Source organism: Haemorhous mexicanus, chromosome 6 (assembly GCF_027477595.1).
Source record: "Haemorhous mexicanus isolate bHaeMex1 chromosome 6, bHaeMex1.pri, whole genome shotgun sequence".
In the NCBI taxonomy this organism is placed as follows: domain Eukaryota; kingdom Metazoa; phylum Chordata; class Aves; order Passeriformes; family Fringillidae; genus Haemorhous; species Haemorhous mexicanus.
The window spans coordinates 57,340,025-57,411,312 of record NC_082346.1 but is presented as its reverse complement, the minus strand read 5'-3'; the positions used below and the strand labels follow the sequence as shown (position 1 = coordinate 57,411,312).

Genomic DNA, 71,288 nt, shown 5'->3' with positions numbered 1-71,288 from the left:
CTTCCAAGGTTCAAATCTGAGGTAGTTTCTGCTGCTGTGGGAGAAACAATAGCCTGTGCTGAGTGCCTGGTAAAGGTATTTATAGGTGTACATTTAGAGTCAAAGAAAGTGCTGCAGCATTATGTTTTCTAGACACAAAGAACAGCTCCATGTTTTCAGCTAAAATGTTTTATGTTTGAAATGAAGACAGCATCATAAAAAGTACAAAATCCAACTCACACTCACAGCTTGCAGAGCATTTTTTGAACACTGCTGCAGGAACAATGACAGCAAAATTGTTTCTTTGCCAGGAGTACAGGAAGACACTTTAGGAACTCAGTCCCCAGCTAGCAAAGGTAGTTACCTCATGGCTGCTTATTAGAGCAGGCTGGAAAAGCTACTTGCTGTCATCTGTGACATTTCTATTTTGAAAGGGTGGGTAACAAAATACTCTGAAGTTTTCACTGAAAATGGGGAAGGTGGGAGGGATTCTGGAAGTGCCATCCTCTTGTTCACATCTCTTCCCCTCCTCTGTCTCCCTGCTGCCACACTGCTGGGCTATCTGGGGTGGAAACAACCTTCCAGGCTGTCTTACTTTGCATGAAAGGTTTTATATTTGTGCCCTGCATCCTACAGAGTAAGGAAGGTTTGTACAAAGAAAAGGAGAGTAGAAAACCAACTAAATAGAATGGAACCTGCCTGGAGTGCCTTATGTAAAACAAACAAAAACCCCATTTGTGTCAGTTGGGAATATTCTAAATTGAATACATCCTTGTGGTTTGAGTAAAGTCAACACAAGCAGTTGACTGTTGAGATTAAAAAACTTATAAAACACAAACCTCAGCCAGCAGAAATCATCAGAAAATTATTTTAAATGTTTCATATGTTGGGCTGAAGTGCAGCCATGTACTATTATGGAGAAAATAAAACCACAGTGAGGCAGGATGCTGGGGGAAGTCCAGTGAGGTTTTACAGCTTCTCTCTATGGCCAATATGATTTTATGAGGCAAATTTTCTATTGCACATCTCAACAGGTTGCCCCTTAGCCACTGACAGTCCTTGTAGCTTATATATTTTTCTCTCCTTCCACTTTCTTCCCCTCTAAGGAAGAGAAAAAGTGACCTCTGCACAGTTTAGTTGAGAACACAACCTTTGGGATGCTGGGAGGAAGCTGGTGGTGGAGTTGTTTTGATGGCCAAGGAAATGCACTGGGAGAAGAGACCTGTGGCCCTTTCCAGTCCTGATGAATCTCTCCTGGAAGTGCTTGGAAGGGAAGAACAAACTGTGCCCTAAAGGAGCTGTATGGGACCAATCTGCCCAGTCTTCACTGGATACACTGGGGGAAAGTCAAAGTTTCTGAGCTCAGGCAAATGGCTTCTAGCCTATGATCATTGCCTGGAAATTAAAAGGTTACAAGACAAGCAGTGGCTTCTGGAAAGTAATGTCCTGTAAAATACTAAAAATTTGGGCTAATTAAGGCTACACCATCCTTTGGGAATGGGTCATTTGTGTGTTTGTTCCAAGACTAAATTTGGATTTTGGTGGATGTTTGCCAGCAGTGATGAGTGGGTTATATGTTTGTTGCAAAACATTTCCAGGATTTCAGCTTACAAATGGAAATGAGAAAAGAGGCAGACTTTACAGGAATAAATAAAACCCTGTGGTCTAATGTGTCATTTGAATAAATTACATTAATTACATAATATCTTGGATTTTTTTTTGTGCTGGGTTTTGACAGGGTTGGCCTCCAAATTATAAACTACACTGGAGAAGTTGTCACTAGATTGGAGACCCTGAGTCACATCAGCAAAGCAGCACTACCAGCATCACATTTCTGTTAATTTCTGGTGCAAAATCAAAAAAATAGTAAAAATGCAGCATGGCAGGGGAAAGAAAGGAATGGGAACAGCCTCTGCAGTACTCAAAAAATATCACTGGGGAGGTGAGAGGTGTTTGCCATGCCAGGTAATTCTTCCAGTGGTCAGGAATTGACACAAGAGCAATGAAGAGCAGGGTGTTTTCATTCAGTCAAACAGCTTCTCACTCAATGCTCTCAGCTTTCAGGCATCCCATCCCTCCCTCCTTAGAGGCAGCAGAGACCCTGCCATGGAGCAGGTAATGCCACTGCTGGCTGGGCATCCAACACCTCCCTCACAATGCCTGGATCACTGGAACATTGCTCCTTCAGGTCCTTCTCTTGATTTCTTTCTAAAGAAAGTGTCCACAACCTCAAGTCCTGAATCACTTTAGCAAGACAAGAAGGAAGGTGAGGCTGCCTTGGTTTGAAGCTGCTCTCCTGGTGCACTGTGGGGAGCAGATGGAAATTCATGCAGTGAGAGCATCCTCACCCACGGAGCTCTCAGAGAGCAGAGAGGCTGAATTAGAGAATCCTAATTGCAAAGTGACATCAACTACCCACTGAGCTGGGCCTGTTTTATGCTTGCCTCTCTTCAGACTTTCCTGCCTCCATCCTGGCAGCAGAGGGAAGATGGTGCTGAGAGCTGGCACGTGCTGGGACACTGACAGCCAGCTCTGGGAGGGGAGCTGGCAGCATCCTCCCTGCTCCAGGGTGACGAGACTGGCGGCCTTGTCATGGGATAAATAAAATATTCACGTGTTTGAGAGACATGTATTTCCCTCCCACTTGGGCACTGCAGGTCAGAGCTTGTTCTCAGCAGTGAGGCACAAATCCCAAATAGCTGCTTTGCCTGTGAATGCGTGTGTGAGATTCTTTTCCATCAGTGTGAGAGGTATCAGGGAATCTGATGCCTTCTACAAACTGTTGGGAGCTGTTGGTTCAGGAGGAGAACCATTGCCAGGCTTTAGGGATTGCTATTTATTCATGTATTTTAAACAGCAGTTGTTCTCGGAAAATCTGATTTAAAAATAGCATTATGCCTTTGTATTCCTCTTATTGCCAGATGAGATGCTCTGGGTTCCCAAGGATTTGTTTGGGTTTACTCTTCTCTAAGTGCCCACACTAGAAATTCAGTCTCAGTTCTGAGAGCAAACTACCTCCTTGTCTTCTCACATATCCTCACCAGTAATAAAAACCTAAAGATCAAAGTATGACCTTGGTGACACCTCTACAACCTCTTTATTTGCCAGTGATCAGCTCTCAGTTGGAATCCTGTCAGCACTTCTGTCCTGGGTGCCTGAGGAAGGGCAGGACCCAGATTGCTCCTTGTGTTTTGTCTTCCTCGACAGCAAAAGAAAACCAAGTGCAAGACAATCTCAAAAGGCCAGGGATGGGGATGTGATTGCACGTGCTATCACCTCACTGTTACTGGGTGTAATATTATGTCAGTGTTGCTCACCTGCTGAGAAAGTGCTGTTTTTTTCTTTAAGGAAAAGCTTTGCATTTCAGTGCACCTGGACTGACAAATGCCAAAGTTGCTGTTCCCAACAATTGTCTTTTAAGCCCAGGGAGCAGAGGAAACAAACTCTGAAGCCTCCAGTCCACAGCTTCAAACCTGAGGAATTCAAACTCCAGTGACACTCCCTCAGGTTGCAGCTCATTCTCTCCCCTCACACCACCTTCCTGGCCCCAAAAGGACACCCCTGATGCTGCTGAGTCAGGGCTGGGAACAAGACTCCAGTCCTCAGAAGGTGAACCAGAAGGCTTTAATGGAAAGTAGCACATCTTTTTATAATGCAACTGGCTAAGGTGAGACTTGATTGGTCTCAAAGTAAAAACCTCTCTCACTATTGGTGAACTGTGAATAGCACACTCTGGAGAATCATATCTATCAACAATGGTTACAGAAAGAGAGATAATAATTGTTTTAATTCTTTTCTCTAAGTTTCCCAGGCCCGGCCTGGGAGAAATGATCTCTATTCTTCCTTGGACTGAACTGAGAATATCCACACACCCCACAGGAAACAGGCTGAGACACCCCATTGCACAGACTGCTCAAGCAGCTCATGAGCATCTCAGACATGACATGCTCAAATTTAAAACCTTATTGAAACAGGTCCTGCGGGCATCCAGGCTGTGCTTTCTGCCCTGGAGGTGGCAGGGAGGGCTTGCAGTGCCCTGTGCCTCTGAGCCATGCCTGGAGAGCCTTGCAGCTCACAGGTCTGCCCACGCTGGGCTGGCTGCAGGTTCCAGCCCTCGTCTTGCTGGCACCAAAGCTGTGCCCAGCCTTGGATGTAAATTTAATCTTGTTGGGAGCTAATGGAGTGAGGAATTTGACACACCTTTTCCTTCTCTCTAGATGGGAGCCATATGGCTCCTGACTCTCACAGCGTTCCTCAGACTGAAGATGAATGAGCATTAGCATATGTTCCCTGGAGTAATTAAAAACGTGATCATAAACAGAGTCTGACTCACTGAAGGCAGAATGTTGTTAGCAGGGAAAAACTGAAGTCAGGGCAGTGCTTCAGAGGTGAGCACCTACCTGAGGTGCCAGGTGCAGGTAAGGGTGCAGGAGTTTGCAATCAGCAATGGTAGTGAGGGAAAAGGGAGGAGATGGGAAAAAGGAAGGAGATATGTTTGATGTAAAATCCATTGGCTTAAAGCACTCTCAAGGAAATTTGAATTAAAGCATTTCAAGGGTTTGGACAGATGTGGCTGCTGCAGCTTAGTTGGTGAGGCAACTCACTGAGCCAGGGGAATTTAGTTCTGTGCCCAAGTCCCAGGAAATTCCGGTTGCTGAAAAGGGCTACATTTGAGGGATGTTTGAGAATTTCCCTGGAATGCACCTGAGGACTGCACAGCTCTGGAGACAGAGAAGCAATCTCTAAGGCTGGGGGAAGAGGTTTTATGTGTCTCTGAAAAGAGCTGTATTCCACAGCCTGGCTCTACAAGCAATAGAAACATAGAAGCATTCCAGGGAAATTCGAGTAATCCATCATGGAAAGCTCTCTGAAAAAGGAAGAAGTTTCCTGTTTCCCATCTCTCATGAGAGAAAGAAGTGACTGGGTGTGAGTGAGAAACCAAAATGGGTAATGGCTTTGGAGGACTTCAGAGCAGAGGACAAATTTTAGGAAACTAGACTATGAAAGGCAAACCTGAACCCAAGGAGAGGTTTGGCAGTGCTGAGTTAATGGCTGGACTTCAGGAATTTAGAGATCTTTCCCAACCTGAACTGTTCTATGATTCTGTGAAGATGGTGGGAAAACTAATAATATAAAATGTAGGAGAATTTCACCTCAGGAAATACAATATTAACAAGGGTATAGGGTATTTTAAAGGTTTCAAAGTGAAAATTTTCAGTTGGTGCTCATGAATATTACAAAACAGGTGTTTTCAACTGATTCAAGGCTCTTCTTGCTTATGGCTGGAAATTATAGACAAGGTGTGTTGATTTCTCCAAATTAATGAGATATATTAACAGAAAAAAAAAAAAAAAAAAAAAGAAAGAAACAAGCTATTAAAACCAAGTTAACATCAATAACCCCCCATGATCAAACATTTCTCTTTGAATTCAATACTTGATCTGATGGCATCAGCTACTTTATTTCCTGTTTTACAGAGCAGACATTTTTATTTAAATTACTTTTGCAGAGAATTTCCAAATGTATCATAGGTCAAAAGACAAGCAGAATAAAAAGCAAATTTGATATAAATCATTTCTTGCAAATACTTTGCTTAGTGAATGATGAACCAGAATAACAGAATGGATTTTGATCTTGATCTGCCCCTCTAGGTCATGATTTATTAGTGCCTGCAGGTCTTTTCCCATTCTTCACCCACTCAAGTCTCCATAAAATGTCTTGAAAAAGAAAGTGAGTAATATCCCAAGTCCTGTTGTCCAGGGACTGTCAAATGGGTGGAGAAAAAAATGCATCAAATGTAAATGTAAACTCCACTCTGCAATGTAATGGTAGGGCATGATTTGCATAAATATTGTTTGCAAAGAGCAATTAGCACTTCATTTACATTCAGTGAAGTAGCAATTTGCACATTTTCAGGAAACAATTTCTTTACCCATATGTGCAAATTTTGTGCACTGCAATTGACACGCTAATAAAAAGATCTTAATAGACCAATTTTTTTTTATTTTACATCACAGTGTTCTGAAATATTGATTCACTCTCCTGAAATATTGATTCGGTGGGCTATTTGTAAAAACAGAAAAATGCAGATTTGAATTTTTAAAACTTGCTTTCTAGAAAAAAAATCAGAATTAATTTCAGATGTCTGCAATCTTCATGCTCTTTAAGTGGTATTTTAATGGGAATTTTTGTCAGAGAAATATAATAAGCATTATTAAAAAGCATTAGCAAATTCAGTTTAGTAATCTGCAATAACAATGAGTATATTTGCATATTGCAGTATGGAAATAATACAGTCCATTTCCTAGTGTCAATGTCACACTCAATTCTCCATTAAATGTTAATAAAAATATTTCACATTTATAGAGCATTTTCTCCAGAATGAAGAAACTTCCTAATTAAGAGACAAATTTCATGCTTACAGCAAATGCAGAGAATTTTTATAAACAACAAAAATTTACTTGGGAGTTAGACAGGAAAAGAGCAGCCCAGTGAGTTCAGCCAGCTGTTGTCAATGGACATTTCTGGCCTTTGCAGCAGGAGAAATTGATGTAAAGTGATTAATTTAGACCTCCTGCAGATGTGTCACTAACAGTTTCTCTTGTTGTTTAGTTTCCTTCACTATTTTATCACTTCTCCTATGAGATGCACATCTGGGGAGAGGTTGGGATTGGGGTTCCCACAGAAGTTGGGTTGTGCTGTGCTTGGTAGTTTTTGGAGGAGAGAAATCTTTTGGGCCAAGATTGCTGACATTTGGAACATTGCATTTTTCCCTTCTCAATCTGAGTTTCCCAGAAGGGGTTATTTTTGGAGGTTGTTCAGTTGCCCATTCTGGAAGGGTAAGCATGAGGACACAGCAGCAGAGGATGCAGATGTTCATGGATCTCCCTGCCAAGCAGGCTGGACACAGGCTGCCCTTGCTCTGCAAGCCTTGTACCAACATGTCCTGGATGGCAGGTCCTAGCAGGAGACCCTCAAATGGAAACATTTGCTAAATTGGCCCTAGTTATGAGTTCAGGCAGTCAAATGCTCAAAATTCTGCCTGTTACTCTTCAGAGGCAGTGCAAGTGAAACATCCAAACATCACAGGGCACCTTTGAAAACCTTCCTCACACTGTGCATTTTAATAAAAGGCATTATGTATCAATCTTTGAACAAGCACAAGGAAAATGAATAGCAAATATGACAACAAACAGCAAAGCCCCACTAAATCCCAGTTTTACGTGCTTATTAAAGTAATTGTTACAACAATGATCTTGTATTCTTTGCCTTTTCATCTCTGTCACAAGAGAAGGGATCATTATGGTTGCACCCAGGAGTGTGACATTCAGATCTATTTTGAGGTCTCATTATTGTTGGTGTTGTCTTTTTACTTCACAAATCACATATTTATATTTCATCTCCTCTGTCAGGTATTCAAAGCTCTGCTTTGATCAGTGTAAATTGCATGTGCCCTTCACAAAAGGTGGGACCTGTGCTTGAACCTACAGAGTAGTTAATTTTGAGATCTCATGTGAATCTCTGATGATGTTACTCATCATTGGTTTACTCTATTTTTATTTAACCTTTTTTTCCTTCTTTTTCTGTTTTTTTCCTATTTTTCTTCTTCCTCTTATTGTTCTTTGCCTTACTTTTATTTCTAGCATCCTACAGAGCCTCTGAGGCCTTTGGCAATATTAACCCCTAATACAGCTGTGTCCCAGCCCTGCAGTAACTTCTGGGGTGCTCAGGGTTTACCCCAGCAGAGGGTGTTTTCCTTCCTGTACAGACCTTTAAACTAAAAGTCCACCACATCATTTTATACATTGCAGACAAAGAACATCCTAATGAGAAGGGGAATAAATTCCTGAACCTTTAATGTTTCTATAGCCTCAGTGGGACCACATTTTGCAAATGTCTCATAACACTACAAGAGGCTAATAATAAGAAAGCAGTAATCACACAAGAAATTTAGGGGTCCTCTGACCTTCAGAAAGCCCATGGGTTTATTGTTTGCAAAACAAATAGATTTATCCAATTTTCTGTTGATTAACACTAACTAAATCCAGTGACAGCAAGGGATCCATGAGCAGGAACAGCTGTGGCCAGCCTGTGTAGGTAGCTGGCAGGTACTTGGGGCTTGGGCTGAAAGATGGAAAACTGATCTCTGCAAAACCCCCTGGATGAAGTGGTTTCATCTGCTGAGTTGCAAACTGCACCAAGCCAAGAATGTGATAATCTGAAGCTGTTTTTTAAAAAAAAATTCCCCTTCCTTCTCAGCAGCCTTGAGAGATGAAGTTCCAGGTCAGACTCCTGCTGGCTGTTTCTGGGGTGGTACCAGCACCTTCAGCTGAGCAGCTGAGCTGAGGAACATCTGCCTCTATCTCACATATGAGCAACCTGCCTAGTGGAGCCACAATACAAGACAGAGCTGTCTGAGAGCCACACCCATCTGATTTCCCACTAAATCTTTGTATCTGGTGTTTTACTGGGGCTGGCTCAGCTTTCACAGCTACCTGCCCACTGTGCATTTTGGTGGTGGGACTGAAGCTGAGAGTCTTTAGGATGCTGAGTGTGGGCTGTGACATGATTGTGTGATAAAGCCACAAGGCCCTTGTACTTTACCCTTTAGATATGGCTCCAGAATCAGTTTAAATCCACTTTTCCCCATTACAGCTGCACTGCCCCATCTACAACCAGCAGAAAAACCACATCTGAATGCTTTGGGTTTTTTCTTGCCACCTCATCAGAAGTAAACAGTCACCATGAAGTTCCTCCTGTCTCCACGAATTAAGGATGTGCTTCTGTCCTGATTTATTCACTTTTGAGACAGAGTTTAATTTTGCAAAACGTCTCTCTCCTCAGTCTTTGCATTTATTTTTGGCAGGAGCAGTTGCCTGCAGCATGAGCACTGAAGACAGGCTCAGTGCTAATAGTTGTCAGGGAAAATGAAGAGGCCATTTCTCACAGCAGACTTTCACCCTGCATGACAAATGCTAGAATGAGCAGATTAAAAATCAGTGCATGGTACAATGTGTCACACATAAAGCAGTTCCATGTTATTAATTGGCATGCTACCCATTAGCTGTATGTGCCTCTGTGAGGGGAGCAGGAGCTGGTGAAATCAGGTGGGTCAGAACCTCCTTTGGTATAAAGCTCTGCAGCAGGGATGGAACTAATTGAAGTTTTCTGATTCATACATAGCACCCAGTTGCTTGGAAAAGGGTTTGAGATGCTTCCCCCCCAAAATGTTATTCAAGGTGCATTTTATTATTTTAGAATGAACAGCAGAGATACTCTGTGATATGTGTTCCCCTGAAACTTAAACCCCTTTTAACCACAATGGGTCATTTAAAACCATGATGTCATTTAGAGAGGGTTTTTTTGCTTCTTTTCTGTTGTTTTTGTGACAGATCCTTAATTATTGACCTTGAAAATTTCCCAAGGAAGTTACTCAGTCTTAGGATACAAATTAGTTGCACACAAAAATGGGTTTACAAATCAAACCAAATCAGCAAAGGCTGAAGTTCATTTTCCAAGTCATATTCCCAAGGGCTGGGAATTGTTCCAGTAATCTTCAGCACAAAACCCGAAAACCTGAACATAATTTCCAACAGGTTCAGAGTAGGAGTAGCAGTGTGGCAAGTGCTGGGCACCCCCTACACCAAACTCTGGGGCCAGCCTCCCTTCTGCAAAGTTTTCATCACAAGTAAAGGCCTCAGGTTAAAAGAGCTTGGAGGTCTTCCCTACCACTGCTCCTAGACTTCTGCATGCTGGGAGAGTTTCCCTGGTTAAAGACACTTTTCTGTGAGGGCTGTGAGAGGGGGTCAGGACAGCCCAGGGGACTCTGTAGCCGTGTGGCTGGTGAGGCACAGCCTCGCCTGCTCATCCTGCTCAGTGCCTCTCAGAGCAGGCAGGACATTGGACAGAGGCACAGCACAGCCTGTTACCAGGGGAAGTATTGTCTTCAGTGATTGCACTGGAAAAGAAAAGAAAGGTGCCTTCCAGTGATTGCACTGGAAAGGAAAAGAGCAGTTCAGATAGAGCAGGATGCTGTGATAAACTTTGGTGCAGCACACAGGGGGCTTTTGGGTGTGAATGTCTGCAGGCACAGAAGGCACAAGCTCTGGAGAGTTTAAGCAGACACAGGGCTGCTCAGACACATGAGACCTCAGTGGCTGCTTGACTTGTGGTTATGGTGATATTGCAGTCCTTGGCAGTCACAGGTTAAGCTGCAGATGTAAGAAGTTGCTGTCATATGTAATGACCCCATTTAATCTGAAGTGGGGCAGAGCTGTATTTACCCTCAGGCTGGGTTTTATTGCTTGGACACTGTGGGTTCCTAATTTGCTGATCTCTCTTCTGTCACCTTTTTTTTTCCTCCCTTTCATTCCTTTTATTCTCTTAAGCAGTCTCCAACTCTCCCTTGCTTTTCTAACATCTCCTTGGTGCCAGAAGAAAATTCGCATTCCCTCCTGAAGCCTGTTTTTCTGATGCACTCTTCACCTGTGCAGAGCCTTACTAGAGTTTGTCCTACCCTTGTCATCACCTCTATCATCCTCAAGACAGGACAGCAGAGGCAGTTGACCAACTCTTGTGCCATTTTGGGGCCACATTCCTGTCACAGCTCTCACAGGAGTCTGTTATGCACAAGTCACCCAGAGATTGGCATTAATGATACTCTGAAAATCTCAAGAACCCTTTATTATTATTACTATTATTTTATTTAATTTTTAAAATTTATGTCTTGGCCACAGGTTGGCCTTGTTCAGTTCAGAATGTGAATATAGTTGGTTTTCCTTGGCTATCAAAATAGAGAGAAGTTATTCTATCTGGACACATTCATGATATTCAGTTGTTTCCTGATAACTGCTCCATTAACATCTGTCAGCATGGCACCCCCTCTGCTCATAACCTCCTCACAGACCAGACAGCTTTCCTAGCAGAAGGGACATACTTACAAGAAAATAAAAGGCAAAATGTCAGCATGTTCCCAAATGAGATGCCCTGGGAGATTCATGACACTGTGGTAGCTGTGAAGAAATGCAGATGTGACAGGTGGCTGACAGTTTGGTACTTTGTCTGTAATCCTTCTGAACTAGTGGCAGAGACTTAAATACAGTGATTACCATGAGAAACCTCTCCCTAAAAGTGTTTACATCAACAATCATAGGATGATAAGTGACAGGCCTGGGTCCTTTCCATTAGTTTCAGAGGACAAATACCATAGGTCAAGAGTTTGGAATAATAATAATAATAATAATAATAATAATAATAATAATAATAATAATAATAATAATAACAATAATAGCAGCAATTGATTAATATAATAATAAAACAGACCAGAGAGCCTGAATAAAATAGAACAGAGTCTGAATAAAACAGACTCCAAAGCCTGGGGCAAACTGCATTTGCTAAACCATTTGGTAACATGGGCTGAGGCAGATATTTGAGCTAAAGTAAATCAGGCAGAAGTTGCCTTTGTGTGATTGAAGAACTGGCTCAAAAGCAGCCATTTGGACTGCCCAGAATACAGATAGATTGCTCCCTGGATATCCTTCTGCAGAGACACTGCTGTGGCTCTGTGCTTCTCTCCAGAAATAAGCAGTGCATTACTGGTAGCAAGGTGGTAGCCACCTTCTAGACATGCTGCTGCTATTTTTGTTGGACCACAGAAATGATATATCCAAGGTAGAATAAATATAAAAAAAAAAAAAAAAACTGCTCTCAAAAATGTTTTTGTCTGAATAATTAATTCCTCAGCAAATTTTCTCATCATAAAACATGTCCTAATGAGCTACCAGGAGGAGAGGAAATTCATCACTTACCTCACAAATATCAACTTGAGAGCACTGCTCATGTCAGAAGGCATAATTAATGGTTTGAGAGGGAGCATGGAGCAGCACAGCCAAAAACACCATCCCCATCAGTCATTCCACATCAGCCCAACTCATCCATGTTACTTGATCTACAGAGGATTAGCCAGGCAGCTAGAAGGAGATATGGGGCTGAAGGGAATGCAAGCAAATGTGGTATATCCAATCTTGATTTATCCTGGTTGGTTTCCTGCTTATCACTGAGGTGCCATGGCACTTGGTCGTGCATCGTGTTTTATTTTTGTGGCTTTTCTTTTTTTTCCCAGAGAAATAAAATCTACAATCTTCACCCTCCCTGATGCTGAGGAAGCCATCCTCAGCCCCATGCCAGAACATGGTCCTCTTGGGGTTCAGTTCCTGTGCAGCAGGAGGGGGTGCACGGAGCAGGTGAGCCCTCTCTGAGCTGTGGTGACAGGGGATGCTGTGCTCAAGGGGATGCTCGTGGGGGCTGCAGCAGGAACACATCTGACCTGTTCTTCCTGTGGTGGCACCACCAGAGCTGGGGGAACGTGCAGCCTCCTCTCATCACATGTCCATCTCTTCTCTCAGTGCTCTGCAGCTGCAAGAACTGCCCCACTGCTTCCTGCACGTGTCTGCTCTGGGGGCAGGTCCCTCCTGAGGACATTCACAGGAGCCAAGGCACTGGGGATGCTTTGGAGGGACAGCTCTCCCCACTTGGATGGGAAAGCTGAGACACCAGGCTGGTGCTGCCAGTGTTGTAAGGAGAGCCTGAAATGGCCAAAGGGGGTCAGACCACAGGGTGATCTCCCCAGGGATCCCATCTCCAAGGCTGCCAGGAGCAGGTGCTTGCTTCAGGGAAGAATAGAGGATTCTGGAGATGTAGAGGGATCATTTTGTGACTCCACCTTCCCAGCAACCTGCTGTGAGGGAAGCTGAAGGTTACTTCCCTAGCTCTGCATTTCTCAGGTCCTTATTGAACCCCTTTTACCATTAATTTATCTAATATCTTTTGCCACCAGCATTTCTTTCTGCCCTCTGCATTGTCCTGTGATGTCTGCCACAGAACAATTATGTGAAGTGAGAAAAATGTGCATCTTTTCCTGTGTTTCAGAGTTTCTGCCTGGCCAGTATATCTCATGTTCTCCACTCCCTGTGATAAAAGAATGAATGAATCATCATTCACCTTGCCTTTCTCCCCCACTTTCACCACACTGAGAAAAGTAACCCTATCAAATTTACTCGACTGAAATAACTCCATGTTTCTGAAACCAATTCCAGCCTAGCAGGATTTTTTTTTAGGATTTACATGAGAGAAGAGTATGAGAAATCCAGGCAGCTCCAAAGAGACGGCTGACAGGTTTTATCTCCATCCCTTTGCTCACTCCAGTGTGTGCTCACTGCTTAAGACCAAGCTCCAGTAGCTGTCAGCCTGCTAAGTGCAGCTGTTTTACATGTCTGCTCACATTTATAAATGCCTGGCTGTGCTTTCTGAAACTCTCCAATAAATGCTCTCTTGAGTTCGTTCATCAGCACCGACAACTTTGTCTGCTCTAGGAGTGACCCCACGTTCCCCTGTGCAAACACCCTCGTGCAGCAGAGCCCTGTGGTTGCTGCTGGCAAGATCTGAGCACTGGGCTTGCCCCAGGCAAAGAGCCCTTGGCATCTGCTGGCCCCTTCTGTGGGCTCCAGTGTAAGCAAAACTGGGCTTTTATGTTGGTGTTGACCTCCCAAGTTAAGTTCAAAAAATATTATCTAGCAAATCTGATGTGCAACATTTCAAAGAAAAGAGTTTTCCACCTCAATCCAGGTCTGATTTCTTTACAGGTAAAGGATAAAACCCTTTGGGAGCCAAGAACTTCTTGGAAGCAAGGTTAAGAGCAATAAATTTTCCTCCTTCCCAATAGACTGAAATACCAGCAAAGTCTTTTCTGTTAGGAGCACACATCTATCCCCACAGGGTCAGGTCAGTGCTCTATAACTCATCTTACAAAACTGAAATACAATTTTTGATGATCAGGGCTGGGTAAGGATCAGAAAACTGGCCTGACACATTTCATTTGTACTGAAAAAAGTTTTCATTGAAGAGATGTGGCATTCACAAAGAAATCCTTCCCCTGCACAGATAGAGTGAGATTTCAAGATAATATGCATCACAAATGATTTGTAATGAAACTGTGAATTAATGTCTTCTCTGAGAATCCCCCCAGTGCCCTCCTCAGGACTGCATCTGTAACCTCTTACCAGCCCACAGAAATGATTGTTTGGTTGCCCAATGGAAACACCAGCCTGGATTCCCATGTGCACTATGTTTGGGGTCTCTGTCCCTCATCTGCTTCTCTAAACACTGCCTGGGAAGTGGCACAGTGATAAAATGAGTGTAAACAGCCCTGGGATTAAGAAGTGATTTGAGACTTGCAGCTGATCTCAGACTGGGTGTGGCTAGGAAATTAGATTAGGAAATTACTTTACCTGGAACTGGACATTAATTGTGGTGCCTTGTGCTGGAGAGAGGATTCATGCCGAGATGGAAAAATGAAATTGGCATTGTGGAGAAACTATAACTTGAGGCCAGTTTAATTTGGGTTTTTGTGCCAGAGTGATCTGAGCACAACTCACATTCTCCTTTTTGATGCCTTTTGCTTTCTGGCATCCTGGCCTTGCAGTTTTGGGCCCTACAGCAGAGGGGATGCTCTGGTGTCTTCCCAAGCATGGTGTGGGGCAGAGAGCTGCTCACCCCTGGGAATAAAATGCCATCTGTTCCTGCCATGTACGTCCCACTGCTGTGCTGCTCTGTTCTCAGCTTGATGTCCAGCAGGAACTTGCTTGAGGTTATTTTCTTACAGCCCTGCTCCACCTGCCAGCCAGGGGATGACAGAGCTGATCCCAAGCCCAGGCAGCCCCTAAATGACACCAAGGCTCAGGAAAAGTTATTCCAGTTCTGGTGAGCCTTTGCTCCCCTTGCAATAGCTTGGTAGGGGGGTGACCTCCTGGGCTAGGAACAAAGCCACTGGGTCTGTAGGGGCCGGGGTGGCTGTGCACTCTGTCTGTTATTGCCACCATCCGAGGCTGCTGCTAGATTTTAGAAACTTGGGTCAAAATTTCCTGGGATCCAGCAGCTCGTATGAGGCCAGTCAGTCGGTTTGGGGTATTTGTGTGTGTGTGTGATGGCAACACAACAGGGGTGACATCAGTGTTCTGTGTCGTTAGGGGGATCCCCCACCGGCTGGAGACGCACGGACTGATTTAACCCCCTGGGCGCCAGAGGGTAGTGGCAGCCAGATTTTCCCGAAGAGAAAACGCAACAGCTCTTCCTCTCTCCTCTCCCCTCTTCCTCTACAAGCCCTGAAACCACTCATAGGGGCAGCTCGGGCTGCGGGAGAGGGAGCAGCCGTGTCCGGAGGAGGCATCGGACCGCACTGCATTGTATGGCATTGCATTGCACTGCGCATCCTCCCTCCCTCCTTCCCTCCCCACCGCCTACTGCTGCAGCCTGCCTTCCTCCCTCCATCCCTTCATCCTCCCTGCGTCCCACCTCACATCCCTCCTCCTGCATCCCTCCTCCTGCATCCCTCTCTCCTACATCCCTCCTCCTGCATCTCTCTCTCCTACATCCCTCCTCCTGCATCCCTCCTCCTGCATCCCTCTCTCCTACATCCCTCCTCCTGCATCCCTCTCTCCTACATCCCTCCTCCTGCATCCCTCCTCCTGCATCCCTCCTCCTGCATCCCTCCTCCTGCATCCCTCTCTCCACCCCTCCCTCCGTCCCTCCCTCTGCCTGCGCAGAGCCGCGGACATGGCGCTCAGCAATTTCCTCTTCGCTCAGTGCATCTGCTATTTCCTGGCCTTTCTCTTCAGCTTCATCGTGGTGGTGCCACTCTCCGAGAATGGCAACGACTTCCACGGCCGGTGCCTGCTCTTCACCGAGGGCATGTGGCTCAACGCCAACCTGACGGTGGAGCGGCAGCGCTTCACGGTGCAGGAGTGGGGGCCCGAGGCCGCCTGCCGCTTTAGCATCTTCACCGGGCTCCTCTCCCTGCTGCTGGCCACAGTGCAGGCCTGGAGGACCCTCTTCTTCCTCTGCAAAGGGCACGAGGAGTAAGTATCCCTGGGGATAAGCCCGTCCCTCCCACAGGCTGGGGCAGTCTGGGGGTGAAGCCCTGGGCTTTGCGCCATCCAGGTCACCGGGCTCCCCAGAGGGGTTTGGGGAGAGGTGATCACCCGTGTCTGTCTGTCTGTCTGTCTGTCACACACCAGGCACTCTCCCAGCTGTGTCCAGGGCCCTCTCCAGAGGATGCTCCCGTGGGGTGGGGGTTCAGATCAGTGCTGTGCCCCCGCTGCCCTTTGGCAGTCCTGGTGCAGTGTGTGGGCACTCAGCTGCAGTGGGCATGGAAGGATTTGGGGGCCGTGGGGTGATGCTGGAGGCTGGGGCTCACAGGTGCCTCTTGACCATGGTCCCACTACACACCTGTGCCAAAGGAGGCCCTCCCAGGTGTGCACTGGGTGTGGGAAAAACCTTGAAACAACATGGTTGTGCGTGGGGGGCCGGAAGGGAGAAGTTGGTGCCTCCCCTCTCTTTTTGGTGCTGCTTTTGCTGTGTGCATGGCAGCTACTGCAGACAACATCTATTGCTTGGTTATGACATGAGAGCAACGCTGAGCGCTCCTGCAGCAGCTCAGGGTGGCACTGGCTGCTGGCTCCTGTGCTCACAAGCCAAGGGGCAATCCCACCCCAGCAGGGGTAGTCAGAGGCTTGGTGGGCCAGGCAGCAGCTCAGCAGCACTCTGATGTTCTGTGCTTGCCTCTCTGGTGGCCTGAGAGGGCAGAGACCCTGGTGCAGGTAACCCAGGTGCTCCAGGGCCGGGGCTGGACCATGCTCTGGTGCCTGTCTAAACTAGGAGAATATTCTTCCCATGGTTTAGGAACCATGCCAAGGGTAAATCACTCCTGTCCAGGTCTATTTGGACCAGAGGTTTCTTGAGTAGGGGGCTGTTACATCTGGGCTTGGTGATCCTGGAGACTGGGTAGCAGTGTTGTCTTTCTGGCTCTTTCCAACCACTCTCAACCTGTCTAATAAACAACCTGCAGTAAGTGAGGACCAGAAACTTCACATTCAAACATACCTTACACTAAATACAACCACATAGTTCTTTATATCTTTGAATTCAGTTTCCTCAGGTGATCCAATATCTGCAGAGGGTTAATTGAATCTCAATGCTTTGCAGTTCAGAGCTAGCTAATTTTTAGAAGAAACAAGCAGTAAAAACCCTGTAATGGTGACATTTGGATTAGATGTTTGGCCTGCTTCCAAAAGTGGCTGTTAACTTCAAAACTGTTGGGCAGGCCCCTGAAAAGTGTCCCTTTAGGAGCTCCTTCAGGCTCCTTTGGGAGTTGTATAACTCTGTTCCTAGCTGCTCCAGGCAAGTAAGGCAGAGGGCTGTGGGATGATGGGGTGCAAAGACAAAGCAAGTTGGGATGGTGAGATACCCACAGGAGACCACAGGAGGGTACAACATGGCAAGATGCTTGGGAGCAGCAGTTTCTTGGTAAGAAGGAAAGTCTGTCCTGTTCCACATCAGCCACCATATGAAAAGCAGGCAGGGCTCACTCTGTCCTGATTTTATGCAGCCGTTTGTTAACAATGCAAAACCATTTCTGTTTGGATAGAGAGATAAAGGTGAGCTCCTCAGCACACATGACAATTGTCTCTTCTGATTAGAGGTAGTTGAGGAAGAGCCAGAATGTCATAACTGATGATCCTATCGAGGAGGATCACTGCTACTGGGCCAGCTCCAGGGTGAGCCAGCCAAGGCAGTCAGGATTAGTTAGCACCCTTTGCATCTTTCATGTGCAATGGCTTTGAATGATTGCTGACAGATTATTTTCTAGCAGTTATGACTGCTTAAAAACCTTAAAAGTGTCTCAGCACTCTTTGCCTCAGCAGCCTGGGGCTCTTCAGCTCAGCTGAAGGGTAGAGGTGTAATTCAGATGCTTCATTGCTAGGATTGCAAAGCAACTTCACGTGTAAACATTCATTGTTAAAGGGCACTCACTCAATCTGCAATGCATAGCCTGGAGTTCTCATCTATGGAAAAAAAATCAGGTAATCTAGAGATCCAAATGAGCAGTTTTCTGTCAGGATGGCCTGGCAGTGGTGATGGTTTCTCTTGCCAGATGCAAATCAGGTGCAAGGCTGAGCCCTGCTTTGTCAGTGGAAAGTCAGACCCTGGGCCATGGAACCTCTCTTGCTGCAGGGTAGGAAATAGAGGGAGAAGTGCAGATCCTGGGCTGTGATGACCCACTGAATAGTCCTGGTGACTGCTCCTTTTCTAGAGCTGTTACTAATTCTGGTTCCAGGTCTGTTTTATTCTGTGAACAGCTCAAGTCTTTTCTACCTCTCAGGCCAGCATTCCATGCTAAGGAGCACACAGAGGATATGATCTAACTTCGGCAGCACTTGGGATGAAATCCAGGTTAGGTGTGAAGTCAGGGTAGAGAACATGCAGAAATCTGGGATCTCATAGCAGCTCTCACTGTATGGGTGACCCCAGCAGACAGCAGAGCTGAGCTGATCTACTTCACCAAGCCCAGCTAAGGCAGAGCAGGATTCAGCTTGTTGTTCATCCAGAAGTCAGGTGTCCTGGCATCCAGCACCCATTACAGTCTATAGGGGCACTTCTTGAAGGTGGTTTATTTCCCTTTTCTATCAGTCTTGGGGTGGGACAACTGTCATTTTGGAGAGAGCCTAGGCAGTCCCTCTAAGGCCTCATCAACCCAGGAGCAAACATCCTAACTCTGCTGATAATTGCTTCCTCACCTCATTTTAAAGACGTTCTCCTGAGGTCACAAATGTATCATGTATAACCTGTAGAAATTAGGATTGTCCAGCCTAGAACCTTCCAGGACTCAAACACTCATGTAAGAAGCCTATTGGCTTTTCAATCAATGAGCAACCCGGGAAAAGAAGTGACTAAGGGTTTTTTTCTTTTCTGAGGCAAGTAGATTAATTCTATCACCAGCACAATGAGTGGCACTGGTGAGAAATTTGTCATATTCATCTTTACCACACACTGAATAGGATGACCTGTCTCCTGGGGCTGCCAGTCTTCCTCCAGCCTGGAGCAAATGCCCAGTTTTTGCATGATGTGACATTCCAAGGTGTCTAATTCTAAACAGCCACTTAGAGAAGTTTCAAGTCGAGAAGGGCTTTGCCAGATGAATGGGATTAGAAACTTTTAAAAAGTTAAAAGTTCACAGCTAAAATTCAGGTGAGGAGTTAAAGAGTGAAAATGAGAGAGTGATTCCATGGCCTTATGGGAAATCTGTAAGCATCCCACCCATCCCACTCCAAACACTGCTGATGGCAGGCCCTGGTGGGGCAGATTTAAAGGGGATGAGATAAATTGATATTCAGCTGGCAGACGTAGCATACTGACACCAAAGCCAGAAAAATCCTGGGAGAATCTGGCCTGCTCTGCAAATTGCCCATAAAACTGAGATTTGTGTCCTGTGATGCCAGTACCTTGTGTTACATTGCTTAAAGTGATTATAGCTCTCAATTCTGTGTTTTTTATTTTTAGTTTCCCTCTTCTAAGCAATTTTTGTCCCAATTATCACTTAAGTCATGAAATTATTTTAGTTGCAGTTACTACATAATTTGAGCTAATGACATTTATTTTAACAATGGTGATTTTCATCATTACAGCTAATGAAAGCCACATTGTGTATGAACAATCACCACTTATTATATAAAGCCACATCTTCTTATGGTTAAAAAAGAAATCAAAATCAAAAGCAATTGCAAGCGAAGGTAGCGTGACTCAAAATCAAGTCCATAGTGTTTCAATGTATTAGGTGTTTTTAATTAAAGATGTGTTTTAAATGGAAACTGATATCTTTGTGCCCACTCTGTGCTGCTTACAGAGACTGCTGATGTTGTGTTTCAGCTGTTTATGAGTTACATTTTTCTTCCCTTTTATTACAGCTCTTTCTTTTACGCCTTCCTGAATCTGCTGATCAGCGCCTTTGTGGTGTTCATCACATTTATTGCCAGCACTATAGTGAGTGTAGGATTTAACATGTGGTGTGATGCAATTACTGAAAAAGGAAGCATGCCAAATAGGTTAGTATTGAAGAATACATTTTATTCCTTTTATTCTTTTCATATAGGCACAATTGAGCTGTGGTGTTACAAAATGTAGTTATTACACGCAAGGTGAGCAAGGGGGAGAAGGCATCTGTAATATGAACATCCAGAGTTTTTTCATGTGGAACAAAACAAAGCAAATCAAACTTCTTTTTGTTTGTTTATTTAGAAGCTCACAAAGAAAAGATGTGTTTCCATCACATTTTGTGGTCTCTGAGTTATGATCATATGAGAAACAAATCCGTTATGTTAAATTTTTTTTGTTTCCAAAGGAATGCTAGATTTAGAGTTTTTCTAAGAATGGGGGGAGTGTGGCCTTGTGAGCAGGGCAGGGGGCTGGGGGCCAGGGTTCCTGGCTTGCAGTCTTGGTTCTGCCCCCAACCCACTGTGTGACTCCAAGCAAGTCACTTATCCTGCCTGTGCCACAACTCATCATCAGACAAAACGTTTGGGGTAGAGTTCCTTGCCTTGTAGTGATGCTGTGGATGCCCTGAGAGCCACAGAAAGGAAAGCACTTTGTAAGTGCTAAGTACAGATGGCTGATGCTTTGTTACACTCACAAAATGTAAAGCTCCTAAAATGGTCCACTGTATCCCACGATGCTTATGCTCCTTATAGGAAACATGATAAGTCGAGGAACATTTGCTCCTGTCAAACAAATAATGATGAAGAGAGAGGAAAATGTGACATTTTATGTCATATGATATTGAATAAATGTACTACTTAAAACCTACATTTATGTTGCACGTTGTCATATGTTGTAAAATGCCATAGTGAATGTTCTGTTTAGGGCTGCAACGATTAATCGAATTACTCGAATATTCGGTTAAAAATTCAGTTACAAAAAGCATCTAATCGAATATTCGGGTAAGAACCCAAGATGACCGACAGCACTGAAAAGGAGAGAGAAGAGGCTGCAGAAATCAACCAAGAGGTAGAATGACAACCTCAAAATCCTGGGATTTTTTTTTCACATCAATAATGGTCCAAGTTATTTGTAAAATCTGTAGGCAGCCCCTATCTTACCATCAGAGTATCGTCTCCTTGCTGGAGCATCCGAAACAAAAACACAATTCCTTCTTCTGAGGCTTTTCCTGATGAAGTCAAAAGGTAACAGAGGATCATACACTTTGTTTCATTGAGGGGTGAAACAACCAACCTGGGGTGATGCCAGGGGCAAATCTGTGGGAGGTGAGGGGGCAGTGGGAAAGAGGGGATTGAGGATGCTCTTCATAATAACTATTACAATTCCACTTATGAAAGATCTGTGTTATCACTTACATAATTTTTTTTTTTGTAAAAGAAAGTAATTTTATCTTAGTTTTAGAGAAGATCAGCAAACAACCTGGTGATTGCAATATCTTAATTATGCTCTGATAGAATGTGCCATTGTGACTGTTCAAAGTACATTTAATATGTTATTTCATTTTTATATTTCGTTTACCTAGAATCTCTTCAAATTTTTTCTTTTGTTTTTCCCTTCCAAATGCCTTTCTGGGTAGCTGTGAAGAATTGCAGGATATAGATCTTGAGCTGAACTTGGAAAACTCTGCTTTCTATGACCAATTTGCTATTGCACAGGTAGGTCAGACTAAGTCATGGTTCTATTCCAGTTTATTTGCCATTTGCTTATTGACCTGGGATTACTGGAGCTGAATTACCATTCTCAGAAATCAATGGGAATGTTTCCACTGACTTCAGTAAGTGCTGAATCAGAATGATAGTGATGGGCACATTTGCCTTTTAAATTCAAAACAGACAGTTTTGAATACAGATATGTCAAAGCTTCACCCTAGCACTGATCTTGTTAATCATGACAGAAAATTCATTGTTCATCCAAAGGATCAGGTCTGCAAAAGTTGCAGCACTCTGGTGTCCTGGACCTTTTCATTACTGTTCAATATAATTTCTGACCTACACCATGTTGTGGGGTTCCTAGTTTTGCCTTCCTTGACTTTGACTGAGATCACCTAAGCTAGATAAATATCAGACCATTCATTCAGATAGGGCTGTTTTCTGATGAATCCATGAGAATTAGACCTCTAAGGCTGTCAGACCTTTCTATTGAATATTCTAGCTCTAAGTCAATGATCAGTCAGTGAACACTGGGACATGAGCACATGCTAATTTTGCTGGGATGACAGTCCCATCCCTGCAGGGCTGCACCCTTTCAAATGCTTATGTTGCCCCACTTGGAAAGAGGCATTAGCTTGCCTGGAACATTCCTTGAAGGGAACCCTGCCTCTTGGGCATCAGCCAGTTTTTTGTTTTTATTGCCAATATTGGCATCTAGATGCCCAGCTCAGGCATTTAGGAATGAAATATGCCATAAAAGTGACTCCTTTGTGTGAAGAACCCAGGACCTCCCTGGATTTAGCTTGGCACAACTCCATGGGTTTTGGTCCAGCTGAGGTTTGCATAATCACCCGGACAGCTGACTTGGTTTTCACAATACTGTACTGAGCACTTTATGATTTCTTTCCTTCTCCAGTTTGGTCTCTGGGCTGCCTGGCTGACTTGGCTGGCAATTACCATTCTGGCTTTCCTGAAGGTTTATCACAACTACAGACAGGAGGATCTGCTAGACAGCCTGATCCATGAGAAGGAGCTGCTGCTAGGAAGATCCCCTTCACGATCTTCTTTGCAAGATGACAAAAGTGGCATGATCTAAAGTGTAAGCAAATTTCCAGGGCAGGATCTAGATTTTATTATTCAGTAATGTGAGCTGAAGCTGAGTCGGGGTATTGAGTGTGTGAGATCTTTTCTTTTCCTGAAATGAAATGCAATTGTGAATTACTCATTTCCCCCATGAGAAATTGTTGGCAGAAATGCTGATATTAGGATAAAGAGAATGAACTGCCCTATGTGCCTGTGGCACAGCAAACTTTCTGTCCTGTGAAGGCAAAATTTGTAACCTGCCCTTGTCAGCAGAGCTCCCACGTGCCATCACTGGCTTTTGGGACAGGGGCCATTCTTGAGGACTGAGCTGGCAAGACCAGGCTACAGCATCCAGGCTATTCTTCAACAATAGAAGTAACTGGAGCTGCATTCAGTCCCTCCTGTCTCCCTCTCCTCCCTTTTGCCAGTGAAGCTGCCCCTCTTCTCTCTTTATCCTGGGAAGCTGCAGCTCTGGTTCGGGTGCAGGCTCTCGCTGTCTCTGCTTTCGCTGTGTATGGATGCAGTACTGACAAACATGTTGCTCCTGCTCTGATTTTATTTCAAACATAGAGACCTGTGTTCCAGACTTGATATTTAATATTGGAGAGTGTTAATGAATTCCATGAAACCTGTGTATTATTATAGCATCTGTCAAAAACTGTGAATAATATGGAAGGATGACAGAGAACATTTGTGGTTTTGTTTCTTCTTAGATTTTGGCATGAGCACCATTTATTATGACTCCTGAAGTGAAGTGTAGCTAGAAATTGCTGAAGCTTGCATACTAAGAAATTAAGCTGAATAGTATTAATGCTTGTGCATTTATAAATGTAACTTGGTCCCTAACATTGTATACTATTCTGTTTTGAATATTAGAATTTATTTGTGATATTTATTTCATATAGGATATGCAAAATTACAGTAAGCATTTGCATTGTAGGTTTCTATATATAAACATAGCAAGGAGTTCAAACAGCTGAGTTCTTTTATTGATAGTTCAGTGCTGAATGGGTCTATTCTCCCCACTCATGGGCAGGAGTTCCAGGACAGATGGATTTTGCTGTGAAAAGGAAGAAGAATTGCTATTTACACAAAGCTCACTGGTGACTGTGTTGTTGCTTTCAGTTTTGCTTGGCCAGTGCTTCAACAAATCAGGTGGATTGTTGAGATCAGAGGTAGCTCTGATAATTAAGAAGAGTCACTCAGAGGAGTGTGGGATTTGCATGGCAGAGAAGTAAACCTGTGCTAGGAGTAAGCATTTATCCCCAGGTGCACATTGCACAGAAGACCCCAAATCAGCAGAAAACTTAAGCAAAGAACTAAGTTTGGACTGAAGATTTTTTGGGAGTATGCTGACACTGCCGGTGGTACCTGTGTTTGAGTTGAGACTGAATTTATTGCAACAGAAGTGCAAACCACACATGATTATATGACCTGGTAAATCAGAATGAGGGGAGAGAGGACAGCAGGCTTCTACCACATCAGAGCTCAAGCCTGGGGTTAGCACAACCATGCAGATTTACTGTTGGCTTCTAGGGACTCTCTGATGCTTAGTTAAGTACCAGCTTAAGCATTTCATTGAAACAGAATTTGATGTCATGACAAATCCCTCAATTATTAAGCATTTTAGGGCATAAAATCTGACATTGTATTTAACTGCCAAAATGTTCTCATAGGCTTAGAGAAAAAGCCCTCCACGGGCCCTAAGCAGTAATCCAGCCCTGTGAACATTGCTTACAGCCCCAGCTGAGCACTGCTTATAGCCACAGCTCTCTGTAGAGAGGCCTTGTTCTTCAGCATGATTTCTGCCCACCAGAGAATGCAATTCCTTTGAAAGCTTTGCAGCAGTGGCCTTTTTTTTTTTGTAGTTGGGAGTTGACATCAGAGGAGAACTCCTGGAGAGGGAATCAGAGATCAAGTTAATTAATGCCAATTTAAAATTCAGGTATCAGGACTGTCAGAGTGCCTTTTTTAAAATTCATTTGGTCTAATAATTTGGTTATCAAGAAAAGTCTCTTCACTGAAAGGGTTGTCAAGCACTGGGACAGGCTGTCCAGGGAACCGGTGGAGTCACCATCCCTGGGTGTATTTAAAGGAAAGGTAGATGTGGCACTGAGGGACATGGTTTAGTGGTGGCCTTTGCAGTGCCAGGTTAATGGTTTGACTGGATGATCCTAGAGGTCTTTTTCAACCTAAATTACTCTGTCTCTAGTAGGAGATACACTCTTGCAAGTATCTGAGTCCCTTGCCAGGGAATGACCTTCTTCATACCTAGAAAAGCTTGAGTCTTGTAAGTTAGCCCGTTTCCCCAGTTTCCCCAGTTTCTCCAGCTGTAAAAGGCAGTCTCACCTTCACTCAGCAGTGATGTCTCTTCCCACAAATTACTTCAGTGCATGCCTTACTCCTTGTGTGGAACCATGATGCTGCTTTGTATAATATATTTTATGTATATGCCAAATTGGGCTTAGGCTGAAGTGAGGTGTGGGCTGGGGACCACTGTTCCTGGTGTTGCCTGAGGGTTTGAAGAACCACGAGGCAGAAGATAACAAGTGTCTTCTTGTGGTTCTTGCTCTGTGGTTCTTGAGGTAGCAGGGCCCAGGCCTTGTCTCTGCTTCTGAAAGAGAGGATGCTGCTTGTGGGTGAGGCTGTCTGGAGCTCATGCTCTCTTCTACCTCTCCTGTCTCAAGGTTTTTTTTCTCCTTTCCACTTCCATGAGAGGCAGCAAGCACTGGTCCTGGGTTTGGAGTTGCCATGCAAAATGAAAAGAGGCTGAGGCTCTTCTATGAGTCCCATGTGAATGGGGCTGTTTTTCACAGCTTTCCCATGTCAGTCTGCTTTTCACAGCTCCCCTGCCTTGACCAGGTGGGGTGAGGCTGGTACCCCCTTGCAAGCTTCAGTGATGGTTAAAAGCAAAGCTGTTTTTGATGGAAGCCCCTGTGTGAGTCAGAAGGCAGAGCATGTAGTGAGATGCTTTCTGGCTGACCCAAGGAGAGGAAGGGTATCCTGTCCAGTTTTTGGACACACTTGGTGTTTTTTATTTGCACTAAGTTTTCTGCAACCTCTTCTCCTAAAGCTTAGGCACTCAGGCCAAGCTGGTGGTGCCAAGCTGGAAATGTGTTAGAATTGTGGTATAATTTATGCACACATACATACCTACCTGTGCTCTCTCTCATGCACTTCTCCCTTTTGTACATTTCTGACGTCTGATTTTAGTCACCCGTTGCCAACCAGCACATTGTGGGGCTGAGTCAAATTTAGCATTTCTGTGACATTTCAATACCTTTAATTTGCCATGTCCAAGGGCAGGGAACACTCTAGAAAGAGTTGTATTCAAAGAACTAGAGCACTGTGTGGTATTTATACTTGTATTTATTTATTGTCATATGGTGCAAGGTGAAAAAGCTTTGTGGCCTTTCCAAGGCACTGGGCTGTTGCCACACTATTATTCTGTTGTACCAAATAAATTCTCTGACTACCACCTGTGGTTAAATTCCCCACCAATTCCCTGCCAGCAGTCCTCATTGGGCTAGAAGGATCTAAGCTAACAAGTGTCATCTGAGCTTTTATTACTATTTTTTATAATGGAGAAACAATTGGAGCCATCTTTTGGAACAGAACTTCCTCATGAGTGCATTCATGCTCAAAACATCTTATACCACTAACTCATGAGGCATCTTTCACCTGGGAAATTTCAGTGGGAATCACAAAAATAAGAACATGATGATTTACTGTAAAAACTGAAGGACACATTTGTACTGTAGCAGGGATTCTATGGTCCCTTAAAAAAGGAGGTGTCATAATAACCAGTGATGGGTGATTGAGTGTACAGACCTTGTCATGAAAGCATTCCCTGTGTATGTACAATGTACACAGATAAATGCCAGTTCCACTGCTCTTCTGTGATGTGGATGTAGGCTCTTCTCTAAACAAGCAGTTTTGGCTGGAATAGTTGTTAGAATGCCTTAAATTTCTACACTTCCTTTTACTCAGCACTGGGACTTGTGCAATGACAATGGTTATGATACCCAGAGGTGGAATTGATGTGGGCAGAGTAGGAAAGCACTGGCCAATGCATAACCTGCCAAAGGCTGAGATGAGTTTCTAATGCAGGTTTTCAGCTCTTTTAATTCCTCCCTTTTATCTGAGTAATATCCTGCTGCTAGCCTAAATTAGTCCAGTTAGGAACAGAGTCAAATTTCCCTTCAAGGCCTTCACTCCCCAGTGTGGAACACTGCTGATTTATCCTGTGTAGTGTTCAGGATGGAAGCAGAGTTGCAAGGAAGAGGAGCTCACACTTTACAGTCATGTTGCACACAAACCTGATATTGGATGCATGTGGGTTTTGTTATCTTCTTTTTTCAAAGCCTTCTCAAACATATTGCACCATTTACCATTTAAATTATAACTTTAGCAAAAATCCAGACAGTAATTTATACTGGAAAGACTGAGGGTACTTTGTGAAAAACCAATCTGGATTATGGCAAAACTTTTGGTTTATTTTCTGTATCAATGGCCCGAGTATCCTTGAGCAAATGAGCATCCTGGCTGTGTCCAGATCCTAAATCTGTGCCTCAGACCATTTCCTTTGCTGATGGAAAGAGCCCATATTTATCTCTTGGAATGTTTGCTTTGGAGACCACAATTATCCTTTCCTTCTGGTTAGGCAATCTGGGAAAAGAGGAAGGCTTTACCTGCAGTGACAAAATGCTAATGTAACTTCATAAGCACAGAAATTGTTTTCAAACTATTTCTGTTCATGGCACTAGTGCCTTGAAGTACATGCTTCTATTTTTGTCCTCCATAAGAAGGAGGAAAACTATCCTGAGTTGTATTTTAGTACTCACATATATGCACCTAAATGTTTTTTTTAATTGATTTTTTTTTTAAATGACAAAATTCAAGTTGGTGATCTATGAAGTTAACAACTGCATAGAAAACAGGACTTTGATGCTCTCCTGATGTTGAAGGGAACTGCAATCTCTCAGAAAAACTATCTTTGTTCCTGAACAAACAGAAGGTTAGTACAGAATTTACTTGAGATATAGCAAGTACTGCTTTATTTCAGTGCAGGCACTTTATGAATAATGTTTTTCCATCCTGTTGTATTAGTACAGCCATGCTTTCTCTTTAGTTTTTTTGTCCATGCCAAAGAGTGTAATTGAACTGCTATTGCAAACATAGATGAATGTGAATGTATTCACCCGAGTGCTTAGAGATCCCTACCCCTCACAGCTACCACAACTGCTTGAACTGTTATTGCACACAGTAGAGAAAAAACCCTGAATCCATGTGAGAGTCTAAATCCTATTTCCATAGACAGCTAAAGGATTTAGGATTTAATGCTTATTAGCTTGCTGTAAAATCCTCATTGCTAAAAAACAGGCATAAGTACCTGAGAAGTGCTGTGTGAATAGCACTTTGCAGTGGTCAAATAATGATATAATTTTGGTTTGGGATTTTTTAATTTATTTTTTTTCTCACCAAAATAAAAAGACAACAACAGCAATTTGTTAGACATGAAAGGTTATCCTTGATCCCCCTTGAATCCTCCTGCTGGAGCTCTTCTACTTGGCTTGAAATTCCTAAATAACAATTATTTAGCGTGCTGGCTCTGGTGTTTATCAAGGAGATAAACTACTTGGAAGCAAGAGCTGCTCACTGAAGTAGCTGCAATTTTTTGTATGTGGTGGAAACCCAGTGTGAGAAGGTTTTGTTCCCCCTTGCCACTTGACAGTGTTGTAAAGTGAGGGTTGAGCCAAGCTGCCAGGAGGTGAGAATGATGATTTGTGAGTACTGTTGGTATCTTGGATGATTTCTCACACAAGCGAGTAAACTGTCCTGAGACTAAACTACTCTTCATCTCCTCCTCATTTTCTCCTTGTTTCCCCCTAGATTTGGGCAAATTTGACTCCACTATGGATACAGACTCTGAAGTATATTTATAAATGTGAGAAAAAATGCAGTCTCTATGGAAAATTTTGTCAAAAAATTAAGAAAAGCAGTCAAGGGTTTTCCCTGTTCTCATTCAGCCTCTCTGGATTGTGCCACTGAACCCTTCCCTTTACATAAGCCAGGCCTGATTTGGGTGATGTGTTGCTCTGGGAGGTTTCCAAGGCTGGTGCCACCAGTCTCTCCAGGAACCTGGTGGAATTAAATGAGTGCTATGTTAAACCATAAAAAACTGTTTGAAAACTGTCATGATATCCCACATTACACAGTCCAGACCTCTTCACCCCATCTCTCCTGCAGCAGAGAGAATTATTTTTCCCAATCAACACTGCGAAGTCCAACAGTCTGTGTCTGAAACACAGCACATCTTCCTGGAACACACAGGATCTGGGTTGCATCAGTGAATCCATTCCATTTTCTAGGCTGCTGCAACACTTTTAGCCATGGTTGTTGAAACAGGGTCCAGCATTTGACTTCATAAGCTGCTGGCAGCCTCCTTGTTATACCACATTCTTTGAGAGCAGCAGGCAGCCCCTTTGCTCAGTGGTGCTGAGAAGCTCTGTACTGAACAGAATCCTTCTGGGGGGGACCACTCCACTGTGGTCCACAGCCAGTGCACACTGATGCTGTCAGAGCAATCTGGTCAAACACACTCTAATTAAAACAGCCCAAGCTACACAACTGGGGAATCAATGTATTGTGATCTGTAGTACACTCCAGAGAGGTTTTTGAATGTTTATAACCAAAACAAAAATAACAAAACACCCCGACAATTCCACTGAAGTTTTCTCCCTCTGCATCCTTTAATCTTCAAAAACATTCCTGCAAACTTCAGAAAGGATTTTTTTGCTATCAAGCTGATTGGGTCTTGTTTCTCACATCCCTTCCTAACAGAGACAAGGACAGCTGAAGTGTGCAGGGCAGTGGCATCAGTCTGAGCAGAAATAGTTCATGTGGAAGAATGCATTTCCTGTGAGGGATTTCAGCTTTTGGGCTGTGCCATGAGGGAGTGGTATTGACACTGATTTCAGCCTCTGCCTGGCCTGCTCAGCCCCTGCCTGCTCGTGTGGCCTCACAAATTGCAGAGCATCCTCTTGAAGCATGTGCTGACCTAAAGTCAGCTTCTGGAGAGAGCCACCTGTGCCAGCTGTGCAGGTATCTGCTGTAAAGGTGCTGACATTGCCACCAGGTCTGGAGGAAAGCAGATCAAGATACCCTACACTGGCCCTTGGTCCAGTGCAGCTCTTGACTTGCCTGGGGAAGCACTGACTGTTCCCAAATCTCTGTGGAGTTGGCATTTGTGAGGACAGCTCATTAGCAGCCATAGTTTTAAAAGGTTTAGTGGTTTTGTGTGGTACCACCTGCAAAGATCTGAAGCAGATCTTTCTTGCTTGTAAGTCAGTGCAGAGCCTGAAAGCATTTCAGCCTCTCTGAAATATGTGTCCTCTAATGTATGAATTCATGAGCTCCTGTCTCTTACAGCCACCTGGGAAAAGCTTTATAACAGTCTAGATTATCTAATTTATTTTTTTTTTTATGCTGCTTAAGAGGTTCCTACGGTGGGTATTTGGGGAGAAAACAGAACACTTTCATAATTTGTTTAACCACTGAAAGCAGTTGAGGAGCAGATCCCTCACCAGTGTACACAGAGTATCCTGTGAGCAGCCACACCAGTCCACACAAGCTGAGGGTAGAGCCTGGCCAGTTTTGAATATTATCTGTGTTTATTTGTATGGTCTTTTGCAGTGTAATGACTGCTTCAATTGCATGTGTTTGACAAAACCAGAAAGGGAGTGAGGTTTATTATTGTTTTGATACAGTCTCAAAAGGGAAGCTTTTTACTAGCATTTTAATACAGCCCTTTGTAAACATCCAGCAAAGAAAAATACTGAATCTAATCTTTCTGCTGGTGGAGTCACTGAGTTTTCTCTGGCTTTAGCAGGAGCTGGACTGGGTTCAGTGTATGTGGTACTCTCCAGCATTACTGATAATGAGTTCATGTGTTTTATATATTGATGCTTTTTGCTGAACCGTGCATCAGCTTTTTATGATTTGGTGAAATATAAAAATAAATTATTTGAAAATTCAATGTTTCTGTGCCTGTTCTTTGAAGGTGAGTTTAAATTGTTACAGTATAAGCTAAAAAAAAATGCTCTCAAAGTCGGTGTTAGAGTCTTTGTAGTCATTCCCCAGCCTCTCCATGCCACAACTTGTGCAGTTAAGGGTATGCCCAACCATCCTCAGCTGCCTGAGCCCTTTTGGCATCCTCTTCCAGCAGTTCACCCTAAGGCCATTGGAGACAAGGAGAAAATGGTCCTGTGTCAACATGCAGCTGGTTTGTTACCAAATGTAAGGGGAGACCACAGGCTGCATGGACAGGCCATTTTTCTAAATGCCAGCTGGTTAATTTCCTTCATGTAGCATCAGTGTTTCTCTTCAGAGGTGGGCATAAAGGTTCCCAACAGCTATCTTGGAGTGAGGAATTAATAAGAAAGAAGTCCACACTATTATCTTATAGGTTCCTGAGTTATTCCTTGGGGGCAGTTGGTAACATCATTTTTATAGTCACAAGCTGCCAGCTCTTCTGCTTGTTTCTAAGTGGCAAAAGGCAGAAATGACAATTACAATTGCTGCTATGGGCTCATTTCCAGACTATCAGGGTTGGAGAGATGAAGGGAAGGAAGGGGACTCGAGGCAGTCTTTGGGACTGCCTTTCACTGGTGCTAATGCTGAGTGCATCAAAAGGTTAATGCAAAACCATCCAGTGCCATCTCTCTATGTCTTTTTCTATCTCCTCTAATCCTGTGGGTATGGATACTCCTGCTGCTGCAATCAGGTGCTGTCGATGTGCCTGAAGAGGGTGTTGGCAGCTGCCCTCCATCCGTTCACACTGCAGGAATGTGCTGAACACTGTCAAAACAACACTTACCCTTCTGTTGTGGTCTGCTTGTTTCTGCTATGTGTTAGTTACATACTCCTGCATCAGGGAATTTAAGCAGCACTTCTACCCCTAGGGACTGCCATTAGTCCATTGTCATGCACAGACCTGCTGCTCTCCCCTGCCCCTTTGTCTCCTGCCACCCCAGACCCTGCTCCTGGGAATGCCTCCTACCCACTGTCTGCTTCAAAAACTGCACCACGGGCCCTGTCCTACATCACTCCCTCTTTCAGCTCTTTATATCTAAAACACAGCCATTTACAATTCATATATTTACAGTACAGTTACATTCATTATACAATTGCCCAGAGCTGGTTGGCTGCAGCACTTTTGAGTTCTGAAGCAATTCACAAGTCCAGTGTGAATTCAGGTGAGTATCTCCATGCAATAAATTATGCAGTCTCTCTCTTTTTTACCTCTATTGGGAAAATCTCAGGAGTTGTACGGAAGGCAAATATTGCCCAGCATGGCCAGCAAGGGGATTATTACCCAACACAGATAATTTTATTTAACTTTACAGATCCAAACTCATAAAGGTGTCACATGCAGAAAAAACACTATTGAACAAGAATAAGAAGTCACATCCAGCTCACAGTGGTGAGGATAAAGCTGTGATGGCTAAAGAATGAAGGGGCAGAGAGGGAAAAGGGGTTGTGCATGTTTAAGCAGTATTGATGAATGGAAAAAGAGCTTCACTGTGAGAAGGAAATAAAAGAGCGAAGTCCACAGTGAAGTTGTGCAGCAGTAAAGAAATGCAGGCCCAGGAATGGAATTTTTTCTCCTATTCCCAGTCATGTTATTGACCCACTTCATTCACTCCCACATGCAATGGCTTTCTTAGCTTCAGTTTTTTCACCTACAAGATGCCACTGCTCTGCCAGAAACAGGTTTTAGCCTTCATTTATTTCAAACCTTCTGGCTTCAAGGCAATTTTAGTTTGGCTTTCTGCTGCCTGCCAAGTATCTGGCTGACCACAGTGAACAATCCTGACCCAGGAGACCTTGTCAAGCCATGGTGAGACCTCAGCAGTGGTCTCAAGATAACTCGAGTGCTGCCTTTTCCCATGCCCAAAACAGTCCCAAACAGAGCCAACACAAAAGCCAAAAATAGCTGTTCCTCTGCTAAATATCCCTGACAGCCCAGATGTGGTAGCAGTTCTCACTCACACCAATAAATTGCGCCTCAACAAGAGGAACTTGGACATTTTCCTTTTGTAGCAGGCTCAGTGTAAAGGTGGTCCTCTGTCCATGCCCTGGGGAGCTGTCCAGGAAGGTGAGCACATGGATGGTCCTCACACCACCTCCACATTTTCCCTCACAGTCCTAAGAGGAGTCAGCCCAGAGACAAAAAACCACCACTGATTTGCCAGAGAGTTTCAACCTGGACATTATAAAGATCACAAGCATTCAAAAAATGCAGACAGAAGTCAAAATTACCCCCCTGCCCAAATGCAGGTACTAATGTAAACCTTTTCCCCAGAGATTCACCAGCACACAGGTTTAAAACCTTTCTTCTTTATTGCCTAAACAGCAGGGCTGAGGCAGGGTGGAAGGGAGGGAAGCAGTGATGGGAGTCACCCTTTGAGCTGGGGTACCTGAGTGATCTGACACAGCCCCCTGGGGCAAACCCTGCTCCTGCAGCACCCTCTGCTTCCCAGGCCAGAGCAACCCCTGCTTCCCAGGCCAGCTCGTGTCCAATGCCTGCCTGTGGCTTTGACAGCTTAGGAGAGGTAGGAGAGCACCCACTGAAGGCACTTCTTTATGTCTTGGGCTGCAATTTTTCTGACTTGTTCTCAATCAAGCTGCTGCCCCCTTTTCTCCCGAGAGAAGGTTGCAGGTTGTGTTCCTGTTTATCCTCTCCTGGTTAAAGTTCTTGGGCTGCTTGGGAGAAGGTTGCTGGGGCAGATGTATGGCCCTCTTTAAAAAAAAACAATTAGAAATGAAGCACCATTTTTTCTTTTTGATGGTTGCAATGGCAGGGGGAATATAAGCCAAGGTCTTGCAGACATCTCTTAATCTTCTCTGCAGTGTTACCCCCTTCCCTTTTTTTTCCCTTTTTCTTTTACTTACAGGTTCTGATGTCAATCTTACCATACAAAATAACCCCAAACACACATCAGGTGCTAGATGAGCAGAATCTAAGATCTAAAAAGCTGGTTGTGCTGGTTCTGTGAAGCTCATGAACTTGTAGTCATTTTTTCTCCTCTCAGATACCCAGAGCACCGTTTCACATGATCACCATTGAAAGGATTCCTTTTAGAGAAATGCATAGTGTGGTGGGACAATGATAAAGGAACTGTGCATCCAACAACTTCATAGGCAGTCCATATTATCATGATATAAGGCCTGGGATACTCAGGCATGACCTCTGTCTGAATACAAGCACTATCATAAATCCTGCACGTCAGCCTGTGGGGTTTATGGGCTGAATCAAACCCAGAGGATTAAACTACTGTTTTGATGATTAACCTGGGTTTCAATGCTGCTATTTATTTTGTTAGGCAAATAAACTATTTTCTGTTAAATGAGTTTCCATGTTCTTTTCTACACCTGGGAGTCAAGTGAAGCATTAAGAACCAGCTTTTGCTCATGAATGAAAAAAACACGTGAAAAGAAACAGGAAAACCATTGCTGGGATTTTACTAAGAATCATTTCAGGTGTATAAATATAGCAGCTTTCCAAGCCTTTGGCCACCAGAGCAGTGTCTGTGCAATAGCTCAGCTTTATTTTAACCTTTGCAGAATAATTCTTGGGAGACTTGAGGAGAAAGATGGTTTGGTATCTAAAGTCTCGACCCGAGACTCACAAGACTTTTCTTCTGAGTTTGCTGCTGCCTGCATGGATCGATGTATTTCTCTCTCTGCTTTTGCTCCTCATATCAGCAGCTTATAAACTCTATGTAACCAAATCCAGATACTTGTTTGCTGTTCAGGGTGATGGAGCATAAGTTTGGTGGGACCTCAAGGCATTAGTATGAATGTTCATTGATGTGAAACAAAGGAAAACAACCAAGAAGGAAATAGGAGAACAAGTGTTTGCTGGATGGTGCACAGCAGGGGTGATTTCCTTGCTCTTTGAGGTGGATGCTCATGTATTTTTGCATGTGGCTGCAGTATTGCTGGGAGCTTTGCACTGAAGTTTCTTAGCAGTGTCAGGCTGGAGGACACTGCTACTGCCTCAGAAACCAAGTCCAGCACCTCTGAGCAACGTGTCTTATATGAAGAAAGAAGATGACAAGTCGGGATTGAAATTCCTCCAGGACTGTGACATCTTGCTTCATGCTGGTGTAGTAGAGACTCACAGCAAGGATCAGCACTGCACAAAACAAGAGCCACAGGAGCATAGGCAATCCAGATGATGTCCTGTCATCTGCTGAACGGTGATGAGAAGAAAAGAAGGAAGCAGCATTATTTTAGTGCCATCTTAAATGCTTCCCAAATTTGATCCCCTGCTGATGCCTTTGTCCCAGTTTTGTGGCAGAAGCAGGGTACAGATGGCTGTGGTGGTGAGCACTTCTGTAGGCATCAGTTAAGTGATAGTGAGTCACACCTCCGGATGGAAGGTGGTGAGTATAAAAGATATCATCTAATGGAACATTTAAAGAGTTTAATTACATACAATAAGAACAGGATTAGCATAGCTAATGCATGATCTCAACTTCCCCTCCAGCAATTATTTTTATACCTTTACTCTAAGTGTTAAGTTGAATGATAGGAGAATATGAAGCTACTTGGTCTAATTATTTAATGTTCACAAATGCTCCATAAAAGAGAGAAGCTATAGATCCCAGTCCTTTTCCCTGGTAACTTAGGTTGTTTGGGACTCCTGCCACTCATGGGAAGAACCCAAACATGGCTCCATTAACCAAGAGGCATGTTCAGAAAGCTCTGGCAGTTTGAACCACTCTCAGAGTGCTATGTGTGCTAATTACACCAGATCCTCCTGTGCACTTGCTCTTCAGCAAGAGGATACGGTAAAGATTTTTCCTGCCTTCAAAATATTTTTCAAACATGTTTAAAGGTTGGGCACAGCGCATATGTGGAAATCAGAGGGCTGCATTCAGCCTGCTGACAGCTGTGTCCCAGTCCTTGCCTGTGTGTATCCATCCCTGGGCCTTGGGGATCCAGTTTGGATTCAGCTCTGGCTGCTCTGTCTGACTGCATGGCCATTGCACAGTCGGCACTATTTCATAAAGCACTTAGAGTATTAAACATGCAGTATAAAGCCAAATTCATGCCTGAATAAAACCCATAGTGTGCAGCTATTTTCCTGCCATATGCACATAATCAATAAGGAGATAAAAATGTGGAGTGTATTATTATGGGTAAAGGGCCAACATTAGCTGTAACATATTTAAATTAGCTTCTACTCCTAGCCCTGGAATACACACCAGTCAATTAAACTGTCATACAGATGTACAGAGAGGAAGGTAAAAGTCATAAAACCAAGCCAGAAACACATAATAATGTATCAAAAAGTGTATGGGGAAAAGGCAAAATGTTAATAGGCAGTCATTTTATAGCTAACCAGAAACCAAATCAATGTCCCATAATAGACCTGAGTGAATTATTTGCACCAAGTAATTTATTCATTTGAATTTAGCCCTTCTTTCTGTTTTCAAGTTATCCATGTGCAGGCTTCAGATTTTATAAATTTGTTTATTTGGCATTATTCTATGCAGGGTTGATATGAAGGTGTTTAGCCAGGGAATTGCTCACCACTTTCTGGTTTTGCAGAGATTTGTGAGCGGGGAGTTGGTGTTTCCCTTGTGAGATTTCCCACACCACAGCCTACAGCTCCTGACTGGGTGCCCCACCTGCCTTTTCCAACGTGGGGCTTGGCTGATGAGCACACATGGGAGCAGGGAAACCTTCCTGTGGAAGCTGAACAGCTTTTCACATCCACCCTTTCATATGAAGTGCTGGTAACCTGTTTCAACTTTTAAAAAGTTGCTTTCCATGTGAAATTTCTGGGTGATCTCAAATGTAAAATTGGGCTTTCCTTATATCCTCTCAGGGATGAAATATGTTCCATCCACAAACAGAAGAAAATAATGCAGAAGAGTAATTCCACCTGCAAAATTGTGATGAGTTATGCTCACAACAGCTTCGGCCCATCACTACATTTACGTGTTGAACATCAAATTTGCTTTTCTAGATTAAAATTAGAAATTTAATGCTTAAATTTTTTAGTTCAATTGCTTGTTGGAAGAGCACAGATCTGTGCCCAGTCTCATGGCAACTCATCTGAGAAAAGCACTGGACCTGAATACAGGAGATTTAGTTTCAGTTCCTGCCTTGGGTACACATTTCCACTGTGCCCTGAAGAATATTTGACCTTTGCCTATTCCCCTGGCCCTTTTCTGGCTGTGGTACCCTGTTTCCAGCCCAACAACAGCCCTAGATGATGATTCCACTGTCATGAGCACACAGCCCCCATTCCTGGACAAGAGCAAAAGCTGAGGGATATGGAGATATCTCCCTGAGAGGCTTTTTGGCCTCCCAAAACTACAGCTCTATGTGTGTATATATACACGTGTGTATAGGTATCCCCCTCCCCTTCACTGCCTGCAGCAGGGGCTGCATGTTGTCCAGGCCCTCTAGAAATGATCACCATCATCAGAATATCCACATGCACTCATTTGCTTGGGGGTCTGTGAAGCTGCCAGACCTCAAAAAAAAAAAAACCAGAAAAACCTGATTATTTTTATTATTTCTACCCTGCTGATAGCATATAAATGAATTGTCTCTTCCCCTCATACAAAACTCAGCAGGGAGAACTATTGTTTAGCTTGGGGTGCTTTCCCTGCATATCTTAGTGAGAAACCTGTACCTACTCTAATGCCATAAAAGATATTAATTATATTTAAATTAAAAATAGCTTCAGGGATTTAATTTTTGTTTCCACTATTTGTCTTACTAGATGTCTTGTTTAAAATTGCACCAGACCTCATCAGCACCTTGTGCTGCTTATGTTGAGAAGAAAAAGCAACAACCACTGACAACACAAAATACCGTCTATATGGAGGGTATATTTGCACAGTGCATCCCACCAGCTGCAAAAACAAACTCAGGTTAATGCTATGGATGGCTCACAGTTATAATGTGAAAAATTCAACTTACCCACTACGTAGTCACAGCAGGAAATGACTAGAAAACAAAATGAAAATGTTCTTACTTGTCTGGAAAGGTCTCTTGGCAGCAGGTGAACAAGAAAAGCCAGAACCAAGCAGTGCCTCTGAAATTGCCTGTCACCTTGGAGATGCTGGGCAACCTCTTACACCACTTTTGGCTCTGGGTGAGGACCTACCCAATCCATGCAAACATGCAGATGCAAGTGCACTTCAGGAAAGTGAGGAAAAATTATTGTGTGAGAGAATTCAGAGGCAGGATTTCTGCTGTTGCAGGGAGGTCAGGAATCAGCTCTGCTAAAACTCCTCCCTATTCCACATAATTCCCAGAAAGGAAAGGATTTAGAACCACCAGGCTGAAAGAATGAAAGTTAAGAAAGCACTGTCAGATTAACTTTCATCAACAATGTCCTGGAAATGTGTCTGCTTGGCAGCCAGGCTGAAAAGTCCTGGACTGGAAATGGAAAAATTTCAGTGGTGCCAGAAACCTTCGTTTTACCAGCCTTAATGTGAGTAATGTTGTGTGGACAAACAGCAAATAATCTAAATCACAGATTGTTTACAACACAGAATATTAATTATGGGTTGGAACATTTCTCATGTCTCTATGAAAAAGAGAGTCTTCTCCATGCCTGCAGCTCCCTGCAAGAGTTCCAGCATGGAACTAAAGTCAGAGCCAGGGGGAACCACCCTGGTCCCCTGGACTGACTGCAGGATTCCCAGTGCTGATGTGGGGCATGGACTCCAGCAGAGAGCTGAGGGAGTTGTTAATTCCCATCAGAGTCCTGCTCTTGAGCAGTCAGATGAGCTTTGAGGAATTTAAGTCTGACTCACTGAGTCTCTGCAGGAGTTCAGTTTTGGTGGGAAACCCAGGCCATGTCAACAAGCTCATCAAGAAACAGCTTCCCCTTCATGCATCAGGAGGCATCCCAAACAATGTATTGCCAAACAAATGAGAGCTCTGTTTATAGACACAGCAGATGCCAAGCCTTATTTTCAGAAGCTGTAGCAGTCCAAACAGGTGGCTGACAGAAATTTTACCACTCTGCCACCCGTGTTTTGACCAACTGACATATCAAACCCATATAATTTTAGTTCTCTATCAATAAATACAATTTTCTTGGTTGGATGAGTTTGGGAAAGTGAGAAGGTAACACCAATTATTAGTTGGTATGGCATACAGCTTGTGCAGAAGTGCAAATTGGATCCTTGTGCCAGACCTCTGCTGAAGGTCACTCCCAGTTGACCTAATTGCAATATTTTGGCTCATGAATGAAAAGACCAGGGGTTTTGCTAGCTGTGTCAGTCCTTGGGTACCTTTGTTGGCAGAAGTTATTACATCCTGGCTGCTAGGCTCAGACCTCTGCTGTTGTATTCTGTGGCATCCTAGTTACCCACAGTGACATAATTATGTTTAAATTTGGTCTGAGTGGAAACATTGCTCTGGGGAAGCCCTGGGGCCCAGCCAGGCCCAGGGTGTACAATGACCCCTGTGGGGGCTGACTCAGGAGTCACTGTGACAGCAGCTGAGGGTGAGGCAGGAGCCTGTCCATCCAAGGGCAGGCAGGCAAATGGATCAGATGCAGTTCTGCAGAGCACAGAGCAAACATCATCCATCCTCTGCTCTGTGCTGAGCTGAAAATCACAAATTATCAGAGGGGGAAGCTGATGTGGACAGACAGAGTGGATATTAAAAGCTGGAAAGGTCGTGCCAAAATTCCTGATAGCTTGAGCATACCGTGTTCAATGACTTCCTCTGGCTCACGAAATCGAACCCTTCGCTCTGCTCTCCGCTTCTCCCCCACAGCTTGGTCCACAGGTGGCCTTTTCCTCAGTATGGAAGGAGGAGAGCTGCTGTCATCTGTCTAAAGAGTTGATCAAAACACCAAACACGTGACCATTCAAACAGGGTGAAGCATCTGGATGAAGTTTTGTTCTTTGGTTGTGTTACCGTGTCCCTCAAAGGACATGATATGAAACACCTCTGCTTGGACACAGCCAGACCACTGTAATATTTACAGCCAAACAAAAGGGATATTCCTACATTGCCATAGATCTGCACTACTCTAAAGCTGTATTCTCAGGGAAAAGGGTAGGTAAAGCAACGGACAGCAAAATGTTGAGAAAGGATTTCTCTAAATTATAACACATATTTGCTGAAGGTGGCTACTCAACGGCCTTGGGCTGTTCTTAGAAGAACATAAATGTGATATGAAATATATGAACCATATCATTTGGAGCACCTTTGAAATGTTCTGAGCTAAGCAGTTCCACTCAGAATGCAGCATGACCATTTCAACATCTGGGACTGTGAAGCTGACTTGGGTTTGGACACTCCTGATGGGTACAAGAAGGTAATTTATCTGCATTTCAATATAACAATTGTGCTTTTCCTCTGGTTTTTGCTTGGAAACCACATTCAGTCTTTGACAACAGAATCATAATGCTGTGGATTCTTTGAATTTGCAAGAAACAGAGCTTCAATAATAGTAATAACTCACTGTTCTGCATGAGAGTGCTCCCACAGTCAGCTGCCCAAAGTGCATCCAAAGAACCTTGATTCAGACACCCACTGTCCTCTGGCAGTAGAAAGCAGATGGCAATTTCTCTGCTTTTCAAAGTGAGGGTTAGAGATTCTCAACATTCTATTTTTAAGACTGAAGCAACCTTCTCTAGCCCTTTCCATCTCTCCCCTCTGTTTCCCTGCTAGATAAAGGTTATTATTTCTTCTGGATTTCTCTCTGCTCCCTTTTTTCCCCCTTGTTTATTGTCCCCTCCCTCAGTGATTGCATGCTCCTTACTTCAATTCTTCTTGCTTTAATCTTTCTACTCCTCGATTATCTACTTTTGACCTTTTTTAGACCCAAATGCCATTGCCTTGCCTTCTTGTTGAATGCTTTCCCCATGCTCACCATTTCCCACACCCATTGGACTGCAGAAGGAGGATTAGGTCCCATTGACTGCAATCTGGGGGTGTCAGACTGCAGAAAAAAGGGGATAAATAGGTTTTCTTACACATCACATTCTGGATAACCTCAAAAGACATATTAATTAGCCATCAGGAATTGCCATGAAGTGAGGAATGTCTTCAGCTTTGATTCCTTTTCCTGAGAGAGTCATAAAACCAATCTCATCACTGGTAAGGATGCTTTCTCTGATCCTGGGGTCATATCACATCTGTCTCATGACTGGGGACAGTGTATGTTGGAGCTCTGTGTTTTTCATTCATCAGCTAAGAAGCTGGAAGCCCCATTCAGGTTATGGAAAACCTGGATTTCACTTTTTTTTGAGCCCAAGGAAATACAAAGCTGCACCTTATATACACGCCCTCATCATCAGGGTTTGGGGTGCACACACGGGAGCAGGGAATCTCAGTCTCTGCCACTGGAGCTGTCTTGTTTGGCCTTGAGTAATTAAATATTCATTGAGCTAAAGAAAGAAAGAAAGAATGACTTTACAGCCTCGTGTTTGGGTGCTCCCTTGGGGGTGGCAGAAGCCTGCTCCTATCCTTGCTCCAATGAATACTTAATATGTAATACTTAAATATTCATTGCAGCGGTCACTGGGAACAGGGTCTCTCATCTACCAGGTGAACACCCCAATCCCTCTGCAACAGCCACACACACACTTACTCACATAATGAATATTTGATTATTCTGTGTAAAATGAAACAGGTTTAGGGACACACAGCCTAGCTCAGGCTGGGGGAGGTTATAGCTATAAGGGCTTCTCCTGTGGCATGACCAAGGAAACTGAACCTTGTATTTGAAGAGATTTATAACTCCAAGTGCAGCTGTTGCCCATATGAGCTTTTCCAAACACTTAGCAGCGACAGCACATCAGAAAAGAAAAACATGAAACTGGCTGGTTGGATAGCACCTAGCCAAGGAAGACCTTAAAAACGAAGTGACTTCATTATATTCACTACTTTAAATGCTTACAGAAATCAAAGCTACACATTGTCAGAACGAAAAAAACACTGACCCCTCAGACAGAAATCTGGTGTTAGCATACTGTGACAAGAGCTGGAAACCTACCAAAGTGATAGCTGGGAAATGGTATTACCCTAAAAACAACCCATTTTTAACAAGCTGCAGGCACTGGACACAGGGACTTCATCACCCATGAGAAGATTACTTACCTGCAGCTCTTTGGCACTAGGATCAGAAAGTGAGGCTGGACATATTTGGGACATGTACTCTGGATGCCAACATGAAGCCTCCCACATGAAGCTTTGGATGGAAAGCCTCTTGCCCAGAAACTGAGAAGGAGCAGGGAAAAGTGTCCAGAGCCCCCTGAGCAGAGGGACGGAGCCGGCAGCGGCACCACGCAGGCGGGAGCGGAGCGGAGCACAAGGAGGGGAAAGAAGAGTTTGTGTCCTTTGTACCAGGGCTGGCGTGGGAAGGATGAGATGTACTCAGGAGCCAAAAATAGCACCCAGTGATAATACTGGCTGTGCAGCTGGAAGCAGGGCTGTTCTGGCAGTGGGAGAGGGCCTGAATGGAGCAAGTCACAGATAAACACCTACGTATTTGTTCTGCCTCAATGTGAAGTTGGGGGTGGTTTTTTTTAATAGCAATTGCTGCATTTCTGTGATCATGTTGGATTCCTTTCCAGAATCCGTTGCCAATCACAAAAACCTTGCAAGTGGGATTGCTTTTAATCCTTCTTCCGTTCAAAATATGTGGGTAAAGTCACCAGCAAATTCTATAAATATAGTGGAATGACAGATATCTCCCTCCAGAACAGTTATGGCCTCACTTTATATGTTTTACAAATTAAATCCATTATTACAGTAATAAAATGGGATTTAAACATTTGACATTTCTACTCATATTATAATAAGATTATTGATAGAAAGAGAGGTGATTTACTGTTCAAGAGGCTTTAACAGTCCCTTGTCAAATACTGAAGCCTGGGCATCATCAAATATACAATTTCTAGTTAGAAATACTGCCATGATAGTTGAAATATACTGGTTTGTTGTCCCAGCAAGCACAAGCTTGTGCCTTTTTTTTTTTTATTATTTTCTTGGAGCTATTTATTTGCAGTGCCATGTGTAATGTACATGGTTTGGTTTTATAGCAGGTGGTTGGATGGATGTTTCCATGTCATGTTCAAGCTGGCCCTTGCTCTGCAGGGCAAAGAGGGTTTCAAGATGCTCATACAGGCTTTGGGAACCAGAGGGCACAGCTGCTCTGTGGGCTTCACTACTTACTCACTTCCTTCCAGGGATATGGGGAATGGGTGAGTAGATGGAAAGGGTTGGGATCCTCTCCCAGAGAAAACTGGGCCAGAGCAGCAGAGGAGGCTTCTGTGGCTGATGTGGGATCAGCAAACCCCTCAGGACTCGCTGCCTCCAGCAGCTCAGCCTCTTCATGGGTGCACTGTCCTCAAGCCTGCCCTTAGTGACATCAGCAGCCACGTGGAGAGGAATAGATTTTGCTGGTCTAGGGCTTTCCACTGAACGCACCCTCTCTAAAAGTTCCCTGAAGACAGTCACCTTACCTTCTCTTTCCTGTGCATTGGGGTGATGGAGGGCTTTTCCTCATGCTGAAACCAGCTCACAGTCGCAGGCCTTGTGAAATGCTTCCAAAATCTCCTCTCTGCTGTGTCCTGAAGGTGTTCCACAGAAATTATTCAGGAAATCTTTTGGCGGGGAAAAGACAGTCTTTAAAATTTTGTTCATAGTAGATCCTAGACAGAAAGTTGACAAAACCTGTCAAACTATGGTCCCTGGCTTCTCTGGGTTCTCCTTCCTCCTGTTGTGATAATCACTTACTACTAATTTCTGTAAGAAGGAATTTACCTGCCTGCTTTGGCCAGCAAAACTGATGAAAGTGGGGTTAGGGAAGTCAAACTCTAGTCCTCATCTAGCTTTGACTTTGTCCATGGGAATTATCTCATTTATTTTTATTCGTGTCACCCAGCAAGGCACATAAGAAGGTCTTGTGCAGCCTCTTATTCTGCAGAGTGTGGCAATGCTCCTGTCAGCTTTTAGACCCAAAGGAAAAACCTTGTTCGTGTCTTTTTCACTGAACGTGGCTTTGTTCAAAGGAAGATTTTACAGTTTTCTAAGTATTTGGTCAAAGATATTTTGGTAATTAAAAAAAATTTTAAAAAACCCCAAAAAACCAACAATGGGATTTGTTGTATTCGAGAAATGGACATATGGAGACAAAATTTATAATTTTCATGCCAGAAACCATTTCTTTTCAGTTCTAGATTCCCCTTAAATGTAAACAATTTTCTTTGTTCATTTGATTGAAAAATAATTGGGCAGCTTATAAATGTTTTCATGAAAGATTGCTATCTAAATGGCAGGGATGAGAATTTCATAGTGGCATTCTCACTTTTATCTCAAGATGTGCTAATTATATTGATAGTAATGGTTGTAAATGCTTGAATAATTAGTAGTTACCTGGGAACTCAAGTTTCAGTGGATAAAGATGTCAGGAGTTCAAATCTCATGACAGGGACAGTTCCATTTGTACTAAGTGCTTTTGATTGTAGTTTAACAACCTAAAATTAGATATATGTTAGGAATAAAACACAGCCCAATGCTTAAAGTAAAAGAATCCAGGAAAATAACTTCTCAAACCTCTGAAATCACAGGTAATAAATAATAGTTAATATAGTGGGATGATTTCTGCATTAGAAGCTGTAAGAATTTCCTTTAATATTGCCCTTCTTTTTCAAAGTAATTTTTCATTTAAGCTTTGATCTCATTTCATGCAAAGTACGTCAGAAACAAAGCTGGACAAATAATTCATAAATGAATTATTTAGCTTGTGAGTGTCACCTCTATTTCTTTCAGCTAATTGTTCACAAATAGATAGTGACTTTTGTCAACGTATTCATTATTCAGATTTATTCAGTGGATAATTGCTGGGAGTAATTCTTTGTCTGTAGATTGCTTGGAATCATTTTGCTGTGAACATTTAATAGTAAAAATCTATCTAGGCTTTCAATAAAAGACAAACTAAAATTATCTATAACTACTGATGTAGCCCTTAAACACGAACAATATAATGCAAGTCTTAAAGAGCAACACCAACATTTTAATCAAGAAATCCACTACTTCCCATGGTACATAGGAGAGAAAGCAAAAACATTTCAGCTCTCTGTGTAGCACTGACATTGAATGGTGCACATTGTATATGCAAATAAGTTTTTATAAGAAAAGGGTTGCTTTAGTGTTTGCTCAGCAGAAAAACAAAACATGCCTAAACAAAACATGATTGACTTCCCAGAGAATAACTATGAGCAGTCCACACAAAGGAATTAACTGCACAGCCAGTATTTTTTCTGCAATACCTCAGTGGAAGATGTCTAGGAAATAAACATAACATGATAAAACAATTTTACACTCAGAGGATAGCTGTGTAACCATATGAACTCTTTTTTCCATTTCCTTCTGTGGGAATAAATATTTTAGACAAGCAAAGTACTTTGTAAATGATGCCTTTGTGGGGATTCGTCTGGCCTGGTTCAATTATTCTGAAACCTAGCAATTTTCTCATATCATTGAATCTGCTTTTATTGCAAATAGGGTCATAGAAATAGTCACTCATTGCAATAATGGACTTCGTTTATCTTAACTATTAACACTTCCAGTAGGTTTACACACACACACACGTATATATTCAATATTTATGGATATGCACAGTGCATATATATTAATAATGAAGTAACTTTATCTCCAACAATCTGAAAACAAAATCACGTAATACCATACAGTGTGGGGTGCAGTGGTAACTGGAAGCAGCATATCAGGATAACAGAACAGAAAAGGAATAAATAAATTAGAGGGGAGTCTTCCATATCTTCCTCAACTTCCAGGGTGTCAATTGAGCCTTTGTTCAGTATTCCACCTTTCACGGTTCTGTGTACTATTGATTAATAATTTAGAGATGCACCTTTTGGAAGCAGGGTAAGTTTTGTGTTTGCCAAGAGTGATTTTCCACCAGTCAGGGAGTACATCAGGAAATAGAACAGCAAATTGCCCCACAGAGTATAATTGGCTGTTGCCTTCTTCCTTTTTCTGCCTCTGGAGAAACAGATTTACTGCTGAGAGTTCTGGGACACCCATGAGATATCATACAGCACCATTTCTTCTCTTCAACCTCCCAGTAAAGAAAGCACTGTGTAAATCCCAGCCTCGAGACAAAAATCTGCTCTTTGGACTGCATGTTTCCATTCCACATCCAGAAGGATCATGATTAATCTGCTGTCTGTCAATCCAAAATGGGGCTTTTTCATGAAGTTGGTGAAAAAAAATCAACAGCAAAGCGTAATGGAAACAGAGCACTGAATGGGAAGATGATCTGGTAATACTTGGTGTGTGTAGCCAGCCAGGATGAAAGCAATCAGTTTTGCTTCCTGTATATCTGTTAGCTGCTGTGATGGCCAGAGAGCTGTGAATCCAGGAGTGTTTTTCCCCAAGGAAGTGCAGTTGTGGTCAGTGCAAAGTGCAGCATCAACAATCCCTGTGGTGCTCCATGAAGGACCCACAGGATTACCCTCCCAGTGTGGGACCCCTTTGCCCTGTAGTTATTACTGCTCTGTGCTGGAAGTTTTCATGGTCACACAGATGTGTAAGTACCCCTTTGATGCAGGTGGGCAAACCTGGGCCATTCACCCAGGACCTGTGGGCCTGGATTGCTAACCTCTGTAAAAACTGGATTGGGTGGTGGTACTGCATGTGGCCATCCGATCCATCACAGCAGGACTCACTTCGGAAGGCAGTCATGGCCCTATTTGCAGATGCAGCATCTCAGGATTGTTTTGATTGGAAAAGATCTTTAAGGTCAGTGAGTCCAACTGTTAACCCAGCACTGCTAAGACCACCACTAAGCCATGTCCCCAAGTGCCACATCTAAATGTCTTTGAAATACCTCCAGGGACTGTGACCCAACAGCTTCCCTGGGCAGTCTGTTCCAGGGATGACAACCCTTTTGGTGAAGAAATTTTTCTGTATATCCAATCTAAACTTCCCTGGGTCCAATCTGAGGCCTTTTCCTCTTGTTCTATTTCTTGTTAATTGGGAGAAGAGGCCAACACCCCCCATGTACAATCTTTTTCCAGGGAGTTGTAGGGAGTGAGATGGTTTCCCCTGAGCCTAATTTTCTTCAGTCAAAACTGGAGCTGCTTCCTCAGCTGATTCTCATAAGTCTTGTGCTCCAGACCCTTCCTCAGCTCCATTGTCTTTCTCTGGACCTACTCCAGCACCTCAAAGCCTTTCTTGCAGTGAGTGGCCTAAAGCTGAAAGCAGGATTCAAGGTGCAGCCTCACCAGCCCTGAGTACAGGGGGACCATGTAGCGAATTCTTCAAAGTGATGATCATGTTCCTGGAGCTGTGGCACCAGTTTAAAATCCATATTGTGCACAGGTTTGTCCTTGTTTTAAACTGGGCTCTTTTCTAAGACAAAGATAGAAGCATGGAGCAGCAGTGTTGCAGGGTTTTGTGTTATGGTGAGAACATCCCTGCTGTAGGACACAGCAAGCTCTGCTCTATTTGGACTGACTGGAAGTGATTTAACTCTGTTGAGGAATTTGGTCTCAATTTATTCCTGGCATGAGTTCATTGACTTATAAAAGGCATGAATCTGTCTCCATTTCTTAAAATTGCCTCTCTTATTCATGTGTCTTTGTGGGTAGATGTTACAAATAACCACTGAGGACTTGTGATGATATATAGTAAACATAGAGAGAATTTCTGGCTGCTGAAATGAACTTTCTAAATAATTACAGAATGATTCCACATCCATTTCATAATTAGACTCCTGAGATTGCAGCCAAGCTATTATTTGTGATTCAACATGCATTTTTATTTTAGAAATGTCCCAGAGCCATTAGGTTTATTCCACCTGAGATTTTATAATTTGTTCTGATCATCCTGGCACTGGGGCCTAAAATGTAAAACATGTATTGATTGAATAAGAGTTACCAAGGAACCAAATGCTAATTTTTGCTGTTGGCTCACTGATTGCCAATCAGTCAGTCCTGTTGATGTAGGAGATGGACAGGGCTGGAGTGAGTGAGGTCATTCTGAGTCAGCTTTCGTTACACACTCTTTGTATTTCAGCAACAAAAACTAGTGGAACTGTAACTTCTGCCCACAGCACTGGGGCTGCTGTTGATGGCAGGGCTGCCATCAGCCATGAGATGAATTAGGAGAAACCCACTGCCAGCAGGAGGACATCTGTGCTGGCATAAAAGAGAAAAGGCATGCAAAGAAAACCTCCTAGAAACAGGGAAAGTGGAATTATCTTCAAGAGTTCTATTTTAGAAGTAATAACTCTGTGCTTGATGCTGTGTTCATTGGGGCTTCCTGCCCACATTCCTTGGTGAGCTTTGACCTGAGGAGAAATCCAGCTTGGATGACTGCAGGATACAGCCTCAAAAGAGGATTAGTGGTTTTGTCTTAATCCCAGGTATCAAAAGACTCCAATTGACTTCTGTGAGCCCCCGTGCCTCCCCTAAAAAGGATTTTAGAAACCTGGCAGCCATTAATGCCAAACTTGCCCTGTGAGGGGCTACAAGCAGGGCTGAAAGCAACGGGAAGGAAAGGAGCCAAGGGAACCACAAAGCACCAAGACACAGGCAACCAAATAACATGATTTGAGGGCACTGATGTAAATGCACTTGAGCTCTATTTGTAGTGTCACCTTGGAAGAGGATTAGATTAGATTAATGCCATGAAAGAACAGAAAAATGGAGAAAAGAGCAGACTGAAGTGTAACAAAAGCCCAAATGAGTAAAAAACCCCTGTGAATTGGAAAGCATTTGGATGATGATATTGGATGATAAAGATTATAAAAAGAAAGTGGCAAATTCCTCTGTCATTGGCAGCTGCTTTACATTAATGTTAAGTCTATTAATGATGATATTTGTTTTTCTAATTAGTATGTTAGTCTCTCTCCTCCACCTCTCCAAGCCCTGGAGACTGGTGATTTCAGAGGAAAACAAATAGGTTTAACAAAAAGTAATTGGTACAATTTTCAAACCTGGCTGACAGCTTCTGGAGCTTATATTCAATTTCATCTCAGTTTAAGCTGAGGCAAAGAAAATAAGCAAGGGAAAATTCAGACAGAACATCAAAGTACACTTGTTGGCATCAGGCTATACAGATAAGTCAGGTTGAAAGCCAGTTATGTTTTGCAGAGGCAAGCTGAATATTTAAGTTGTGCTTTCATCCTAAAGCAGAGCATCCTTTGGCATTCTTGCAAGAGATTGTAGGATCCTGCTCACACCAAGACAATTTTTGTCTTACAATGGGGGCACCTGAGAGCAGGATGTGCTTTGAGAGCAAAATGGGAAAACAGGGTCCAGCTTGGAGCCCTGGCAGATTTGAATCAAAACCTTCAAGTGCAATGCCCCTAAGATGCAGTTTCTTATTAGCTGCCTGCTAACAGCTCAGCTGTCTCACTTTCTCCCCCATTCTCTCCTTCATTCTTATCAGAAATTTGGTCCAGGACCAGGAAACCTCTCAGCTTAAATTAATATGCTGGTCAGAATCATCTCTGCCTCAACAAATGCATATTTTTTCTAATGTGTAGTGTTTTCATCAGTATAATGTTCATCATCTCAAATGTACGAGCCTTTCAATCAGTCTCCTCACTGAAACATTAGAAATTTACTTTGCCTTTTCTTTTAAAGGCAGAGAAATGCAAAGGCAAGGAATGAAGCTTCACGGGACTGCTGTGGAGATGCTGAAATAATGGTGTCTGAAGGGAGAAGCATGGAAGCTGAGCTCTTGGTCTGTTATGTGATTCTGACTACATGGCTGTTCCCTGACACAGACAAAACTTTTGGGTACACTGAGCTGGTGCAGTGTCTTGTATTCTCTCTTTCATGCATTATACCCACTCCAGAAAGTGTTTCTGGGAGAAGTTTTGAGACTGGACTGTTCCTGTACTTCCAAGCTGTAGTTGGAAACATTGCTTCCTATGTTTGGAAATCTGGGAAAATATTAGATTCTTTCTGGAGCATAGTGGGCCAAAAGCCTCTTTGCAACTTTAAAGTGAAGGTGATGGAGAAGTGCCACCACCACTCCTCCTTCCCAGAAGTTCTCTCTTGCCTTTGTGACACCTCTGTAGACCTGAAAGACTTTTTCCTGACACTCCTGCTTTTGGCAAGGTTTGTTGCTTGCTGTGTGGATAATGCCAGAACTGGGAAAGAGTGTCAGCTTCTTCAATGGTACATTTGACAGCCCAAATCAAAAGGTTCTTAGCAAGGGACGCTCCAGGAGCCACCACTCTGTCCTGTCTTTCAGGAGGATCCACTGTGAGCCAGCATCAGTATCAGAGATTTTGACTAAGAAGTGCCAGGTTAATCAAAGCAGGTGGGTTTGCTCTTTTCTGTACTTTCCATTGTCATTTCAGAAAGGACACCTTCAGCTCCTTTGCTTTACCAAACACAAATAAAATAACTGCAAGACAGCAAAATGACACTCCTTTTCTTTTTTTTTTTTTTTCTGGGAATATGAAACATAAAAGAATAAAGAGGGGGGAAAAGTGAATTTGGAGAATTTGGAGAATTTAGAGCAGGTGGCATTGGTAACTGTCACCTTTACTTGTCAGTTCAGAGTTTGATTTTGGGGCAGCATGTGGTGGAAATGGGCTGGCACTGGAGAAGAGAAGTTAGTACTCCATGTAGCAAACACCTCACAGAACTCCAAGCTTTCTATTTACCTCTTTTACAAAACCAAGGCTGAAAATGTCTTGGGGATGATTTCTCCAAAATCTTGGCACTACCCCAGCTCATGCAGTGGTAATTCTGGCCTTTCTATCTGAAATCTTTACTTTATTTGTTCCCCAAAAAGTAAAGTAGCTGCTCCAGGATGAATATATTGAACTTTGTAAATTCAGATACTTCTCAAAATCTTTTATTGCAAAACATACTCATCTGAATCATGATCCATTAATTCTAGGTACTTTATCTGAGCAAAATAGAGTTTAATTCCCAGGTTTGGGTGTCATCAGGAAGGGAACATGGAGCTTTCCTGATCCACACCATGTTAAGCAGATCAGACCTCCTTTCTGGAGGTAAAACAGGTTGTTTGGGATTTGAAATGTTGATAATCTTCTTTACAACATTCATGAAAAAACCAGGCTCTAGGGAAACTGATTACCATATCGCTTTTATACTGATTCAACTCCAAAAAGTCTGATGAGTTATCTTGTTGCAGCTCCTAATAAGGGTTACTATTGTTCATAAATAATGTGCTCAATTTCATCAGCCTTGTTTAAGACCAGAGCTGTACCAGAGCTGCAGACACTGGCAAAGAGACTGTTCCTACCCTGCAGTCTGTATAAACTGAAGGAGAAATGCCACTATTTTTTACACAAGCACAAAGATCTGGCCCACAGTTTTCAGAGAGTCTGAATATAGAACACAAGGGAAAAGAAGCCAAGAAGCTGCAGTGTTTTGACAGGAACAGGTTAAGCAGTTTAACAACAGAAGCTCTCTCCACACTGGCCTGTGCAGCCGAGAACACACAACCTTTTTTAGACGTACCTGTTGGTCAGGATGAAAAATGTAGGCAGCATCTCACACTGACATGTCTGGCTTGGGAGGCCTGCTCAGAAAAATCCCTCATCAGGGCAGCAGCTGTCTTCTTCCCCAGGGCAAATTCCTTTAAAGCTGTCAAAGATGCTGTAATCAGACTAGGTCATCAAAACCGGTCCTCCTGAGGACTGGAAATAAGATCCAGAGATGAGCATTCAGCTACATGGGCAAGGTCTAAAACACTAAAGTTTCCATTGAAATTAAATGAAGACACTGTAATTGTTGTGAAAGAAAAGAGAAGCAATCATTGGGAGAGCCAGAAAGCTTTCAGAGCACCTCCTGAAATGATGCTTGCTGGAAAGCAGGGATCTGTGTACTGAATAACAGAATCTGATAACTGAGCACAGCTTTTACAGGGAAACAACTTTGATAACTGCTGGAGCATTTGACTCTGTGGCTCCTGGAGAGGCAAATTTTAATTGAGATTTCACCACACAGCTGAGTAGTTTTATTACTGGGTTAAATAAAAAAGGTTAATAAAGTAATAAAAATGGATTCTTGCATTCTTGACTTTAAAACATGAAGCCATGGTCAATATGCTTAATAATTTGTAAATAGAGTGAAACAAAGCACAAATAGCCATGGTGACCATGGAGAGGGGATTGCTGTGAGCTTGTACCCTCCCTTGCACTTTTTCTTGCATTAGCAGTATTTCAGTTTCCATAAATAAGGTAAGTTAAAGCAAATGAACTGAGTTCCTTTCTGTCCAATGTTTACTGCTGTTACTGGAGTTACATCTGGGACAAATTTGACTTGGATTTGACTAAACTCTATCTTGGATAAAATAAAAGGATATCAGTGTACTTGATTTTAGCTGTATTTACAGTAAATTATTTACGGTGTCTCTGATTTTAGATGATTGATCCCTGCCTGAGGAGTAGTATCAGAGTAAACAGATCAAAACTTGTCCTTTATGTGCTCTGGCATTACACCAGATACTGATTGCCAGCTCTTTCCTAATTTTAAATTAAAAAAAAAAACAAAACAGCACCATACATGATGTGAATGTTCACAAAACTACAGAAAAGATGGGAAATAAACAACCTCTCTCCTAAGCAGGAATAGCTGGAGGAAATCACTGACTGAGCTGCCCATGGGGGAGCAGGCAGTGCCTTGGCTGCTGTAGTGGGCACGGGAGAGGGGATGGGGAGCTGCAGAACCTGAAGTAATTAACAGTAGGAATCCCAGGAGAAAGGGGAGAAAGAAAATGGAGGTAATATGCTCCACTGGAGCTTGTGAAAAAAAGATAGTTGGAGGAGAGGCTGCTGAAGCACAGGAGAGGTGGAGGTGTGTCAGGGAGGCACAAGGATCTCAGATGGGAGAGCCGGACCAGCAAGGCGAGGGAAAGCTGCTGCAGACAGGCAGGCAGCAGTCCCAGGGGGTGGATTGTGAGTGATATCAAAGAATCTATTTCCCATTTCTGACTGCTGTATTGGTCAAAGTGCCCAAGAATATGTTATGCCTCTGTACTGATTTTTCCATCTGAATGGGAAAGAGAGGCACCAGGTTGCAAAGTGACTCGCCCTCTCATAAACGCAAGAGCAGAGCTGAGTGCTGGGGTCAGCTTACTGCTCATCCCACCTCCCAAACTTCCCCTGCTGCCAGGGACAGGTGACTGCTCTGACACACTCATGCAAAGGCTTCTGCAGGCTGTGCAGCTCACAACTACCCAGGGAAAGCACCCTAAGAATAATCAGATCATAAAAGCTGTGGGAAATGCTGCTGTAAATCCTGTAACACTGAAGAGCAGCCCCGTGAAAGTTTTGCAGTGAGGCAGAGCAGAGTGTGGAGCAGGCAACAAAGAGGAGTAGTGCAATAGAAATAAAGCCATGTACTTGCCTGAGCACCCACCAAAGGCTCTGTGTGAGCGAGCAGCAGGGCTTCCTCAGCTGTTTATCCTGCTGAAGGATATTTAACCACCCAGTCAACTGGCTGGAGCTCAGCTGGAAACACACAGTGCCAAAAGCACAGGAGATGGAGCCAGTGCAATAAACACAAGGCTGCCTTGATTTTTTTTTTTTTCCTGTCTAATTATATATCTATGTTCAGTGTTCCCAGGACTGAATTATACCTTTAAATTTGCTTTTCCTTCCTCAAAGGCTTTGTCCCTGAGTTAAGCAACCAAGAACAAAACAACAAGTGTCTACTCTGCAATCTCCTTGTTGCATTCTTCCCATATCGAGCCTGGCAGCTTCCAGCCCTCCCAACACTATAATTAGAGCATCCCCAGCCATTGAAATAGCCCTGACCCTCACCACAGTGCTGCCCTGCCTGCTTTGCAGCTCTCATCTGTCACACACAGCAGCTCCTTCCCCACAGAAAGCAAGTGCGTGCAGGGGACAGGGATTTTGCATTTCAGCTGTGCCTGGGAAGCACACTGAGCCTGCACATCATCCTGCACACCCTGCCCTGTGTCAGGGGAAGCTGTCTGTGCCCCAGTTTTCCACTGAAATGGGGGAGCTGGAGGAATTAAATTTGACATTTGACATCTCTTCAACCAGGCTGCTTCTTGAATTAGTGCATGAAATACAGCTCTTCTGTCAGCATTTCAGTCTTGTTTGATATGTAGGAACGTGCAAGCAGGCTGTGGCTGGCTGTACAGACTGCTGATTTAGGGAGAGCTGAGACCCCAGGATAAATTAACACAGGCTGGTTTTCTTCAGTCTGTTCTGTTTGTTGGGCTTCCAGCTCCATACTCCCCTCACTGAGAGCTGGGAAGCTCCCATCACCTCCCAGACACCCTGCAAAGTCTGGGATAAGAGGAAAGAGCAGAGGTTTTCCCCATCAAGCAAGGATTGCCATCTTGTGTGTGGATGGGCTAAATTTGCCCTCAATCTGCTTTCTACAGGGGGCATTCAAAGTGCTCTCAGTATTTTGCTGAGTTTCATTTAGAGGCATTTATCCTCCTTAGCAAATGGAATAATCAGCCAGGAGAGGTGCAGGCAGTCACAGAGAGCAACATGCTCATCCCATTCCAAGAGCTCTAAACCAGATGAGCTGATAACCCCTGCCCTGGGCTACGGGGGAGCTAATAGCTTTCTGCAGGGAGCCACGGTGCCTACCTCAGGTCAAACATCTGAGTTTTTTGTAGCTGAGAACACACATGGGCTGGGTTCCACTCTGAGTGGGAAAGGGCTGGAGCAGGAGCCAGTGTCAGGGCTTTCTCTGCTGGGCACACACTGTGTTCAGCTGCCTTGGGAACTGCAGGCTGTGGGTGTTTAAGTGCTCTGCTGAAATGGCCAGGACTTCTGCATATTTCACAAAATTCTTATCCCAAATGAGCTCTCATGCCTTAAGCACAGCACCCCCTTCCTTTGTCTCCTGCCTCTTCCCATGCTCTCCAGCATAAAGTGGAAAAGACGCAAAAAGAAAGTTCAGCTCCTCTTCATATCGGCAGATTGGCAAATCCATGCTCATCTGGATGGAGCAAAAGCATGAGTACTTGGACCCTGTGTAGGATCTCCCCCACCCCAGGAAACACCTTCTCTCACTAACTGCAAAGTCAGGATTCAGCTGCTCAGATATCTGCTGCCATGCAGGTGCCCCACAGTTCAGAGCATCACCCCACACTGCAGTCAAAGGGACAAACAAGCACTTTTAGGGGCAATTCTTCCACACTAATAAAAAACCCTCAAATAAATAAGCTGTGGGTGAATCCTATCCTGCAGGTGCCTTTTCCTCTCTCCATAGCAGGGAGGACTGGCTCTGATGCTGATGTCTCCATCCAGAATGGTGGACCTACCCTGTGCTAAGGCAGAGAAAATTGCTTTTCCTGAAGGCCAGAATGACATTTTAATACATATTGCTTGAGGCAGGGGAGGGGGAGATCTCTCCAGGGTGACCTTGCACTGAATGTGAGTTCTCTGTGGTGAGTCTTCTGGGCTGCAAGGGGAAAGGCAAGGAGGGGTTACCAAAGGGAAAACTGATCCCATACTGGAGCCTCAGGGCAGAACTACCCAGGGGAGCTCCATGAGCCCTGCACCAGCACCTCTTTCTGTTTCAATCTCTCTGTTACTGTGTTTCAGAGAGTTAATTTTAATGTAAACCAAGGCTTTCCCCCCCATTCTGAAGTCTCTCTTTGTTTGTCAGAACATAACTTACATTTTCTTTTACTTTTATGGGAGGTTTGCATTTCCATATATGTCAGCAGTGCACGGAACCAACATCTGAGTGGGTGAAGTGGAATTTTGATTTACTGGAGGAGAGTGCATTATCAGTAAATTCAAGAGACTAAATCTGCCATGGAGAGGACTTCTTTTGTTTCCATCATCAAGTCAGACATTATATCCTGTCAAACATCCCAGGGGACACTTTTGCTCCAGGCACCAGAGGTAATAACTCAGCTCAGAAATGTATGCTGTATGCTGAGCCCTTCATCTTACCAAGCATTCAACTCTTGTTCAAATGCAGGACACAAGTGAAAGAGAATAAAATTAGGAATTAATCCTTAGCCTTACCAGCCCAGTGATAGCTCTGCTTTTTTCAGTGCAGACTGAGAAGTTCTTAATCTGAACTTCTCCTGGTTTGACCCATGGCTGAGGTGTGATGAAATTTTCAGGTTTGGATGCCCTGTCACAGCACGGCAAACATCATCTGGCAGTGTCTTATCACCACTTGGATCTCTGTCACCTGCCAGGCCTCAGAGTAGCTACAATGCTTGTTATTAAAAGATGGGTGGGTTCTCCTTCTTACTTTTATCCCCTTGCCTGGTGGTTATGCAATGGAGAGGTGGCCTCTTGCTCTCAGACCCCCTGGCATTGCACCTGGTCCATGGGCTCAGCAAGGTGCCCTTCCACAGAGGGAGGTCATGGTCAGATGCCCTGTCCCCGTCTCTGTTTCACTGACACTAGTGCTGACAGCACCAACACCATGTGGGTCCCTTGTGCTGTGACAGAACATTTATTCTGTTCAATACTGTTCTGTACTGAACAATATGTTCAGCTCTGGTGGCATCTGTGGAGAGCCACCAGGCCACCTCTGCAATTCATCTGTTCCTTCACCAGAATGTTCCTTTGCCCAAAGCATCCTTTTTTTTTTTAAAGAAGCCAATGGAACCTGTGGTGCAGGAAAATTCCTCGGATAACAACATTTTGCAGCATGCAATAAACACAGTTGAGTTTTAACTCTTCTGCTTCTTCTAATGCCTCTGTGGAGCCCTTCTACTCTTGACAGAGATTTGGTGATCAGCAGCAAGGTTTAGTGACAGATTTTTGACCCTATCTCAGGCTTCACAGGTCATTGAGTCATAGAAAGGCTAGGGTTGGAAGACACCTTAAACCCCATATAATTTTTACCTCCCCATCATGGGTAGTGGTCCCTTCCACCAACCTTCCAGATTGTTCAAAGCCCCATCCAACCTAGTCTTACACACCTCCAGGGCTTGGGCATTCACAGCTTCTCTGGGCAACCTGTTCAACTGCCTCACCACCCTCTGAGTAAAGAACTCCCTCCTAAAATATAACCTAAATAGTGACCCACTGTTGACTCACTGAATGGAGCTCACAGCAGCTCATACTGGGATTGTGCAAATTGACTGAGGAAATATACGGTTTAGTGAGTTCCACAAAGCAGAGGGAGACTCACTGAACAGCCAGCTATTTATGAATAAATATATCTATTCAGAGGGGGAACCACATAAAACAATGGGCTGGCAGTGGCTGGTAATTTAAAATGCAGCAGGCAGACTGTTGCTGGCATTAGTAACCTACAAGACTCATAGCTTAAATAGCACAATCAGCACCAACCAGCTCCTTGGGAATTACTGAACCATTTGTGCTTCTGTGCCTCTACTCATTCTTAGAGAAACTTGCTCTGCAGTCTCTATTGCATCTGTTTTCTTTATTTACATAAACTTGCTAACTTTATGTGACTATGGTTTCCTTTAAACCATATGCTGTTTTTTTACAGAAAACCACATATAGTCAACCCTCAGTATTACTTACTTTGGGTTCTTGGTAGGATAATAATATTTAATAGTCCAGTACTATGCAATTTGTTTATTTTTGTAGTTTCTTTTCATCTCTGAAGTGCATCATATTCTTCTCACCTCTAAATTTGGAGCTAAACTCTATACATTTCCCATGTATTGATTGTGCCTTTTCCTAATCATTTCCTACTTATAACATTTCCTTAATTTTTGCAAATACCATCTACTGTACCACAGACACTGTAATGATGGGCTGTGTTTATCTGGTGGCCTTTTTTCTACCAAAGGGCTGTGAGGAAAATGGAGGTGGGGTCATATGTTTGATGTAAGAGGTGGATTTTTGAGAAGTAGCTCTGCAGATCCTCACCCAGCCTCAACTCCAAGCGGAATTAGCTCTGCTAAATGCAATGAAAGGTGCTGATTTGGCCCAAGTTGTCCAAGCATGAACTTGGATAGGATCACAGAGCAGAACAATCTTTGTTGGGATCACCACTGGTGATGCTGGTCCTGCTCAGCCTTTCCTTTCTTTCCATTAATTGTTCACTCACACTTTTTCCATCAACTGTATCAGGCTGAGCTGAGCTGAGAAATAGCAGCAACAACAATAGCAAGGCAGGAGTTCACCCAAATGAAATAAAAAGAAATAAAATATTGTTTTAGTTCTGGTCCTCAAACATTTTAGTGACCTTTTTTCCTTGTTTGACCAGACAAGATATTGACATCGTTAATGGAGATTGTATTGTCTCAAAATGACAGTCCTTAAAATCAGCAATGAAGAAATGAATTTAGAGACTTTATAAATGCTGACTGAGAAGGAAAAAGATGCAGTAGGCATTAAATCCAGTCCCCTATTACAGGCAATCATATAATAGAATTCCATTTCTAAATGTGCTAGACTTCACACCATGGAGCAACTCTCAGTGCCCAGAGTCCTTCAGAAGCCATTTTCAGACTTTCCTGCATCCTAATCATCATGTTTAAAGTTATTGATGGCTAATTTATAGTAATTTATTCTCATGGCAACATCCTTTAGCTTCCACAACTACTCCACAAAAAAAAAACCTGCAGCATCATTTTACTTTAATTTTTAATTATTCACATTAGAAATAATGCTGTTAAGTGGTAAAGATCAGGATGAGACCTAATGTGTAGTTGTGAAGAGGGAAATCATTCCCAGATATCCTGCTGAGCACATATGGTAATTTCTATGTTTGGGAATGCTTGTCAATGTCTGATTCAGCATCAAGGGGGAGTGAAAATGTACTGAGGGAACAAGAGAAAAGACATTGCTGAAGACATTTTCCCTCCCTCCCCCCCCCCTTGCCTCTCCTCCTCTGAACAGGGAGCCTCTTGCACGCCATCCTTCAGGAGTAATAGCTGGAACTGGGATTTTTATCCCCTGAGGCATCATTTCAGAAAGTCCCTCTGCTGTGTTCTGGGCAGCCCCTGTGATGTGCCAGCAGACAATGATGCTGTGGCAGCTCTTGCTCACGAGCCCAGCTCCATCCCAGCCTGTCCCAGAAGCTGAGACAGAAGCTGATTTTACTGCTTCTTCCACATCCAATTTCATCTCACTCTTGTGAGTGACAAGCTTTAGGATATGTTCATTATGCAAAACTGCATTTGTGCTCCAGCCTGCTTTTTGGAGAGGGCTTGGCCAATATAGTGTCTTTGTGGTCCAGGAATTTTCACACTGGCTCTCTTATTCCACACAAGGCTGCCATAAATGATGATTCCTCAATTTCACTTTCCTCAGTAAACGGATGCTTAGATATTTAATTAGGAAGCAAACCATATAATCAACCTTCTGCAGATAGAGCTGCACACTGTAATCAGTCCTGTTCAGCTTCTTTGCATGCTGCTGGAGTGCCAGCAACTCCTGAATTTATCAGCATGGAGGCTTGAGTGGCAATTTGCCCAAGGATTTCTCAATTAATAAATATGAAGCAGCAGGGAGTTTGAGCACTACACAGACTATGCTGCACATCTAACATCGCGGTTTTACTCTATTTTTGCTGGAAAAAACAGCTCAAAAAAAAAATCAGGCAGAAACAGTAGTTACATAATAGCAAGCTGCGTTTATCTTTTTGTGGTGGTTTTTTTTTTTTTGCTACTATTTCATCTTCTAATTCCCCCAAAATGCTTGTCTCAGTGCTATCTAAGTTATCCCAGCTGGCATACAAGTCTATCACATTCTTGGTGAATGGTCCAGAGCCTGCCTGCCAGGCAGGTAAAAATATGGAAAACAAGAGCAAGGATGCATGGCAGACATCAGCCATGCAGCAGAGATAGAGAGATGCCCATGCCAAACATAGCTCATGGTTCCACAGCTTTTAGACAAAGGAGTAAAAAGAGGTAAGTCTGGGTCAAAGGTGATGCTGGATGGAAGTAGAATTCCTGTCAGGGTGGTGGACTGGAGGGAACAGGAATGGATGAGCATTTCTGTATGCTCAGACTGGAAATTTCTTTTTCTGGTACTTCCCATGTAAGCATGGAAGGAAAGGGTTGAATTCAGAGGCTGACTTGAATTGAAGGTGTCTTCTGAATAAAACTTTCCTTCTCCTTCAGCAGCTGAAGGAGTCAAAGAATACTGACCTCTAGCAAGTGCCTGTGGTGGGTCTCTGTGAGCTCCCAGCAAAAGCATCTAAACTTGCAATGTGTGACTGTCCAGAGAGTGCAGACACTCCAGCAGTGGGATAGTCAGGATTCTCATGCTGAAGGCCACCAAATCACTGATACCCACCACACCTGGGTCCTGCTAAAGTCTAAAACCACAAAAGGTGTGTTCTGTGCTCATATGCTCAGCACCATTCATTTTGCTTGCAATGGTGCAGCGGCAGAAATGTCTCTGATCTGACCAAATCACCTGGTTTTGAACAAATGCAGGATCCATCCCAAATCTCCTGCTGGTCCCAGGCCAGAAAGGTTGTTCAGAGGAGCCTGCTCTCCCCTGGCTGTTGCAGTTAGTGGGGAGCTGCACATCTGTCAAAGCAATGCATCAGGAGAGCCTTCAGAGACACTTTCTTGTTATTTTGGTTTTGGCAGTCCTCAGTCCCTTCATGCCACAGCCATTTTAACCACTGACACACTAATCCTTTTTGACACTTCCACTTCTTTCTGCAGTCAGGCTCCAATGGAACATGAAGTGCCTCCCATGTTCCCACCTCAGCCTGCTCAGAAGCATTTGCCTGATGTCCTGGAGGAGACAGAGCTGCTCCATCCCTTCAGGAGAATTCTCTGGATCTGGGCTTTGTGCATCTGTGTGACACCAGCATGGGCAGCAGCGGGACAAACTGGGACAACCTCCTGTGGCTCCTAGCCAGCCGAGGGATTTTTGGTGCAGGAAACTAAGGGCAGTAGATGATGCAAAGGGCTCAGATAAACCATGCAACTCAGAGTTGAGCATGTGACTGCACATCAGCAGCTCCAGAGTAAACTGGAGCCTGTGTGTGCTCACACTGATCATGGCAAATGGGTGGGATTCAATTTACCACAGAATCAAAGAATGGTGTGGGTTGTAAGGGGCTTTAAAGACCTCTGGTTCCAACCCCTTGCCATGGGGTTGGCAAGGGGTTCTTCTACCCAGACCAGCTTGCTCAAAGCCCCACCCAGCCTGGCCTTGAACACTTCCAAGGATGGAGCATCCAAAACTTCTCAGAGCAACCTGTGCCATGGTCTCACCACCCTCACAGTAAAGACTTCTTTCTAACTTAAATCTGTCCTCTTTTAGCTTAAAATTATTTCCCCTAGTCCTCTCACTATCTACCCATGTAAAATGCCACTCTCCTATTGGATGCTGCTCTGAGAGATCCACATTATTGACCTTTTTCTGCAAGTTAGGAGCACTTATTTTAAACTGCTACCAGAGTGCTCCTGACGTGTGGTAGGTTTTTTAGATATCATTGAAGTGCACATATATCTGTATAGCTCTGGAATACAGAAAGATTAATTAAGTTTACATGTTCTATGGAAGAAAGAGTTGGAGACTGACTTCGAAAGCAGGCAAACTACACACTGAAAAGTGTGCATTGAATTGGATGTCCAGGGCTGTGCCTGAACATTCACAACAACATGAGTTTTCCAGCCGGATGACGTTCAGGCTGTGTAATAAGCCAATGACTTTTTTTTTTTTTTGGCTTTGACTCAGAAAGGGAGGCTTAGAGATTGATAGACTTTTTAAGCCCAGAAAGAATCATATTATTTGATTACCTCCATAACACTGACTCACACTGAACAAATATGTAGTGTTTGACCAAAACATGATTTCCCAAAAGGTGCCTGTACATCATTTACAACAGAAAATAATTGAAAAGTCCCAAGGCCCAATTCCCCACTGCTATGTAATTACTGATGCCTATGTAATACACTATTGATTTGCCCATGTTTTCCTACACTCATTTTGCAGTTGCTAATGACTTACAAAACATAAAATGTTGGTGAAACACCCCCAAAGTCTTAGCAATAATAAATCACAGTTCAGAGGTCCTTAATTCCCTTATCTCAACATTTTTTTTGTGGTCTACATCCCCCAGCAGTCACCTTGAGGTTACAGTGACCTGAGCATGGCAAAGTTCCCTGTTTATGGCCTTTCACCTGCAAATGTAGCCCCACACCCTTCCTTGCTGCCTGGTGCACTGCTTGCTGCCAGCAGTTTTCCTGCTGTTTTTGTGGACCAGAAGCAACAAACAATGTCTGCTGCTCTGGAGATCAGGAATCCAGGGATCCTTCACGACTTCACTGCCCTTTTAAGGATCCCAGTGGTCCTGGCAATCAATGTTTACTTTTAATGAGCCCAATTAAGTGCATCTCTCCAGTGCAGGATTATGAGGATTAGAAAAGGGTCAATTTGTAATTGTTCTTGTGCTGGTCACTACTTGCCACAGTAATGAAGATTTATTAAATTAACAACACATGTTTTTTCAGCAATTCAAAGTTCACACACACACACAGAATTAATTAATGTTGGATTCTATACATGCACCAGCTTGGTGAGCTGCTTGTATCTTATGTGTGCAGAATTTATTAGCTCTGGTCTTGGAAAATACATCCAGAACTTTGCTACACCTATTAATCATTTGTTTTGTTCCTCACAGAACTATCTGAAACCCACTGGAGCGCTGCCTGTATTTTAACCAGAGACTCCCACAAAATGGTTTTTTTTTCAGCATATTTTAGAGTCCTCAGACAGTAGGTAAAGTTGCAGCAGAAAGGTCTGGATGGGAAACTGATTTATTTTTTTAACATTTCCTTTCTCCCCCCCCGCAAATTTCTAATTAATGCATAAGACAATATTCAACAACTTCAACAAAATCACTGAGGCATTAAGAGAGGAAATGTCACCATAATACTTCAGGGAGGAATATTCATGTAACCCACCAGCCCATTAATTTTTTGCTCACATTTTATCACCTTAAACAATATCACTTGGTCAAGGAGACCAAAGTATTTTTGGGACATTCAAGGTTAGCTTCAAGGAAAATGTTCAGGCCAGATTTGTGATCTGGATGGGATATCTAGTAAATATTTAATCACTAAAAATCAGCCTTCATTCAGCAAGGAGAATTCAAAACATCAGACACAAAAGTTTTGGACTTCTTATCTCCAACTGGAAATGGATAGGAGTTTGTCTAGTCCTGCTGAGGAGCAGGAGGTGTCCAGGTATTTTGGAAGCTTTGAGAACTATTCTCCAACTTATTGAAATTTTTACTTCTGTCCTGAGCAAACTACTGTCTCCCTTCAGCCAGAGGGGGATTAGGGTTGTGTAAACAGATTTAATCTGGTTTGGTGGCTGCAGCAGAACGGGCTGTACTAATCACATTCCTGCTGGAAAGGAGACTCTTCCAACATCTACCCAACTAAGATATTTCCATGCTTCTCGCATTACTGGCATTACATCCAAGCATAAATCTTAATGTATTTTCCACCTGGAGTACTGGGTAGGCTTTCAGTAAATAAAATCCTACACCCCTGAAATTATAGTTATAAGTGTCTGATTTAGAAAATTCAGACTTGCTAGGGAGTTGAATTGGTTGCTGGGGACATACTCTCAATATCTTTTATCCTTGGTGCTCCTTCCCATGAAACAGGGCATAATTAAACACCTTAACCTGGCTGATATATGGGCAAATACATGAAAGATCATGAGGCTTCTCAGTTACTGTTACAATGGATGCCAGGCAAATAATTGAGTTGGACACCCAGCCACCCTGCCATGCCGCTGTATGCAAACCGTGGCAGCAGCTCCTGCCTAGGGGTTAAGGTGGCTCTGGTGTCCCATTAGATGGGCACTCTGCTGCCTTTCATTTATAGGAATGAGGAGCTGGACTCCTGTTTCAGGTTTGACCCACTGAACCTGCTCCCTGTCCCCTGTGCCCCCTCCCCTTTGCTCAGCCTGGGCATTGCTTCACATTGAAAACCAGATGGTCTCACAAGAGTGGCAAAGGGGGAACCTGGCATGTGCAGCATGGCAGTGTATGGCTCTGGGAAGAATGGGAAGAGACTCTTTAAAATAATGGTGACAAATGCTGACAATCCTGAAATTTCCTCTGTTTCCCCAAAATTTCACACAAGCAAAAATTTTAACTGGGCAAAAAGAGATCATCAGTCTTTGCTTAAAATCGCTGGCAATATTCCTACTGCTCCAGTTCTGGGTGTCTCCAGGACTAAGTTCCATATCCCCTCTCCTCCACACTGGAGCATTTTGCTAACCCTGCCTTCTGAAGATGGTTTGGTGAACAAGACACTGACCTGGAGCCTGATATTGGGCTGGGTGTTGGCTCCCACTGAGACGTCATGCTGAGGCCGGGAGAAGTTGTGTCCATGTACACCTACAAGGCTGCTCAGCTCCCTGACTTCCACTTGAGAAAATAAGTCCCACTGATGTCCCTTTGCTGATTGGGTTTTATTTGCCATCTCTAGAAATTACCTGTCAGGATTTAAAGGTTTTAAATGGCTTTGGTAAATAAAAAACTTTGTTTCTTGTGCTTTGTCTTCTAATGGGAATAATAATATTGTCACACCTCACTGGCCTACTGTAGGAAGTGTTAAAGATTATGAGATGCTCACAAGCTGTTGTTATGAGACATCTGAAAGCACTGGGGGCAGATGAAGTGATACCATTGTGAAAAAGGGAAGAAAGATACAGCATTGACTGATTGATTTTTTTTTTTCTTTTGTCTTGTAATAATGCACACAATCAGTGCTGATCAAACAATGAAGACTGTGGAAGCTGACCAGGAATTCAATATTTTTATAGTGCAACTCTGGTATAAAGGATTGATCCAAAAATGCACTTTCATTAGTGCATAAAAGTTGAGAGTCTGTGTTTAAGAACTCGTGCTGCTTCCAGCATCCTGTGTGGCTGTCCTCAAAGCATTCAGGCCTCCCTGTGGCCCGCATGATATTATATGTGACCAGTGAGGGTGAAAATACTGAAGGACTTCTTCATCTATTGCAGAATAAACTCTGCAGCGGGATCACAATGCTGTTGTGCTTGTTCTGTGGTATCAGAGTTGCACGACACAGAGCAGTGTGGATTGTGACTAGCTGAACCAGGCAGGGGTTCGGGCCTCTGTGCCTTCATGTCAGTCAGAACTGATGAGAAGATGCATTGGTAGCAGGTGATGTCTTTTTTCACCTGGTTTGCTCAGCAGTGTGCAGCCACAGCATGGAGGGTGACACAGCTCGGTCACATCTTTGGTGGTGGTGTGGCCAAGGAAGATGTGGCATTGTGTGTTTTAGAATCGGTTATTCCTTTTGTAACTCAATAATGGTTTGGTCCTCCGTTCCCCCCATGTACTTCCCTCACAATGGTTTCTCCCTATTCCCTCCCTTTTGGAGCTGCCCCCCCTCCCCTGCCTGTCATGGTAACCACCCCCCTTACCTCGAGAATTCTCTGTGTCAATCATCCCTTATTCGATGTATGATTTGCCCCTGGGGTTTTTCTCCTCCCTTGTATGATCCTCAGTGGCTTAGCTGTAACCCACGCTCCTCCCTGGGTCCTCGTTATTGGTTAGCTTTGTGTCTCCTCCCATCACACCCACTCCCTTTATCAGCGCCCCCCCATCCCCCCCCGTGTCAGCCATCCCTGACCCTACTGGGGAAGATTAAAAGATTCTTGGTATTCATGCGGGCGTCCTCTCCTCCTTCCTTGCACTGGTGAGGGAAGGGATCTGCTGCTCTCCTGCACTCCTGGCCAGGCTGTGGAGCTATGGGGCCAGGGCTGGGGCTGGGGCTGGGGCTGGGGCTGCGGCTGCTCTGTCCCCTTGGGTGTCCAGTGGAGCTGCTTCTGTGGAAGGACAAGGACACAGGGTGGCCCTACACTGCTGTGTGTGTGTGGCTGCACACCTGCCCCAAGGCCCTGCATCATTTCGAGGGAAGGATTTGAGATATGTGGCCCACTGTCCAGCTGTGTGCACTAGGAGCATTTCCAGCATGCAGGAGTAACAGCAGCTCTCCTCTGTACATGCATGGGGTGCTGGGATGTCTGGGGAGACATTATCTGTGTCACCCTCCCATCATGAGCTTTCCATTTAGAGAGAGGATTGGGAAGCCAGAAATACAGGAAACAAAACTTAACTCTCATTGTTAATAGCTACAATTAAACTGCTGTCAAATGCCTGTGCCAGAATGAGTCTGTGTGCAAACCAGAGGCTTCTTTTTAGAGAGGAAAGCAAGCAAACAGACCCTGATCTTGTCAGTGGTTGGAAAGTGGTAGGAAAGTGCTTTGGAACAGCCTCATCTCCCCTTGCTGGTGTTTGAGAGCTACTGCAGCCTGGCTGTGTGTGTTCAGAGTGAGCACTGCTTCCAGCTGCAGGTTTGCTGGATTTCCCAAGTATTGCTAGAGAAAGAGCTGTATTTTCTGTCTAAATGCTTATGAAGTTAGAATTGAGCTTGCTTCTTTTGATGAGGTTTAGCTAAATAAATAGACTTTTTTTTTTTTCCCTTAAAGGCCTTCATTCACACTTAGCACCTGTATTCAGACTTGCTGCAGGGTAGTTCCAGCAGACCTGCCAGGGGCAAAAGGGAAATATCCCATTAGAAAACAAAAACTGAAGAAAACCTCCAACCAGCATTTGAACCAAAGTAGACCAGTAAAAATGGTGAATTCATTACAAACAAAAACTTTAGGCCTTCATAGTCAAGTATTATGATGATAAATTATGATATCACCTGGGAGGAAAGAGCAGAAGTGGTGGCACAGGAGCAATTGGACTATGAATAGACTCGACTTGGAAATAGCAGGAGGATTTATTGCCATCAGAAAAATGGAACAGCTTGGTAATAAAAACAGAGTTGTACAGAGCCAAACTGGATTAGTAGCAGCTGATGAGGGATCTTACATGATGTAGGAAGCAGATATGGTCATTCTGGAGGCAGTTTGCAGGACTGGGTTCCTAAGAGGGTGGTCAAGCTTTGGAACAGAGAGGCTGCAGAGTCTCCATCCTTAGAGGTTTTGAAGACCTGACTGTAGATGGCCCTGAGCACCCTCCTGTCACTGGCTGGGCTCTGATCAGGGGACTTGGACAGGATAATCTTTCAGGGTGGTTAAATATATAACCCAGTGACAAGAAAGCAGCTATCCACCCCCTTTTCTTGTGTCTTTACTTTTACATTTGCTTTTATGGGTAAATACTCCTTTATTCCTCTCTTGTGTTTATCCCCAAGCTGTACATCTTCTTGCAGGAGTAAGTGAAATGAGAGTGGGAGCAAGGGTGAACTTTTGTTCTGACATTTAGATCAGCCAAGATTAATGGACTTTTTTTAAACAAAACTCAGCAGTGTTGTATTGTATATGACAGGAAGGTGCAAATCCTCACACAAAAATCCAGAGAAAGAGCTAACTTAATGCTTTGCCTACAGCAAAGGACTCAGAAATATGTGTGGGTCAGCTATTCCAATGGGCTACATTTTGCTTTACTCTTCTTTCTCCCTGTGATCTTCTTTTTCTCAGCTTAGAGGTTTTATTCACAGAGGAAGAATCTCTGATGTTGCTAATTCACAAACTTCAGCTCAGCACTGCTTTGGGGATGGAAGTCTTTTACTCTTTCAGGAATCCTCTCTGCCCTGGACTGCCTGCCCAGGATCAGGCAGGTGTGTGGAGCCAGAGCCATGTCAGGGGCTGAGCTGAGTGATGGCCAGCACTGTGCCTGGCTCCTGCCTCAGAGCCTGTTCAGAGCTACATCCATACCTGTCAGCCTCATCAGGCCTGCAACCTCTACATCTAGTCAGTTTTTTTCCTATTTATCTCTGAATAAGCTTTGGAAATGACTTTCCTCCCCTTTAAATTATTTTTTTTTGGCACATGATCCATGCTCCTGGCTCTACTGGTTAAAGAGCCATGGCTGGATTTACTGCCCTCCCTGACTTTAACCTGCTGTTCAAGGCTACAGTGATTGAACACTGCCTTGCAAACCCAACTCCCATATTTTTAATACCATATAACTTTTGCTGGTATTTCCCTAATGGCCTGGGAATGTGAATCATTTTTTTCCTGTGAAATAACCACCCATTTATATATTTCTCTTGAGAGACAGCATGATCTGACATTGCATTTAACCCACAGCAAGGTATTTAATTTGTTGAACAGGTACCAGAAGGAGAAAAACTTATGCAGCACAATCCATAACAGACAGTCATTTACCAGGTAAAATACTGCTCACATTGAAAATGCAGCAGGATTGAAACAATGGCATTTTCATTCCCTTCTTTCTCCTTTTCTCCTCCTAGCCTTTTTACACAATTTATGTGAATTTACATAATATAGCAGCTAAACCTTATCATTAGCAAATCAGTATGAGGCAGGACCAATAAATAAAGACTTTTTTCTGTGCTGTATGGGGAATGAAACAAATGGCAGAGTTGAAATATGTCTGTGCAGTGAGGAAAGGCACAATAACACATAGATAAAAGCAGACTCACCTTGCTGGATTCAGGACTACAGCCAGGATTTCACCTTCTGCTGATTGTGGAGTCATAGAATGCTTGGGTGGAAGGGACCTGGGAGGCCCCTCTCACATGGGCAGGGACACCTTCCTCCACACCAGGTTGTTCAAAGCCCCATCCAGTGTGACCTGGGAACACTTCCAAAGATGGAAGGCTTCCACAGCCCCTCTGGGCAAACTGTTCTACTGCCTCACCACTCCCTGAGTAAAGAATTGCTTCCTGATATCAAACCTGTCAGTTCAGAAGCCATTACCCTTTGTCCTGGTAAGGACCAAATGAGCACCCAGCAGTGTGTACAGAAACCGGAAAACCCGTGTCAGTGTTTGCCTGGGTCAGGTGTGTGGCTCTGAGTGTTGCTGTCACACTTTCCTCTGCCACACCTTGCAACCCTGTCTGAGACTGGTGTCCCAGAAGCTGTGGAGCTTCCCAGAGTCCTCATGGGAAGTGTGCCCTGAAGTAACCCCAGTGTATTAAACCCCCAGTGTCCCACCGTTGTGCAGGGCTAGGACTCCCAAGTGTGAGCTAAAAGCCACTGAAATCAATCACCAGAATATTCCTGTTCATGTCAGTGCAGCAGCTTGCTCCTGGATTGAAATCTCCCACTAATGTAATTATTCTCTGCTAAGGGAGGAAAATAGAAAAGTGAAGATGGCATTTTGTACATCAAGGTCACACACACCATCCAGCTCTCAGAATCTTAAATGGCCCTGTATGGAGCTTTTATTCTTTTCCAGACATAAAGATGTGTGAAGTGCATCACAGCACTGCCTCCTTCCTGCCACTCAAGGTGAGTTTTGATGGAGAGCTGAGAGAAGAGGCTTTGTGCCTCAGGCAGAGGGGCCATTGGGGCACATGGGGGATGAGCACCACATCTGACCTGAGTAGAATTAGGGGCAGGGGATAGAAATTGGGAAGGCTTTGCTGGGCTGACCCCATGACAGGTTTCAAACATCACAATGGTTCCCCTGACCCTGCTCTGACCACACATAATCTTTATTGCCAGAACTCTCACCCTCATAATCCTCCTCATTCTTACATTGATCCAACAGAAAGCACTTTCACAATCAAAAAATATTTCTTTGTTTTTGTAATGATTGTTTTCTTAATTTTTAGGAATTGAACCATCTTTGTTCTGATTGGAGGCATGAGAAAATCTGTATCACTACCTAACTTTGTGCTTGTGCTCTGAATGAAATTATGGTTGATCAGTTTCAGTCAAGTTAGTTAAAATAAAACTGGAGAGAATGGTTTTGAAAAGCAAATAAAACATTAAAACCACCCTGTTTCTGGTCCATTTATAGAAGGTTTGTATAGAAAGCTGAGTTTCCTTTAAAACTCTTGAGGAGAATACCTGGTTTGACTATGGCTTATCTATTTATTGATCACATGAATCATTCAGCTCCTAAAAAGTCAATCCTCTCTGCTCTCCTCCACCCTAATTATGGACAGAAGTCAAGGTGAATCTTTCCATTAACTCCTGTGATCTTTGGATCAAACACTGACACACGATCCTGCGAGCTGGGCATTGCTAATGAGCTGGGCACAGGGAGGTTATCCCTGCTCCAGGTATCCCAGTACCAGGGCAAAACCAGGGCAATGAGACACAGTGAATTTGGGCCAGGCCCTGCAGATGTGAGCTTGGAAATGATTCTATGGTCTTAAGGGAGATTTGCACCTTGAAGAACCTTGAGGAAGATTTGCACCTTGCACCTCCTTAAACCAAACTGCAGCTTCTTAATTGTGTCACTCAGTAATAGAATGGTTTAAAAGTGTGACTACAGCAAACAGGAATTTCTGTTTTGCACCAGACCACTTAGAAAGCTTTGTCTTTATGTAGAGCATCAGACCTTTCCATGTCACATTCTATTTCCGTCTCTTATTAAGAGAAAAATTGATTTGGTGTGCCAGGGGCTTTCCATTTGCATTTCAATTACAGATTTCAGTGGCTTCTTTGGCTTTCCAGGCTTTTAAAGGACTAGTATTTCCTACAATATATTCTGAAGAAAAAAAATTTAGAGTTTGAGGTGTAATGAAGTTCATTAAAAATAAAGCTTATCATGAGGGCTGCCATCCCCACAGTCAGACTCATTGATAATTGCTTATATTTCCATTGTTTTTTAAATAAATAAAGAAGAACTCATTACTCAGAACTGAAAACCCCTATATGTGAACACATTACTTCCATGATTTTCCACACCCCAAAGACTTCATTTAAGCCAGCTTAGCAGTGCTGTAACAGAATCTGTGGGGTTGTCTGGAAAGGGGTAAAGAAGGAGATAAGGGCAATAGAGCCCAGCTGGGGATGCTGGGGATGTGGGAGTTTGGGTTCCCAGCACTTCAGAGGTGAGCAAGGAGCCAGAAAAATTTCCTTCCAGCTCAAATTCCCAGAGCCTCACCTTTGCTGGGATTCCCAGGAGCAGAGCCCCAAAACTGAGGTAGAAAGCTCCCCACTTGTGGTCTGTGGTTCAACTGCATTTATAAAATTTTAAAATAAACCATTGCTGAGGTTTTGAAAGAAATTTGAAAAAAGTCTTCTCTCTCCACTCTTACCCCCATCTCTCTTACACTGAGCACATTCTGGATAGAAGCTTTGTGTGCAAATCTCCCACCAGGAGTTTTCTCTGCACTCTTCTGTAAAAGGGGAGGGGGCTTATACTCACAGAGGAAAAGGTAAAGGTGAGCTGTTTAACACCTTTTTAAAAGTTGTTTTAACACAGCATTAAATCACTTTTCATCACTCTATCTTTGTGAAACTCAGCAGACTTTTTACCAATCATTTACTTCTCTCCAGAAGGGATTCTTTATCCACACTTTTTTTTTTTTTTTTTGGTGCACTGAGGGGGCTCCTGGCCATGCTGCCATCAATTTTCTTCATGTCACACACTCTCCCAGGCAGGTCCTTGTGGACCAGCTCTCCCCACTCCCTCTACATCTCCTTTGGCAGAGGAAATGCAGGAAATACAGCCTCCTGCATAGCAGGAAGGGATTTCCATCCAGTCCATAATTCATTCTGCTTTTTCCATGTACTGCACATGCCCTTTCCTACCGTTGGAAAGGAAATTAAATAATTACACTGCCTGCAAGAAGCATGCTTTATGGCTTACATTTATGATAAAATTATGGAGCTGTTGCAATGAAATATTCCATCAATACATTAAAACAAAGCAAAATCAGTGTGGCAATAAAAAACTCTTATTGTCCCTGTTTCATCCCTGGTTTTCTTTTGTTTGGTTT

The 71,288-nt window shown here is 43.6% G+C and overlaps 2 protein-coding genes across 5 annotated transcripts; one reads left to right on the top strand and one right to left on the bottom strand.

Moving 5' to 3' along the window:
- Positions 1 to 15,419: 15,419 nt before the first annotated feature.
- On the top strand, positions 15,420 to 30,633 carry TMEM179 (transmembrane protein 179). Its single transcript, XM_059850441.1, has 4 exons — positions 15,420 to 15,890; positions 19,776 to 19,913; positions 21,440 to 21,518; positions 22,429 to 30,633. Exons 1-4 carry the CDS (start codon positions 15,589 to 15,591, stop codon positions 22,606 to 22,608), a joined length of 699 nt encoding a protein of 232 aa, XP_059706424.1. The 5' UTR covers positions 15,420 to 15,588; the 3' UTR covers positions 22,609 to 30,633.
- A 2,347-nt stretch (positions 30,634 to 32,980) lies between these two features.
- On the bottom strand, positions 32,981 to 51,309 carry C6H14orf180 (chromosome 6 C14orf180 homolog). 4 transcript variants are annotated; one of them, XR_009487049.1, is made up of 6 exons: positions 51,134 to 51,309; positions 44,034 to 44,134; positions 43,121 to 43,309; positions 39,351 to 39,477; positions 37,605 to 37,631; positions 34,720 to 34,851 (listed from the first exon to the last, which is right to left on the bottom strand). XR_009487049.1 is itself a non-coding variant. In XM_059850440.1 (4 exons), the coding sequence occupies exons 1-4, from the start codon at positions 41,838 to 41,840 to the stop codon at positions 34,652 to 34,654; spliced, it is 444 nt and encodes a 147-aa protein (XP_059706423.1). In that variant the 5' UTR covers positions 41,841 to 42,429; the 3' UTR covers positions 32,981 to 34,651. The 4 variants fall into 4 exon arrangements, 1 of the variants encoding a protein (XP_059706423.1); XR_009487048.1 differs by having other exon boundaries at positions 43,121 to 43,261; XR_009487050.1 differs by having other exon boundaries at positions 43,121 to 43,228.
- Positions 51,310 to 71,288: the final 19,979 nt, after the last annotated feature.

Coding starts and splice junctions, on each gene's coding strand:
- TMEM179 (XM_059850441.1), top strand. CDS start 15,589: ATGGCGCTCAGCAATTTCCTCTTCGCTCAGTGCATCTGCTATTTCCTG. Junction 15,891..19,775: donor CTCTGCAAAGGGCACGAGGA/GTAAGTATCCCT, acceptor CTTTTATTACAG/CTCTTTCTTTTACGCCTTCC. Junction 19,914..21,439: donor AAAGGAAGCATGCCAAATAG/GTTAGTATTGAA, acceptor CTTTCTGGGTAG/CTGTGAAGAATTGCAGGATA.
- C6H14orf180 (XM_059850440.1), bottom strand. CDS start 41,840: ATGTGGGAGGCTTCATGTTGGCATCCAGAGTACATGTCCCAAATATGT. Junction 39,478..41,753: donor CTAGTGCCAAAGAGCTGCAG/GTAAGTAATCTT, acceptor TCAACTCTTTAG/ACAGATGACAGCAGCTCTCC. Junction 34,855..37,604: donor CTGCTGTGACTACGTAGTGG/GTAAGTTGAATT, acceptor ATCACCGTTCAG/CAGATGACAGGACATCATCT.